The 72,089-nt window shown below is 37.0% G+C and overlaps 1 pseudogene; it reads right to left on the reverse strand.

Annotated features, from left to right (window-relative positions):
• Nucleotides 1-21,484: 21,484 nt before the first annotated feature.
• LOC108708984 lies at nt 21,485-56,158 on the reverse strand (annotated as a pseudogene).
• Nucleotides 56,159-72,089: the final 15,931 nt, after the last annotated feature.

Here is a 72,089-nt window from a genome sequence, read left to right on the forward strand (position 1 = left end):
GAAATGTCTCTGACTTATGAACTGATATTGCTCTGGAAAATTTCGTATACTTACTACATGCTGTCCAGATGTTTTGCTTTTAATAGGACAGTCTCATTTTGTGGACCTAAAAAATGTGCTCTTACAAAAATCACTATTCAAGTACCTATACTGGGGAGGGAGCAATGTTCACAGCTGCTAAAAAGCAACAGCCATTTCTCACGTTTTTTCCCTGCGGCATGATTTTATAGAAACCCATAAGGGATCATTTACCAAGGGCAATTGCACAAAGTTTGTTGTAGGCTTTGAAATGAAAAACTGCCATCCATTATAGGTATGAAGCGCCATATAAAAATAAAGAAGAATAAAAGAGATAATGTTACTTCAACAGATAACCTTCTCATACAGATTATCTACTTGAGTTGTAGGTCTGAGGAATGTGCACCCAGACCTTGCTTTGTTAATTGTGAGCTTTCTGGCTGTGTGGCTTAACCCCTTTTACTTTACTCTATAGCTAATCAAAGCCATTTTCTTTTCTCTTTTCATTGTCCTGGCTGGGGGGAGGAGGGAGGGGGGTAGGGTTTTTTTATTAAGGGTTTGTTTCTCCTTTAAGCTTTAAATGTAAATGGTGAATGGTTATAAGATCTGGTGTAAACTTCACAACTGTTATCATATTACCCCTGCTTGTCACTCAGAGAATTGCAGAGTTGATGTTCACCACTGGGCTTGCAGTGGGCATTATTATAGGCTAGTGAAAGCTGCACTTTGATTCTTAGATACATATCCACAAAAGTCGAGCCAGAATACACTGCCACATTAACTCCATGCTACACTGTATAAAATGATGTGTATTTGCAAAGCTGTGTACTGACTTTGTACCATGTGTGTAAAGATTCTGGTTTAAAAACAGGTATAGATCAAAACATATAAATACGCGAAACCTACACAGGACTGATTTGCTCATTCTATTACTAGTTCAGGCATATTTAAAGCTCAGTATTCCCCTGTGCAATTTAAGCTTATGGGACTTTAAGGGGCACATTTACTTAGCTCGAGTGAATGAATAGAAGAAAAAATACTTCAAATTTCGAACGTTTTTTTTGGCTACTTCGACCATCGAATTGGCTACTTTGACCTTCGACTACGTCTTCGATTTTGAATCGAAAGATTCGAACTAAAAATCGTTCGACTATTCGACCATTCGATAGTCGAAGTACTGTCTCTTTAAAAAAAACTTCGACCCCCTACTTCGCCAACTAAAACCTACCGAACATCAATGTTAGCCTATGGGGAAGGTCCCCATAGGCTTTTTAGCCAATTTCTGATCGAAGGAAAATCGTTCAATCGATGGATTAAAATCCTTCGAATCGTTCAATTCAAAGGATTTAATAGTTTGATCGATTTTTCCTTTGATTGTTCGATCGAACGAATTGCGGTAAATCCTTCGACTTCGATATTCGAAGTTGAAGGATTTAACTTCGACAGTCAAATATCAAGGGTTAATTAACCCTCGATATTCGACCCTAAGTAAATGTGCCCCTAGATGTCCAACAATTGCTGATTTGACTCCTGCTGGTAAAACGCACTGATACGGTAAACATATCAGATATTATAACGAAAGCACAACTTATTTATTCTTATATTAAGACAACCACATTGACACTGAATAAATGGGCTCTGCATCAAGGGATCTCTATGAATATACCGTAAATATTTTTTGCAGATTTACATCTAACAACACTTCAGATTGAATTGTATTTTCTAATGAATAATACCAAGGTTGCTCTGTACTTTTTTCCCAAGGTGTTGATTTTAAAACCTTTAGGAACTGAAACTTGTTTTCCAGTTATAAAAAAAAAACCTTGAATGACTTTCCTTGAATTACGTCAAGATGAATGAAAATGACAGTTATGCCAATGATGAATTCCCATGGTTTCGGCACCTCCTGCTTGTGCATACCACAGAATGAAGGAAACTTTCATGTACTGGGAGATGGAGATATCTCAGCAGAAGCTAAAAGTATGTGTCTTCAAAAGATAACACAAACTACAGAATACATTTATCAAGCAATGCCTTGAAATCCTTTCACATGGCAGTTTAAAAGGGTACTTCAAAGAAATGTTATTTTACTAAGCATAAGCGATGCTTTACTCATAGTTGCTTGTACTTGTGCTGGGTCAAAACTGAAAGGGTTCCTAGAGTAGAATGGTCCAAGCAATTTATACAAAAAAGTATCTCATAACTTGCACACGGTAGATTTAATCTCAAATTCATTCAATTTTATTATCTCCTAAATTAATTATCAAACCACAAAATTCATAATAAATACATATATATATATACATATACATCTTAAGTGTGATTTGCCTGTTTTAAGTGCCACAGAAACATCTGCACTTTTGCCAGTTCATGAATTTATTTATCCTATTTAAATATATTGATTAACCAAAAATGCATATGAAATTGGTAAAATTATATGAAATGTATTAGTGTATTAATGTATTTATTATGAATTTTGTGGTTTGATAATTAATTTAAGACCTAAAGATAATAAAATTGAACGAATTTGAGATTAAATCTACCGTGTGCGAGTTATGAGATACTTTTTTGTATAAACACTTATGTATATGTATTCATCTCATGCACCACTTGAAATTTCAAGCTGAGTAGACTCTCCTTTAAGCAGTAGTGTGCGTAGCCATTTATAATCAAATAACCAAAATGGTCCAAGTAACTCTGACACCTAAAAGGAAAGAGGGCAATATTCCTCTTGATATACCCAGGAACTGGGACACTAGTGCCCAGGGACAAACAAGACCAGTCACTTCACTAACAAGCACACAGTTGGCATATGGATAATGTCACAAATGGTCTTCAGTTTGCTAATTGTCTAGTAACCCAAAGCAACCAACAGCGTCTACTCTTTGAAAACAAACATCTAACTGGCTCCTATAGGTTACCTGATGTGGGCAAATGTAGGACTTTGTTTTTACATTACCAACTCTTTTTGGGAAGGGCCTGGGCCAGGGTCTCATGGAAAGATCACTATGGTGTAAGGACTACTATATAAACATCTGTATAACTTATACAAAAAAGATCAACAGAAAAATAAAGTACAGTCTTTGATACATATAGGAAAATCGGGAATGAGCACACACTCCTGTGACACACCAGGTGTGATAAAATCTCTATCGTTATTTCATAGGTTAAAAACAAATGTCCTCAACATTTGTTTTTAACCTATGGAATAAAGATCGAGATTTTATCCAACCTGGTGTTTCACAGGAGTTTATGCTCATTCCACGATTTTCCTGCATCTCACCCCCAGCTACGGGTTCGGGGCACTGCACCAGGGCCACCAATCCTGATCGGTGAGTGTGAATAATGCTTATACTGTTTGGTTTAGTTTGCCGAGAATGCTGAACCCTTAAAAGACTGACCTGGGGCCACGGACCCAGGTCAAGTTCTATATCAGGTGAGCTTCGGTTTTTCACTAGTAGTTTTTGAGCATTTACTGTTTGGATAGAGCCGCAGTTTTCCTTGGCTTTAATACATATACAAAGGGTTTGGGCAAGGGTCCACCAGGAGAAGAGCCCCATCTTTCCCTTGCCTAACTACATGCACAATGTCAACATTTGGCATGCCAGGCATTAGGCTGCAGCCTTTGGAAGTGGCAAGCTTTTAGATATTTCGGAGTTTATTTATTTTTTTAAAAAATGTCTGTATTTTATCACATATAAATTCTTTCTCTGTCTCTCTCTCTTTCTCCAACATATAAAGTCCTGATCCTACAGAATGCAGATTATATCTCAAAAAAGAGAGGTTTTACTACCACTGATACTGATTGCTTCACAGAGCTATCTGTTTTCAGTACATAAGTTCTCCCCTATGTTTGCATAGATTTTCTTTCACAGCCAAACTTGTAACTGAATAACATTTCAATGAAACGGACACCACTATGGGTATGTCAGTGTTATGTAAATTAGATTGTAATCTTGTATGGGACTGGTAATGTAACAAAATATGACTTTGTATAAGAAAAGTGCAACACAGACATCAGTTATTTATAAACTAGACCTCCATGAGTAATGCCTTCCACTGATGGGGAATGCTGGGAGATGTACCTAATAACAGTGGGAGAAAGCAAGTTTAGAAAGTTGTGCCATTTGACACCCACTTAGCCAAGGTCAGACAGTGTTGTTTATTGCTGGAGAACTGTGACATACCTTCCTATAGACAGATTGCATTGTTTCTGCTTGACTACCATCAACACCAGAGTCTCAGATATCGGCCCATCCCAATAAATAAAGTAACAAAATAGTAGATTCTGTGTCACGTTGTTCATCTTTATTGCCTGAGCTATCTGTATCTTTTACGCTTCCAACAAAACATTTATATATCAGATATATTGATAAATTATTTAGGAAGTGCAACAAGCAAAGTAAATATTTTGCTGAAAGACATACAGAGGTGTGTGAGGTTATTATTGTTCTTGAGGCCTCCATAATTACACAGTTAAAAATACAATTTTTGCTGTTCCATCCTTACAGCACAATACTACAACTACAGAATGAACACTTTCTTCCTCCAAAATGAATTTGAAATCCTTTTAGCCATCCTTCTGTCAAACAGACTATGCAGTAACTATATAAATTTAGGGGGTTATTTATCTAAATTTATAATCCGAATTTATCTAAATTTTTTCTTTTTGTAATCTGAATTTATCGGATAATCGGACATAATATCCAAGGCTATTGTGATGCTAAACTCTATAGTTAATAAAGGTATGGGTATATAAAATTTATGTTATGGTATGGAGGGGTGTGTGTATGGATGCTGGGTTTTCATTTGTAGGGGTTGAACTTGATGGACTTTGTCTTTTTTCAACCCAATTTTACTATGTAACTATGTAACTATATATCTAAATTTTTTCTGAAAAAAACAGACCAAATCCGCACAGTTTTTTTTGGCTTATTTATTAATACACTTTCCTGAAAATTTTGTTTGTGGGAAAAAGTTTAGTTTGCACCCGAAAATTCAGATTTCTTATGCTTTTTTTTTCTTATGCTTTTTTTGATGTGCACGAAACCCAGTGCACATCAAAAAATCATTGGGATTTCTCCCTTTGGGGCAAATTCACTAAAGGGCAAAGTGACTTACGTTAGCGAAAATTCACCAGCATGACGTCATTTCAGGACTTCGCTGATTTACTAATGGGCGCAGGGGTAACTTCGCTAGCAAAGGAGATAGACTCTAGCGCTACTTTGCACTCTTACACCAAGCGAAGTTTCGCTCTGGCCAAAGAGCGTTACTTCGCAAATTCATTAAGATGCGGATTTTCCTGAATGTTACCTGTTCCACCAGACTTGCCTTCGCCAGCTCAGACCAGACGGAGTGCAATGGAATGTATAGGGCTTCTTCAATTTTTAGTTGAAAGATTTTCTAAGTCCCAAAAAATGCTAGCGTCTTTTACTTTTTCAGGGTGATAGGCTGCAAAAATATATAAAATGTTTTTTGGGTACCCGGCCTCCCCCCTACATTTCCTAACATATGGCACATAAACTATACACTGGGCACATGTGTAGGGCAACATAACAACTTTATTTTATTTTATTAAGGTTTCCTGGGCTTGTGTAGTGTAATGTATTTGCTGCAAAAAATACGTCCATTCAACTTTAACTTCCTGCCATATGCAAATTAGCCAACGCTAGCACAATTTTAGTGAATTAGCATTGTCCTGGTGAATCTAAGGCTGGCGAAGTGTTGCAATGTGAGCACAGCCGGCAAAGCCGGCGTTTGCGAATTTTCGGAGTTCAGTGAATTTGCCCCATTGACTTATATGCAACCTCGACATGTCTGAGATGACGGATTTTCTTATTCAGACTTTTCCATCCTCGGGGTTTAATAAATTCTGAAAAATGTGTGATTTTTTTTTCCACTAAATTAATAAATTCACTGATTAATGTCTCTTCAATTGATTTTCAGATTCTTCTTTAAAGTTATCTGTATCTTTTAACTCACTGCATTTTGTTATGAATATATGTCCTGTATTGGCAATCCATTCAGTGAATACATAGGATTACATTTATCAAAGGGCGAAGTTAGCGATTGCCACACGGTGGTAGAGTGGAATCCCGCCACTCTCCATTCATTTATATGAGTATTTCTCAGTGGGTGAAAGTAAAAGTTCACCCTTTGATAAATATGCCTTTCAAAATCCCATAGAAATTAATGGAGAGTGGCGGAATTTCACTCTAGCACACTATGGCCATCTCTAACTTCACCATTTAATAAATATACCGCATAGGCTAATGTCACTGAGGCTTATTAATCAATGGCTTAACAATATCAGAATGTGCACCCTACACTCTTCCTAAGTTATTCTTACTCCAACCAAGTCCACATTAAGGAAGTATGTGTTGCCCTAAGGGGACCTGGGAAAACATAAATTACATTTGCGTAAAAAAAAAAATACCCTGAAATAAAAATCTGACCTTTGCTATGCTTATCTCTAAATCAAGATTTCCCTCAGCAATAATGACTCTTTTGCAGCTCAGCTGTGAAGTCCTAGACAACTTTTGTTCTCCTCTACATTAAACGGCTAATAAAGAAGAAAGAGAAAGTCTGAATGGACAGCCTAACCCCAAAAGCCTGTCATTGTTAAAAAAGGCCATAAATTCATTAACTGCATGACAAGCAATCCCCTGTATAGTAAGAGAAGCATCTGATAAGAAAGAAGTACAGCTCATGACAACGATCAGATAGCTTCCAGACAAAACATATTCTACTCATGAGAAAATTGTAGCCACATGCAACAGAACGAAACCACGTCTCAGAGATATATGACCATTTTCTCTTCCTTAATGCAAATACACAGAAAGTTTCTGCACACATTGATGAAAAAATGTGTTGAGAACTCTGGAAAGAAAGATTTAAAAGAATCTTTGTGATGTTAGCTTGGCTCTGGGCCATTTTCATGCCGAGATTTTCTACTTAAACACAGCAGCCTTGTTAGCAAAATATTTATGTTTATACATTTATACAACGGAACATGCAAGGAATCCTGCTCTCCTCTTCTGGTCATGTTTAATTTTTGGACTAATCTCTGCTACTGTATATTAGTTAATACTAGTTTATGTGTATGTTATAAGTCCATTGTGTCATGGACAAAGGGTAAGCACAATGTTACCAGGTTGTTTTATAACAACGCTATGAATTGTCCAATCATGTATTTCGGTACCATTTAAATTTTCCCTATTTCCAGTAGAATTTATTTTTGGGCTATACATAACTTGATTAATGTTAATAATCAAACAACTTCTCCTCTAAATATTGTAAATGTGTCCACTTGTCATGCCAAGTTTTAAAATCATCCTTTGCAAGAAAATAATTTAGTAGAAATTAGCAGGTCACACTTGCAGATTTTCAGGCCAGAATCTCCTCAATGTGAGCACTTATAAGTGTGGGCCTAGATCAGAATTTTCTCCTTAGGTGGGAGAAATGTCACGTGTGACATAGTCTTACTGCTACTTGGCCTGAGGCTTATAAATTAGATGTTTATTACAGGAGTTAGCAGGGAGGAATCCAGCTAAGAAGTTTATCTTTCTCCAAATCCATGATAAGTAGAACATATTTCCAGTGCCATCTCTTTTCATTGGGCTCAACTTTTTCCTGCGCTGTCTTTTTCAATCATATTTAATGGTAAATTAAGGTGATTTGGAAGAATTTTTTTTATTATAGTACAAAAAAGTTGAGTTATAGTAAATACCTCCCAAGTGTCTTAAAATCCCTTCAGTAAACGTTCCACATGTGGCACATTGGTCTTGTGGAGCACAGAACCCAAACAAAAGTGTACTGGTGAGCACTATACACCATTAATTCTCTCAGAGTAATCCTCTGGAACCTTAATTGGAGGCCATTGCATACCAGAACAGCCAACTTGCAAGGGGATAAAGTTAACCTAATGACTAATTGAACTGGGACCACAATTAAGAGAAGAGCTTTTGCCAAAAAATGTCCATGATATCAGTACTAATCACAGATTTTATATTTTATATTTATTTACTTCAACGTCTGGCCCTACAGCTTTTACTATTTTAAACTAGAACAGGCAGAAACCACATAACAGTGATTATTATCACTTGTCAGAGGTTGCTGGAAGCTGTAGTTCAATAACAGCTGAGAGGCCCAGAGAAGTGATATGCCTAACCAGATTTACAGCTTTTCTTCTTAACCCCAGAGTTTATGGTTATACACTAGTGAGGAATAATCCCCATTTTGTTAAATTAGTGCTTTAAACATACACTATATTACCAAAAGTATCTGGACACGCGTTGGTCCAACATGTCCCTCCGGATTGCTTGCTATTCAGTCACTAGCACTAGATAGAACATGATCAAGCTTGGCTTTCAAATTCATTCCACAGTGTGCATTTGGGCTGAGGGTAGGGCTCTGTGCAGTCCATCAAGTTCTTCCTCTCCTATCTAGGCAAACTCACTCTTTACAGCCCTTTTATATATAGGGTGCATTATTGTGCTAAAATAGCAAATGGCTTTACTGTAATCATTAAGCATTCAGATATATAGCAACATACACCAAACCCAAACTCACTGGGCAGACTAGTAGATGAGGAAACACAATTCTTTATTTTAGAGATCACACTTCCCCTGCTCCACAGTTGAATGCCCATCACTACAGCCAATGCCTGCTTGTCCATAAACATTATTTCCCTAATGAATAGCCCTTTGCTGATATTGCTTTTACAATATAATTCAAATTTGACACAGTTGTAATAAAATAGTACCTTGTACTTGATCCCAACTAACATATAATTAATCCTTATTGGAAATAAAAATAATCTAATTGGGTTTATTTAATATCTAAATACTTTTTTTTAGTAGACAAAGTATGGAGATCCAAATTACAGAAAGACCCCTGCATCTTTTAACTAGTGCCATTCAATACTATTGATTAAACTCATATATAGTTAACAAGCAGAAGCAATATTGTAAATAGGAAATTAATATATAACATTTTCAACAACACTTTGTGGTATAAATAATAGGTGCAAAAATGACACCCCAAACTATGTCAAACTATGTTATTATTTAACACCACTCTAGGCCTGTTGTTATTGGGACATATTCCTGTGGCAAAAAACTGCGTTAAATTTGGTGTAAAATAATTAAAAAGCAGAAACACTCAATATATGACAGTATTTCAGACCTGTCTACACATTTGCATCACACAGCTTAATGAATACGTGACTTGTGTACATGGGGTATTGTGGGTTAAAGTCAATGGTGTTCGTTGGTGAAGTTTGGTTTATTTTAAGGCCATTTCTTTACAAACCCTTATAAATACCCATTGGCCATGATATTGAAATTCTAGCAGTTGTGTCTAGAATGATTGTAAATAGACCCTCAAGGGATAATGTCCTGTGATGTGTTTTGTAGTGTATTCTTCATGGTTTCATGATCCAGAAATGTATTAGGCTTAACAGATTTAATGCTTAAAAGAGCCAGACCAAATAATGAAAATGTTCTTTAAATGTACTACTTAGTGTGTTGCTCTGATGCCTATCTGACATCAAGAAGTGACGAAAAGTATAAGACTAATAAGTGCAACACTTAGAAAACTGGCCAGATATAGTGTATACTGATTCAAAACAATAAAAAATAAAGATAAATACAATTGCATTCACATGTAAGTGCTAACAGTAAGGAGGTCCCTGTCTTGTAGATCTAATAAACTAAATATAGCCTTATAAATGGTGTTTAGTTACCAGTTATAATCAGTGCATTATGCTGTATATAATATTATGATTATTAATATGTATTTCTAAGTGCCAACATATACCACAGCACAGTACAATAAATGGGGTTATTCACTGAACATACAGAATTACATGCAAAGCAACCAATAACCAATACAAGAAATGAAGAAGGGCCCTGCCCAAAAGAAAAAATCTACTTCTATGTATATATAATACACAAGGGTGTACTTTTCCTTTAAATGCCACTGTATTTAATAGTGATATTCGCTAGCCAATAATATCACTTGTCTAGACAGCCTACACAAATTCTTTAAATATTTTATTCTGAAGTTACAAATGCAGGGGGCAATAGTAAATAATTAACCAAGTGAACATGTTACCAGTTTAGAAATGTTCTATTTAGTTACAATGCCCCTTGATGCTTTTAATCCCATGCTTCCTGGGAGTAATTGGAGCACATAACACTGTGGTTATTAATGTTCCTTGTGAAGATCTTAGGTGACACATCAAAAATGTGGTTAGGAATCAGTATGTCTGTGCTACAGCTAGCCAGTGACATCACCAGGCATTTAGCAGCTATCACTAAATTCTAAAAGCAATAAATTCACAAAGAAGGGAAACAATGATAGAAAGATATGAAATCCCCAAATTAAGCCCAGTCTGCAACCAATAGTCTTTTTGAACATCACTAGAAAGAACAGGAATTCTTAAATATGTCTGTATTTAGATATTCATCCAGATATGGAAACATCTCTAGAGATTTACAATATGCGTGATTTAATTCCTTGCCTTTCAGAGGGCTGGGGAAACATTTGTAATAAGTTGATTGGAGATATTCTGTTTTCCATTCTGTTTATTCAATTCAAATACCCTCATGGATAGCTCCCGGTGCAGAAAAGCACATCTTGCCCCATTAAGGCATAAAGCAAAGCACCAACTGAACCAGGCCCGGATTTGTGGTGAGGTCACAAAGGCCCGGGCTTAGGGGGGCAGAATATTAGGGGCGGCATGCCGTCCAGTCGTTCCCGGGGAGCACTGGGGAGCCCAGCTTGCCTGCGCTCATACCAGATAGGGGTATGCAGGCGGGAGCTAGGACTGCTCGGCGGGAGTTAGGACCGCACAGCCTCGGGGCGCCCGCCCACTAAATCCACCCCATAACTAAAAAATGTGTCGGAAGGTGAATAACCCATTAATGTTACTGGTTTTTCAGTCTGGCAGTTTAATAATCCAGGTGCAAAATGCGAACTGTTACAATTTGCTACATTTAGTTGATACATTTTTCAGTAGGATCTTTGGAATATTGGCAACTATCAAGTTATAAATGATGGCGACCCCCCCCCTTCCCAAAGTTGCTACAGAAGACATAATTTAAAAAAATTAAACGTTAAACATCAATATAAGAAAAATGGTCACAAATAGAAAATATTAAAGCGATTGTTCACATTTAAATTAACTTTTAATATGACGGAGATGTCATATTGTGAGACAATTTGCAACAGTTTTTCATTTTTTATGTGTGGTCCAGTTTGCATTTTTAGCAATCTGGTTACTAGGGTCCAAATTACCCTAGCAATCATGCATTTATTTGAATAAGAGACTGCAATATGAATAGGAGAGGCCTGAATAGAAAGATGAGTAATAATTTTTAAAAAGTATTTCTTTCTAGTGTACTATCTGAAAACAACTGAACTTTTCCAAGTGTTGGAAGGTGAACAGCTCCTTGAATGTGATGTTTCCAATGATGAAACTATTTAGCATATTTTGGAATCAAATCCATGAACACATAGATAAGTAACAGCAAATCTGTTTGTGCCCCACAAATGCCAGCAGAGCAGACCCATTCAGCTATTGTTAATATTGTGAATTCCATCCTTGGTAATAGTTGTAGTTCAAAACAGCTGGAAGGCTTTTAACTTTAGATCACTGATGGAAACATTTCAAATGAAGTATGGGTATTTTTTGATGTATGGGTGGCGGTGTGGTGTGCAAAAGTCCTACATTAGCCACATCAAATGTCTATATAGCATCTATTCTAATTATATGAAATCACACTGAAGACTTAACTTAAATAAGAAGCCCCAAAGCTGTTTACCTTCCACGAATCTAGTGACAAAACTTCTTTTGTGAGTTGTGAGTTCTTCCATAAAGAATCATGTAACCTATATGGCTGCTGATTTAATAGTCTTTTCCAGTAGGGGCGAGGCATGCATCACACATGCTATGTTAGAGGCCCGAGTCACACAACATAGGAGCACATTCCATATAGAATTACATTTTTGATTAACTATCACCATGAAAACCCACTCTTTTGATGAGCCAGCAGTACTAGAAATGGTACAGACAATACGCCCGCTGCAGCCCATTTAGTAAAAATGAGATTATATGTCTCTATTATTTGGTTTGATATTCAGATCTGGAAAGCGCAAGCACATTATTGGCACTAATATTTCAAAAGCTCGCTTTATATTAAAACGGAATAACGAACGTGAATGGAAGGCAGAAAAAAATCTTTTCATGAAAAATTGTCCCTATAAATATCAATTGCGCCCCTTGGAGCTGAATTACGTGATAGATTTTCGTTATGTAAATGCATGTGACAGCACAGCAAAAAACCTGATCTGCCATGCTGTAATGTAAAATCTGGTCAGATAAAGTTGGATTTTTTGTTTTGTTTTAATGCATCTACAATGAACCGACAATGCATTTCAATGCAAATGAGAGGTCTATCAACTTCTTTGGATGAAAACAGAGCAATCCCTTCTGACTCGTATCATCTCAATGTAGATTTAATTTTAATATCAGTTACAGAATTTTTGTGCAACCACATGTAGGATCTGTTGAAGCAAGACATTCAACCTCCTGTGTAGTTCACAGCATAGGGGCAGATTTACTAAAGAGCGAAGTGGCAAACGTTAGCGACTTTTCACCAGCATTGCCATCCGCAGGGACATCACCAATTCACTAACAGGCACAGGCGTCAAATCGCTAGTGAATGGGACAGTCGCTAACGTTCATTCGCACTCTATCACCAGGCGACTTTCAAATTCACTAAAGTGCGGATTTTACTGAACGTTATCTCTTTCGCCAGAGTTGACTTCGCTGCCTCAGACCAGACGAAGTGCTAAAAAGAAACTAGATCTTCCTCAATCTTCTGTCACTTACATCATATCCTGTGTGCCAAAAATGCATTAAAGTTCCAAAAACGTTGGCGACTTTTTTGACAGCAGTGCAGATAATATAAACAGCCAGGCCGATACTGTTTTTAACAACATTTACCAATAAAACATTGAAAAGTTGTTATTAATGGATATTGGAAAGTTGCTCATAATTGCATTTTGTTTTGTTATACAAGATAGTATTTTTGTGTGGTCACCCCTTTCATTTGGGATAATCTGTGGCCTTCTGTGCTTCCTCAACAATCAGAGGTTGCAGAAACCAAACACTTGTATTGCTGTTCATGTTCTGTGTATAAACACACTGTAATCAGTGTAGCACAAGTGAAACTGCAGTAGCCAGTGTTTAGGCATGCATTTTGAGAAAACCTGATAATATCTTACACACAGAACAGTCTTTTTCTTCCACGCCAGTTATTTGTAAAGAACCAGATGCGGTCCCAGCTGTGATCCTGCATGATAACAGCATGATACATAACCAACGTGTCCAACTATTACTTTTCCTTGTGCTTTCACTAAGGAAAAATGGATCTTAGTAGCCACAATAAAAACCATCAGGACATTCCCTGGCTGTCTGCCTTACTCTCTCATCTCTCCGATTACAGTCGGTGCCTGCCAAATCCCAGCCACCAAACATTGGCTTCTTAACGAAGGGAGACGTCCATTTATTTTACAGTAAGATTTTACATTTTATTCCAACAGCTTTTCTGCCTAGTGACAGCACTATGGCCCTTTTCAGGAAACACAAATCCGTCACTTGTGAATTCTAGTCCTGGGGTCTCCTAAAACCCATCAAGGGTGAAACAAAGCTCGCTAATAGCAATGAGAGAAATTCTTTGCAAGGTTTTGCCACAAAAAATAAACATCCATTGACTCCAATGTATTGTACAAAAAAAAAGTTGCCTCAAAAAGAAAAGTAAAAGTCACCACAAAAAAACTCCCTTTCACTTGAATGCGGTTTGTGAATTTTCACCATTCTGTGAATTTTTGGTGCAGTGAAATGGGACAGATTTGCTAATCACTACTCCCTAAGACTTAACCTGTTTTGTGGCAATTACTGATAATTCTGTGGGGCTGATATATATATATGCACAGATGCTAATTTTGACCAGTGCAGTTGCCCTTAGAAACCATTCAGCAATTTGTTTTTCTCTGTTTACTAGAATTAAGAAAAGAAAAGCAAAGATTTGATTGGTGCACTGGTGCAATTTATTAGCTATGAAAGTAAATCAGCCTCTGGACTTCTGTTCACCCAAGTTAAGGAACTGTAAGATGTTTGAACAGAAAGCTGCTAATATTTAACTGCACTAGAATAATCATAGTTAATTCTTTGCATCAACAATGTACACTGTAAAGGTAGTGGCACATGGTCCTGTGTTGAGCAGTTTAAGTTCTCTAAAAATGACTTTTTACATTCCCAAATAGACTAAAATTGCTGTAGCCCACAGGCACTGGTAAAGGATCCATTATCCCAAAACCCATTATGCAGAAAGCTGTGAATTACTGGTGAGCCATCTCCCAGAGATTCAATTTTAATTAAATAATTCAAATGAAATATGAATTCCTTTTTCAGGACAGTATATTATACTTGATCCTGAAGAAGGTATGACTAATCCTTATTGGAGCAGTCCTACTGGATTTAATTAATGTTTAAATAATTTAGTAGACTAAGGGGCAGATTTATCAAAGGTCAAAGTTAAAAAAACTTCAAACTTCGAATTCAAAAAGACCAACCAAATGGTGGTCGAAGTTTTTTGAAGTCGAAGCGGGCCTACTTCGATTCGAAGTAGCGCTACTTCGATTCAAAGTTTTTTTTACTTCGACCTTCGATCTCCCAAACTCCCCCAATTGCCTCCATACAGGTTCTAGGAGGTCCCCCATAGGCTAAAACAGCACTTCGGCAGCTTTTAGGTGGCGAATGGTCGAAGTCGAAGTTTTAAAGAGACAGTACTAAAAATTCGACTTCCGAATTTCGAAGTTTTTTCAACTTCGAATCGAAGTATGACTATTGCCTAGTCGAAGTACACAATAAAATAGCTTGAAATTCGAATTTTTTACTTCATACTTCACCTCGACCTTTGATAAATCTGCCCCTTAAGCTATGGGAAAGATCCCTTATGGGAAAGATCTCTTATCCAGAAAAGCCCAGGTTCTGAGTATTCTGGATAACAGTTCCCATACCTGTACCAGCAATTCTCATTCTCATATAAAGAAGAATACACTGGCACAGCTCATAATGGCATTACCCTAAATTGTTTTGATTAGTGTTCTCCCTGACTCTAGACAGAAAACATTGAATAAAAACATAGCATGTAAGTTTGGGGCTTCAAGCTCAATGCTCAGCTATGCAAAAATCACACTGAAGCCTATGAAACAACACGTGAATATTCAATGCAGTTGTGATATGAATTTTGACGTGTACTGAGTGGTGTAACAGATATAGAACTGATATTAATGTTTAAATGAGTTTTTGCTGTTTTGTCAACACAATACATTTCCCCATGTAAAATGTTCCAGTCAATCAAAGCTGATCTTTAACACAGAGACAAAAGCAAAAATGCTAAACATCGGGGCCTCCCCTTGGCATCTTCATATGCTGTTTAATTGGAGGGTGTAACAGGGAATGTAACAATAAGATCTGCCTAGCAATAAAATCTGCACACAGCCTGTATGTGTACAATTGTACCAAATCCAAAATGCCAGATCACTGGAAAACATTAGAATTCTTGGCTGAAAAAGCAAACAAATGAATGCAGAAGCTCTTCTGTCCCCGTAAGAAGGAAGGCGTGTTCCTTACTGGAGAATATTTACTTGTAAGATAAAAGGTCTTATTTAAACGGTCAAGCAGAATAAGAACACAGCAAAAGCCTGTGGATTTAACAACACAAAGGCTATTAGCTACTTTGATGAGGGCTGTTTCATTGGAATCAGCTTAGCCTTTGTGCTGGAATTTAAGAAGGTTGGCCTATGAGTGGAATGGGTACATGGGCAAATACATTATTATGAGAGCCACATCTCTAGTGCACAAATTCCCTAATTTCTCCCCCTTATTAATAGTGACATCAAGCTTAGGCATGCAGTGTGATAGTCTTACAACTGGGGGCACGTGGGAAGAACTATCTTTTATTAGAGAAGAATTTCTCCTTTCTGTGTTGGGATGTTCATTGTACTTATCAACAGCGACAGTAGGACAGCAGGCAGGGGATACTGGGGAAAAGTCCCAACAAGGGAAGGGCTGTGTGCAACACTCTGTTATACTCATATATTAGCTAATATAAAATACCATAAAATATGTCATAATTATGTGGGAACATACTATAGGCTTCAGCGCAGCTACGCCCAGAGCAATTTAAAGCAACTGAGAGGTTGAGTGAGTACATTAAGAATCTGAAGACTTTGTGGATAAGAACATCAAGACACTAGCTCTGAATACAGCATCAGATTGGTACACCAGTGGCCCACCCAAAAACCTTAGACCAGGGGCCCACCAAAGAACCGTAGACCAGGGGCCCACTCTCAGTACTATTATTCTTCTTCTCCTCACTCAACCTCTGTTCTCCTAGTCTCTATTCTTTACATACTATATCTATTATTCCATCTATTTAGCCTCTTTGTTCTCATAGAAATAGGGAATGGCCATGAAATAGGCTAAATCTTTAGCAGCACAAGGGCCCCCTGACACCTGGGCCCACCGGGAGTTTTCCTGGTATCCTGGTGGGCCAGTCCGACACTGTCTGAATAGTAGGAGCCCCATCCAACAAGGAATCCAAAGAAATATGAAGGTAATTTTATTATTTGCTGTAATAAACATTACTGTAAAAGTGGTCACATGCATGTTTCCCTGGTTTGGATTACACACATAAAAGCTCAACCAATGTGGGTGCTGCCAATAATACTAGTATAGAGAGAGAGAGATTAGGCTCCAGCACATGTTAAACTTCACTGGGTCTCAGGAAAATAAGTGGTTTGTGCAAAGTTTATTCCATGGATAGCCACTTTTGGTGCTCCATACAGAACTACAGATCTCAGCATTCATCCAGGGCAACAAACCATTGGTGAGCCCCTCTTGTCCTCACCATCAAACACATTTGTGGCAGTATTGCTTTGACTGACTTAATTGAATATCTATTGACTATGTTCCTATTATTTTTATTTATTTATTATTTGTTCCATGTTGTATAACCAACCAACATGATTTTGCACCATTCTAATTGTATGAACGAGTCCTCAGACTTATTGCAAACTGGTCAGTTTGTCTGATACTGCCATCCAGTGGAAAACATTGGTGAACAAAATACCCCAGTCACAATGTTCCATGTGGCACAAGTCTTAAAGTGATCCTGGAATAATTATGTACCATTTAATAGGGCACAAACAACTGACTATATGTTATGTTAACCATTACCCTATTAATTGTGACTAAGAGTAGTTATCAGGGAACAACATAGGAGCTTGAGGCTGAGTCAGTACCTGGAACCCTCCGCCAGATTTGGAGTGGGGGGCTGCAAGTGCAAGGATGAAATAGTTGGAAAGCTACTTAGTAGAAGCTACTTGTCACAGCTTCAAAATACCATAAAATACCCTGCTATAGACAATACTGAGAATTTCCTATGCTAAAACACACACAAAGACATTTATCAGTCATTTTCAGCATTGTCTATTTTTGTAGCCGTGACAAGTAGCTGCTACAAGTAGCTCCGTGTGTCTTCGTGCTATAGGTTGCTTATCATCACTGCTTTAGAAATACACTAATCCCTTCTAGCAGTATTACTCAGTTCTCAAACGGTGGTAAAACCAAAGTGCATTAAGGAAAACTAGATAAAAATGGGGATCTATAGTAAAAACACACAGATTCACCCTGCGACTTTATCCTCTCGCTGGACATTGATCTCTACTGTGAACTGTTTATTTTTTACTGCATAACAGTGCCTTTGCTAGCTTAGCAGTGCCACCATGTGGATAATATGTAACATGGACATTGCTTTCTGCTTTCATTTAAACACATGGCTAATTTGCAGAAACCTAAGAATATGAGGCAAACCTAAGGCAGCAGCGATAAAGTAGAGGGGTATGTCTTATTTCCACATGAGCAGCATAATGCACCAATGAAAAGTTTGGGGGGGGGGCTGAGGTTCGGTGGGTTCGAACAGCAACGGACCTAAATACTGCCCTACTTCCAATCACTAGTTCCATGCTAGGTATCAGGGTAGTATATATTAAAAAGTGCCTACCTCAGATATGCATGTAATAAGTTATATAAGTGGCCCTGGGATTAATCTCCCCTTTTTTAAAAAAAATTTACATTATTTGCAATGTGTATGCTTCAACATAAAATTAGAACAAAGCGTATAAATAAAATAGAAAAAGAAAAACATTAACTATAAATGATTACAAGAAGAAGTAAATATAAAATAATTATTTAGCACCTTACTAGAGCACTGAGCAGTCTTGCTTTATGGATAGCTTTTCCCCATAGATAGGCTATCTTTCACTTTAAGCTGCGTAATAGGTTATATTCCTAGTTAGCCAATATCTTGTCTTGTGTTTTTGTAGATAGCAAATAAGAACTCCATTCTTTTAACCTCCTGAATTTGATTACAGAGTTCTTCCCTGCTGGGAGAGATCCGCTGTTTTCATTTGAGGCTGCTAGAATGCGAGATAACCACCTCTGCGTGGGTTTGGCGAATGAAGATTTGGGTGTGCCTAGTAAATATATCCATGGTTCTAGGGGGAGGTGGTAGTGTAGTACTAGTTGTTCAACCTGTTTCCAGTAGTTTACAATTGTAGGACATTCCCAAAATATATGGGCAAGAGTACCTTTTCCTCTATACCCCCTCCAACAACTGATGTTCGTGTACATTTTGTACTATTTAGTCGGGGTATAATACCAGTTCAGTTTGTCAGTATTTTATAAAAATTTTCTTTATATCTTACACATACCGATGATTTTTTCACTTGTTCCCAGATGTTTAACCATTGTTTGTATCTTTTTGAAAGCAAGATATGTCATATAAGAATATTTTGGGAATTTATTTTCAAGAAGGACCAAGCATAAATAAGAAATTATTTTTTTTGTGACTCTAACACAGATTTGCTCAAAGGAGCTCAGATGCCTGTCGTTCTGTTTTGCTAGGAGGGTTGAAACACAGTAATACACCTGAAAGTATTGAAATATGGGAATATCAGGCCTTTTCTTGTATTTGTGTGTGAGAGTATTTTTTTTCAGTTACTGGGTTTATTATATCCCTCATGTGAAATATTTCTGACGATAGCCAATATTGCTGAAAATTGAAGGTACAACCTGGGGTGTTACCTATAATTAATCGCATGAGACCTGTACCTGAACCTAAGGGCTGAACTCAACAGAACGATTTGGAACGATGCGTCATGAGGCCATGAAACGCAGGCGGAAAGTCGGAGGCATCGAATATAATGGGAGTAATAGAAACATCGCAGTACAAATTACACACAACACGACTCTCGGATGAAGACGCAGCGTGCAGCGTTCACTTCCGACAGTTGTGTTGAGTACATGTAGTTTGTACCTACGATGTTTCCGTGGAGTTCAGTCTTGAGAGGAGGATGATGAAGAGAGATTGTTGTAGAGAGGGAGAGAGAAATTTGGAGAGTGGGTCGGGTATGATGGGGCAGTGGAGTAACTATATATGCAGCAGACTGGTCTGTTGTATTGTAGTTCCCCCTCCCAAGCCCCTCTCCTGCCTTGAAATTTACAAGTAGGCCAGTCAGACAAAGAGCTTATCCATACCTCCCAACCTCCCTAATTACCATTTTAAATTTTACAAAATTTGGCAGGTTATGAAAGTTTGAAAATAATTCTCCTTATCTAAACTGTTTTTTTGTGCCTCAAAATTGTTACAAAGTATCTTATTTGCACCTGTTAGCTGTTCTGTGCTCTCTGCTAAAAGCCAATTAAGTTAGAAATTCAGTGCAGAGACAATAGGGACTTTCCAGGACAAATGAGGGATTGCAGGTTGAGCTGTCAAAAGAGGGACTGTCCCTCTGAAAAACGGACAGTTGGGAGGTATGCTTATCAAAATATATATATATATATATCATCCAAGAGAATACCGGCACTCTCAAGACTTAAAACAAACTTTTTTTATTTAATACAAGCTGATGTTTCGGCCTCTCCGAGGCCTTTCTCAAAGCATAAAAATACACAATGGAATATGCTTTATATTAACACACTGGCGGGAAATAGCTTAGATAAAAATGATATGTAACCCTCGTCAGGTGTGAGCGCCGTTGTTACGAATATCACTCAAGCTGTGTCTATCACAGCATCAATTAACATTATACCTGCATATCTAAAATGCTTGTATATATATATATATATATATAAAACAAAAACCAGCACCAAAAAAAATCAATGTATTATTGCATAGTGTGTACAACTACGGTTGTACATATTATACAATAATACATTGATTTTTTTGATACAGAAAAACCCTTGGTGCTGGTTCTTGTTTTATTTTTATATACACTGGTTTTCTGTGCACAGGGGGCAGCTAGTGGCTGTTCGTGAGTATATATATATATATATTGAATAAATTACCCCCTCTTGTAAATTATAAGGATATTATAAGTTACTGAGGAGTTTCATGACAATATAAAAGCACGAGGCCAAACGCTGAGTGTTTTTATACAGGTCATGTAACGCCGAGGTAACTTCTAATATCCTCATATTTTGCAACAGGGGGTACTTTATTTATTATAATACACAAGTTTTAGTGAGTCTTGTGACAGAAATGACATCACTACTCACCGTATATAACTGATGACATCAGTGGCATCAGATTACAATAGCATAAATTTGACTATGAATGCATAAATCCTTTGATAGTAACCCAGTAACTATCATTTTGTTTAACCAAGGTTGGATGTTGAAAAGTATTATTTCTTTACCCTAGATGGCGCCATTGTTAAATAGCAAGAGTAATTGAAGGCAATTGCATATTTCATGGCAATATTGGGTTATATCCTATATTCCCTCGAACGTGTACGCTCATGCTGAGGTCAAATTGTGATGTGCATAAAAAATTAAATGTCAAAACACAAAATTTGGTGTTAATTCTGACCTGAGCACATCGTTTTTTAAAAAAAATGCACACAAATTTAAAATGGGTTCACAAAATAATTTATACGCACATAGCTGAGAAGGAATTATCCGATTTATATGATGTGTAGCTATATTAAACCTAGTCACAAAGACTAACTGGGTGTCCGTATTTTTCTTACTGGCAATCTGACAAAAAAATAAGGACACCCAGTTAGTCTTTGTGACTAGCTTTAATATAGCTTCACATCATATACATCGATTAACAAGGAAGAAATATTACTTAACCATTTTCTTTTAGGCTAGCTGCAGCCAAAAATCACAAAATCAGGTGCATAATTTTAATCATAATGCATCACAGGTACCTTCAGAAGCTGCAGTTCAAAATATGCCACAAGTTTGCTAGCAATGCTCTGTGTAATCTAAATAAGTCTATTCTATACCGTGAGACAGCTATTATACAATGCAATGAATGTGGGTTTAAGGAGGTACCTGTACTGGTTGTCCATCCTCTTGTCCAATCATATTCCTCCATTCATGTAATGATCGCTAAAGCTTGTCAAGTCCTGTCTCCCACAGCCTTACGGTGCCACCTGAATCAACAGTAACAACGCCTTTGTTTCCCAGAGGAGCCAGCAGCACATCTGTCTCAGATATTTTAGACAGCCACGATGTATACAGGGATATAGATTTTGGTCTGAAGAAAAGTGTTTAAAACTGAATGTATTAGTGCATGGAGATCTCATTGTAGAGGGCAATAGCTTTAAAGTTGAAAATGGCATTTAATACATTATTAAAGAGGTGGTTCACCTTTTAGGTAACTTTTAATATGTTATAGAATGGCCAATTCTAAGCACCTTTTCAATTGGTTTTCATTATTTTTTTTTATAGTTTTATAATTATTTGCCTTTTTCTTCAGACTCTGTGCAGCTTTCAAATGCTGACCCCTTCTAAGGGTAGAACTTAGGGTTGCCACCTTTTTTAAAATGTATTACCGGCTGCTGGGGGCGGGGTCACAAAGGGGCGGGTCGTGACGTCAAAAGGGACGGGGCCGCGCCACCGTCGCTAGAAGAAGTAAAAGATAAGGTAAGTTCCAGGGGATTGGGGGCAGGCCGAGGGCTCCTTTTAATGATATTACAAATTTACCGGCAGCTACATTGCCGGTAAATTTGTAATACCGGTCCCGGCCTTGGCAGGTATTTTACCGGCTAGGCAACCCTAGTAGAACTCCATGAGCGTTTTTGGTTGGGTCAACGTTCACCAACAAAATGCATGCGACAAGTCGGATGGAGTTGCACATGTGAAGATATAATTGGACTGAATGAAAAGTCGGAGGTAACAACTATACAGTCTGACTGTCGGATGAAGACGATGCGTCGGATGTAGTTTTCGCCTGCGACTTTTCATTTAGTCCAATCCGACTTGACGCGTGCATTTAGACAGCGGGCGTCGATGAAAAACGTTTGTGGAGTTCTACCCTAAAAAGCAAATGCTCTGTAAGGCTACAAATGTATTGTTATTGCTAATTTTTATTATTCATCTTTCTCTCCTATTCTTATTCCAGTCTCCAGTATTCAAATCAATACATGGTTGCTAGGGTAATTTGGACACTAGTTACCAGATTGCTTAAAATGCAAATTGAAGAGCTGCTGAATAAAAAGCTAAATGACTCAAGAACCTTAAATAATAAAAAATGAAAACCAATAGAAATCGTCTCAGAATATCACTCTCCCCATCATTCTTCTCAGTTATCTTCTCAAAGGTGAACAGCCCCTTTAACAACACACTTTTATTTTATGCCTCTCAGAGTAAATATATTAATAAATAATAATATATTTCAAGATATTGAACTGTAAATATATAAAACCAACTGAAATGCTACTTGTGCAATCTGTGCTGAATTTATACATAAAATACTGCTTTTAACATAGACAGAGTGTAAATCTATATGTATGCATTAAATCACTCAGTCATGGTCATTTAGTGGAATGGCTCCCAAACACAGTGAATATGATTTCCCCTCTATCAGGAAGGCTTCTGTCTTTTGGAAGTCACAATGCACATCCACTGGGTGTCAATTTAATGATTAATTTTCTCAAAAGGTGCTAAAAATACAGTGTACAGTATGTAGGCTAATGTCATTTGTAGATCACCATTAAACCCTCTACCGTCTCTCTATATATATTCCAACCCAATATGTAATATTATGTTTGTGACAGTGTCAATTTAATCCGTTAACAAACTGACACAGTTTTGCCTTGACATGTTTTTGTGCATTGTGTATTTGACAAGACGTCAGTTGCTGCAGGATGTGCATAAAAAGCAAGTCCGCGTATTAGAGACTGCCATGCTTGTTTGACTTAAGGGAAAGATGATGCTCAGAGATATTTGGGTCACTCGTAGAGAGACATTTAAGTGCTTCACTGACAGGGAACAGTTTAAAGCACAACAAAGGCAATAAATCAGAAAGAAAAGCCAGGAAAAAAATGACAATTCTGCAAGAAAAACAGTAGTTTGCTTTCTTTTTGCAGCACTGAATATGCCAATGAATCTGAATAACAAAATACATTTATATTGCTATCAAACTGTGTCAATTTTCCTATGTGTGCTGATATCACTGGATTAGGCAAATACAACGAAACCTCAATTTTATATACCCTAATTTTAAGTTTTCCTGTATTTTATCCTGTCCAATCATTCTGCAGCTCATACAGTCATGCACACACCACTTATAGTGTACACCACTTGTAACAATAATTATGCACTGATAAACCCTTGTCATTAACACAGTGAATGTTATATTTCAAAGTACTGTGCTCTTAGTAGTTTAAGTATAAATTGTTTTAACACATCTCTCTGATTTTACATTTTCCTGGATTTAATACTGGTCCCCTGAAAAACATAAAATGAGGTTTTTACTGTATATTACTGGGTGGAAATCCAAAAATTGATATGAGCTTGTTACTTTGAGAACTTTAATATTGACTTATATTTTTTTCCTATAAAGTGCAGAACCGGGATTTTGAAATGGGGATTGAGGGATATGGTGCATTAACATAACTGAGCTTAGAAAACTATTGGCCGAACCCATTGTTTTGTTTGTTTCTCGCCTGTTTATTGGAATCTTCTTTCAAGACAGGTTAAAATCATAAGGATTATTTTGTCTGCTAATAAAGGGGATTTAAAGTTCTTTAGGGGGCTTATTTATTAAATGTCCACAGTTTGATTATTGTTTTAAAAAGTAATACTCTCCTGACTATATTCACGAAAGAATTTAGTGCTTTTGATCCATGTGTGACTTTATCAGAATGTGTCAATATGATTTAAGATACATCGTTCCATACAGCTTAGTTAACATGAAGCATTATTTAATATTACAGGAAAAAAGGAAACATTTAAAAAGTATAATGAGGGTTTCTATACTTGTATCTATAAATTGATCGGTAAGTTATAGCAGCCTAGTCAAATATATACAAAATTGTTAACAACTGTAGAATATTCCTTTGCTAACTCATAAGAGGTAAGAGTAATGATTGCATGTATTTAAAAAATAAATAAAGCACAGAGCATTCATGAAACGGGATATGAAGAGCTTCTTTCTATATTTTTGAGTTACTGTGGCCAATTTAGTAGCCCCACAATGGCACTGGCCGTCTTCAATGACCCCTAACATCTTGCAAACTGAAGGAAAGAAATTTAACAAAGAAGAGGCATCATTACTAGAAAATAATGTCTCCATTAAACTGCTGTGCTGAGGATTATTTCTTTAGACAGGTATGACCGATGGTTACAGTAAGTGATCAGTGAACCAAACGAATGCAACTAAATTAATTTTGCAGACATGCTTGCAGCTGCACACATACTTTAAGCCACTGCAGTTTACAAATACTCTGTTAAAATATTTGTTGTAACTTGATATATTTTTATAAATGCATAACCACAGTTGGACAAATTTGATACAAAGTCAAGCCCATAATAATGTGAAACTTTACTTATATACAGTACAGGTATCCAGAATGCTTGGGACCTGGGTTTTTTCAGATAAGAGTCTACTTAAAAATAAATAAAGTATTAAATAAACCTAATAGGATGGTTTTGGCTCCAATAAGGATTAAGTTTATCACAGCTGGGATCAAGTACAAGCAATGTTTTATTATTACAGAGAAGAAGGAAATCAGTCTTAAAATTCTGAGTTATTTCATTATAACGGACTCTATGGGAGATGGCCTTGCTGTAATTCGGAGCTTTATGCATAACAGGTTTCCAGATTATGGATCCCATAGCTGTATACTTATTGTGTAATGGCTTTCCATCAATAGCTCTATACAACTTTCCATACAATGTTCTGTGAACAAGCCAAATAAAGCAGTAATCAATTACCTTCTTCAGTGTTTTACAAAGTTTTACAAAAAACTTTTATTTCCTGTAGCCTGTCAAATGCCTGGTAGCAGTCATAGCTGTCTATGTTTAGTTTCCTAGGGGTCAGCTTATAACTGTAAAAAATAGATATACTGTATGTATATACAGTATATATATATATATATATATATATATATATATATATATATATATATATATATATATACGTCTTAAATATATTGATAATGGGTTGAGTGCAGAGGAATCTTGTATTTGTCTATATGTTTTTTGTGGTCACACCCTCATTGCACCCCCGCCTAATGATTTTAAAAACTAGTGGTGAGCACAACTTTCCCCTGTTTGTTATAGTTCTACAAGAGCAGTGACCAGCTCCATGTTGTAGCTCCCACCCCCTCCAACTATAGTCAGGTGATCCCACTGGTGTCTAATAAAAGGGCAGCCAAGTTTGGGAGTTTTACTTTGAAAGCAGCTAGTAAGTTGCAGGTAAAACGTTTTCGTCCCTTTTATAAAATGTATAATTAAACCATAGAATTCTTAATGAATCAGATGAAAATTGAGCATAGGACTGGCCAGATATGGGATGACTTTGACGTAGTTGGCCAGCTTAAATATATTGCAATATATGGACAAACAATCCCTGTTTTGTTTAAAGGGTAAGGCATTTTTCAGTAGCAGTATGCACAAAATGTCGCTGTCTTAAATATATTGATAATGGGTTGAGTGCAGAGGAATCTTGTATTTGTCTATATATATATATATATTATATATATGTGTGTAAAGTATATCTATTTTTACCTCTTTTTGTTTTTTTCAATTGTTTTGTTTGTTTTAATGAATTGAAGGGTGAGGATGTGCAGGGATCATAAATGTACACAGACATTCCAATGTGATGCAACTGTGTTATTTTGTAATAAGAACATAGTAATCCTGTTTAAGGGTGGGTGCTGATTGTTATTGAGTAAATATGTTAGGTTCACAGTCTAATTATAAAATAAATGCAAAATCTTCTGTTACAATAGTTCTATATTATACAAGCTGAGTTGGCAACCATTATTTAATTTGATTTTGGGGGAAATTAAAAGTAAGCTTGAACTGAATTATATTAGTTGGATTTGAAATGGATACCTTATCATAAAAGGGGTGAGTAAAAACCTCAAGCTCTCCTTCCTGTGCTTAAACAACACTGACTGCACTGGAGATCTGTAAGTTCACCTGAACTTTTCTTATCTTCATTACTCTTCTAGATTTCACACAACTTTGTCCACAGTAGTGGCAAAAATTGGGTCAAAAGCTGTTCTTACACTTCTGTGTGAGATTCGTGTAAAGTGCAAGTGCAGTTGTGCACATTTTAACACATTGGCCTTAATCATATCAGATGCACCCCCCCCCTCCGACTACAATTACTCTGAAAGTTTGGAAAAAATGCTGCATTAAAGGAGAAGGAAAGGTCTTTTTACTTGGGGGTGGCAAAAATTAGGTACCCCAAGTGATCACACGTCCTTACCTTACACCCCGTGCCGGTGCAACTATAGGGAGAAAACTGCACCAGCCCAGGATTCTTCCAGCGAGCACCATAGGTTTCAGGTAAGTACATGTGATCACTTGGACGTGCCTAACTTTTGGCACCCCCAAGTTAAAAGACCTCTCCTTTAAGGGTAAAAAAACATAACAACTTCAACTTTGAAGATAGTTTACTCTCATGTACAACTGGAAATATGTTATATAAAGGTAAGGCAACTGGCTTTAAAACAGACTAGCTTTCAATTAAAGGGAGTCTAAACTAAAAAAAAAAAAAATTCATGTAAATGTTTAGAGTTCTTCCCTGAGCACTTTTTAATTTTACAGTCATTTCTATTTTTAGAGCTTTTAGAGGGTTAACTGAACCCAGGAAGTGCATAGACAGGTAGGGTCGCTGACACTCATTGTTACGTAGTTAAGTTGGGTTGTAAATATACCAATAATCTATTTCCATACACTAACATAAACTATATATATACACTAATATTTATATTAATCCAGACCTTCAAAGCTAAAAAGCCTGCCTACAGTATAAACTGTCTAAATCTACTAATATCTCAAAAAACACTAAAATACTGTTGGCACATGGGTATCTTCTCCACTGGCATATTTCTGCAGAGAAGTGTCCCAAAACCTCCTTGGTGGTGCAGCAGCACCAGTACTGGAGACTCAGAGGCCCATTTATCAAAGTCCTAAGTTATCTCATTATTTTCTGAAAAATTCTCAGACCAAATCCAAACAGGTTTTTTCCCCTTATTTATCAATAGATTTTCCCGATAATTTCCTGCGTGCCGAAAACCCTAAAAAATCATGAAAAAAATTAATCGTACGGATTTTCCTCTCAAAAACTTTTGCCTGAAAACCAGTAAATCTTCGGATTATTGCAACCAAGCGCAGATCAAGATATCTTCGGGACTTCTTCCATTGACTTATATGCAACCTCGGCAGGTCTGAGATACCGGATTTCCGGAATTTTTCCATCCTCGGGGTATAATAAATCCCGAAAAATTTGTGGGTTTTATTTACACTAAAAATTAGTATTTTATAGCAAAAAAACACAAATGTTTTGGGTTTTTTGGCATTCGGAGTTCAATAAATAACCCCCTAAAGTTAGTTTTTAAACATATTACGCACTGACTATTCCTCCCTCTTACATTGGTCACATACAGTAGGTGCCATGGAAGTGCCACGGATGGCCACAATTGTATTACAGGTATAGGATTCACTCTCCAGAATGCTTGGGATGTGGAAATTTCCAGATAAGGGATCTTTCCATAATTTACATCATCACAACTTCAGTGTGCTAAAAATCATTTTAATATCAAATAAACCCAATAGGAATGTTTTGTCACCAATATGAATTCATGCAGCTTAGTTAACATCAAGTACAAGGTACTGTTTTAATATTACAGTGAATAAGGAAAATTATAATTATTAGCTTAGTATGGACTCTATGGCCCTCCTGTAATTTGGAGCTTTCTGAACAACTGGTTTCCAGATAAGGAATTCTATACCTGTACTCTGCCTTTTTGGCTGAACAAATGGATAACACCAAAAGCAAAAAATGTCAGTTTAGCCCCTGCCATTAACTTTTTATCAACGATTACACACCCAAAAGGTGGCCATACAAAAGATCTTTTGTACAATTATTAGTGTGTGTGTGTAGTGGGAGACAAGGCGACCGCTATTGGTAAAAAGCCTTAGATATCAGTCGTCTCATCAATTGGGCAGGACTTAAAATTTTGATCGGGCACCTTTGAAGGTGCCCAAACATTGTAACGCTAATGCTGAACCATCAGATAGAGCTAAATAATTATTTTTGGTTATACCTGCATGATTCAGTAGAGTGGACAAAAGATCTTTCGGAAAGATCGTAATTATAGCATGTATGGCCACCTTAACTGGAGGGTCACTTCAAATGTCCAAGTCATCACATTATATAAATACAGCTTGTTATTTTTTTCTTCAGTAAATACTGATATTTATTACTGATACTGATATTTATTTTTAGGGGATAAGAATAGCTGTGTCTATCTATCTACACCTAGAAAAAGAATAAGTAGAAATTCTCAGTTTCTGTTCTGAAAGCACATTAAACGTCTCTCAGAACACATGCAGTCAGATATTCTAACAAGTATGAATTGAAGGAGAGCAAAGGATGACATCTCACCTGGGAACAGGAATATATTTCAGTTTCAGTTTTGAGTTATGATCTGTTACTTCCAAATATCTAGATAAATGTTGAGGAGTCATATCTTTAGAAAGATACAACAAAACATTTTAAATAAATTTAATCCAGTAATTCTGAAACCAGCTTGGGTCACCTTATTTGCTGTCCTATAATTTAATGTCTGCTTTTAATTATATAAAAGCACAGTTTGAAGGTGCTGCCAATTTCTAAGTAACTTAATATATTTAGAAAACGAATAACAAAAGTTAAACTGGCCACATATTGTTTAATTGAGCCAGCTAGTAGAAAAGAAGGACTCGGTTATGAAATCCGTTTTGTCTACAAATTATAATCCTATTAAATGACTGGGAAGTTTTCTAATGTTGTTGAGTAATAAACACAGGTTATTATTTGGACTTTCATCAAACTGTTAGAATGGTTTACACAAACATGAATTTATTTTTAGAGCCTGATAGTTACACAACAAATTGCCCTTAGAGATTACAAAAATGGAGGGGAAAGAATGCATCTTTTGTGTTAGCTTTTGCAATAGCTTTCTATTATTTTTGTGACACTAAAACAAGTGAGTGAGCACTTTATCCCCCCATTGACTAATTCTTAAAGGAGAACTAACCCCTAAAAATGTATATGGCTAAAAATGTCATGTTTAATATAATGAACTTATTGCACCAGCCTAAAGTTTAATCTTCTCAATAGCAGCAATGATCCAGGACTTCAAACTTGTCACAGGGGGTCACCATCTTGGAAAGTGTCTGTGACACTCACATGCTCAGTGGGCTCTGATCAGCTGTTGAGAAGCTAAGCTTGGGGGTCGTCACATTTTACTAACAGAAAATAAGGTTGGTCTGTAATATAAGCTGATGCAACAAGGCTGGTTATTAAATTCTGATGCTTATTGCACTGGTTTCTGTGCTGCCATGTAGTAATTATCTGTATTAATTCATTAATCAGCCATATATTGTGACATTTATTTTCTATGTGTACTGTATATTGTGAGTGGGTCCCTAAGCTCAGTAAGTGACTGCAGCACAGAGCATGTGAATCAGCAGAAAAGAAGATGGGGAGCTACTGGGGCATCTTTGGAGATACAGATTTTCCCTCCTAAAGGGCTGTGGTTGCCTTGGGCTGGTACAGAAACCCAAAACATAATGTACGACATGTCAAGCCTACTTCTTTATTTAAGCTTTAGTTCTCCTTTAACTTGATCATAAAAAACAATTAAGGCAATGCCTAAAAACCCTCCTTTCAGATGCCCCTTAATAATTTAAAATGATTGAAGTTTAAACAGATGGAAGAGATGGCAGCTACCCTAGAAGACAAACGGGACTTGCACAATAAAATTTGGCTATCATGGCAGCAATATATCGCTAAATCACGCGAGGAAGAATCATCCTAAGTCCTCCCTGCTTATATGGCCTTCTTTTTTTTTTCTCCCCCCCCTTTTTTTTTATGCAGCTACCCAGTCAATTTAGACAATTTATGGAGACGACACACATATTGAGGAGAAACAATTATGAGAGATTTACTGTTTATTGTTTATTGTTCACAATGCGTAGCAATATTGCAGTGCAGGACATTGTATGTGACATTCCACAGATATCATGACTATGTTATATATGATGCCTTTGTGGATATGACAATAAAGCATTTTTGTTGAAAAAATGATTGAAGTTTAGAGTTAAAGCTCAGAGTTATGCATGCAATTCCTGAAAGCCAGATGAATGACAGTTTTAGGCGCACACCTATATTTGCTCTAACTCTGCAAATACTTTGGAGAAGAAGTGTTAAAAACAAACAAGTTTACTTAAAGCACATTTTAAACATACTCCCTATTTATTGGGCCCACTTTGAACATAGATGCTAAGTGCCTTCGCTAATTGTGGTCACTTTTGGAAGCACAACTGTTACATGGCAAAGACAAGAATACATTCTCAGGTGTTAATGGTTCCTATAAATAAATCAGCTGCATGAGTGTTTTCATGAATACGGTGACTATTGCACGTACAGTTTATCAGTTAATAAATGTGTAATTCACAAGCCAGTGTAACTCTAGTGTCACTTTCTGCATGAGTCATGTGAAATTAAACAGTCACCTTATATTCACACTGTTTAAATGTACTATATTAAGAACTAAGCATTGCCACAGACTGAGCTTTAGTATTTTTGGCAGAATGTACAGAAGAATGAGTCGGAAATACACATATAACTGGGTAAAAGTAATAGATTAACCCAATGGTTCCCTCTTGCTTAGTGTATAATCTATGGCACTTGTCGATTACCTGACATCCAAGTGTCATAAGGCTCTACGTTTTCAGGTTCTTTGTTGTTCTATGTGAACTGTGATTTTCCCAACAAGATTTTGAATAATAAATGTCAGCACCTCCAGAAGCTAAAGGCTTTCAGTAGTTACTGGGAGCGATCATTCAACCAAATCTGGAATGCCATTAATTAACACACAATACTGATTAAAGTCTAGAACATAGAATTACATTTCTGCAAAAAAGAGGAACAAAACCATATAAAGACATGCTGCAGGCCCTCGGTTTTATACAGCTTGTAAAGTCTTGACCCACATACTTCCCACATGTCAAGTAACTCCAAGTTGAAATCGAATACAATGGTTAACATATTTTTTTTACAAGTCATTTGGGTCGAGGAGACTGCCTCATACAGATTTATATAAACAAAAGGAATCCTGGGAATGAATTCCAAACAAGCTCCAAGAAAATCCATGTAAATGGGATTTTCTTGGAGCTTGTTTGGAATTAATTCCCAGGATTCCTTTTGTTCATATTTTTTTAAAATACACAGACTTTAATGCATCACATTATAGAAATGACTTCCCAAAGCACCAATTATAAGTCATTACTAGGCATTGTTTATATTGGGAATAATATATCCCCTGTACTGTAAAAATGAATATTATACATTACGAAGGGCAGGGGTCCCCAACCTTTTTAACATTCAAATGTTAAAAGAGTTGGGGGGCAACGCAAGCATGAAACATCTTCCTGTGTGGCACAAAATAAGTGCTGTGATTGTCCATTTGGTAGCCCTTTTGTGGACTGGCAACAGTCTGTTTGCTCTGTTTGGCAATACACCTGGTTTTTATGTAACCAAAACTTGTGTCCAAGCGGGGAATTAAAAAATAAGCACCGCTGGAAGCGCCATCCAAGGGGTTGGCGAGTAACATGTTGCTCGAGAGTTTTCTGTGTGAAAATCAGATTTTTTCCCGCAAAGCAAATTTTCGGGAAAATGTAATAATAAATAAGTGTAAAAAACCAGTGCGGATTTGATCAGAGTTTGTAGCAGAAAGTGTTGAGATAAAATCAGACTTTGATAAATAACCCCCTTGATGTCAGAAGAGCCAAGTTTGCATGTGCAGCATGGTTTAAAGCACTGCGTATCTTGACAGCGCTAGATAAATGATGATGATGGTTTCTGTACCTTTACAGAATGAGTGATCTCTCTTCTGCTGACGTCAAGTCAGCTGATGCCACAAACCCAGAAAAATTTTAGCAGCAAGTCCTCTGGCACTTGATTTACAGAAGTTGACAGCTCTGGGATAGAAGTGTGATTTGGGAAGCCTAACTTGACCCTCTCTGTGGAAATAACAGAGTGTGCTGATTATTGTGTGTGATGGCTTGATAGAGGAATAAAGAGGACATTTAATACATGTTCACTGTGCACTGGAAGATTTAAACACAAAAAAGTGATTATTCTGTTGCAAAGCACTCTATTTTCATATATATTATTTTTTACAATACAGGTACGGGATGCATTACTGGAAACCTGTTATGAAGAAAGGTCTGAATTATGGGAAGGCCATCCGCCATAGACTCCATTTTAAACAAATAATTAACATTTTTAAAAGTGATTTCATTCTGTAAAAATAAACAGCACACTACCTTGCTCTTTACCCCTTAATCCTTATTGGAGGCTAAATAACCTTATTGGGTTTGATTAATGTTAAACGGGGTACAGAAACAGGTCCCATATCTCTACATAAATTTCAGACAGTCATCTGAAAAGATCACTAAACACTGATAATCACAAATAACCTCACTAAACAATGCTTATAAGGATACAATTTACAGGATACTCATGGCTCTTCTGGATATAAATTCATGGCTTTTGTGTATTATATATATATATATATATATATATATATATATATATATATATATATATATATATATATATATATATATATAAAATATCAAAACAGGGGGGTTGTGGGAGCACTCTAAAGGCTTTAAAGTATATATATAAGTATAATAAATGCTATTGCATATGTACCCAAAACAGGGGTTATTTTGTTACAAAGTTATGATCATAAAATTGATAAGCCACCATACCACGTCAAGGTAAACCCCGAATGGCGGTCCCTAACTTGTTTTAGTTTTTTATGTGCATTCTAGCATTACCTGTAATATATATACCTTAAAGCCTTTAGAGTGCTCCCACAACCCCCCTGTTTTGATCTTGTATATTTAGCCGGAAGCTGTGGCATAGCTTCAGTGGTTGTAGCACCCCATACCCCCCCTTTAAACTAGTGGTGATCCTATGTCTTTAAAATTGGGCGTTTGTTTTGGGAATATCTCTCCTTTAAAAGCCTGATTGCTGGCTGGGGAGGATTTAGCCCTCAGTGAAAAAACAGCGTTCAATGGACATTGATTACAGGTAATGCTAGAATGCACATAAAAAATAAAACAAGTTAGGAACCGCCATTCGGGGTTTACCTTGACGTGGTATGGCGGCTTATCAATTTTATGATCATAACTTTGTAACTAAATAACGCCTACTTTGGGTACATATGCAATAGCATTTATTATACTTATATATATACTTTAAAGCCTTTAGAGTGCTCCCACAACCCCCCTGTTTTGATATTGTATATATATATATATATATATATATTCGGCATTCTACAACAAAATAATATATTATTACGTTTTTATCTAAATAAAATATGTCTAAATTTCTTTTAATGGAACGTCAGATGGGGCAACAATTCTAACCACCTGATTGGCAGCTATTGCATTTACACAATTACTTTGTTTATAATTTCCGAACTTGGAGTGTTCCTGGTTGGAAAAACTGATCAGTAGATGAAGCACCATGGCTGTCCAGTGTTGATTCTCTTTTCCAGCAGTAGACTTTCACTGGGTGACTTAATGAAAAAAATAAATATCATTTTATCATCACATCTGCAATAGAGCCATTACTGGACCATAACCATTATACATTTAATTAAAGGGATTATTTACACATTTATTTATGTATTATCCTGTTTGATTTATTTATCATTTGAAATAAGTGTGAAGTGCAGGGTGCTGCCATTTCAGGTTATAAAATGGCCTGGGGCACCTTTGGTTCATCGCCCTGTGTTTCATCATACTCAACCCACAACAGCTGCCTTGTCTGCTGTAATCTCTATAAAGTGTTTTCAACATTTGTACAATTTAGTTATGGTCACTTTATGGTTACATACAGTTCAACAAGGTAAGACTTTATTTACCCATTAAATTTATGTTGCATTCCATTCAAAGTATATAGCCAATATCGCCAATCACATATGAATCTTCACAATGTCATACATAATACAGTCATACATTTGCATACAGATAATCTTCAAAATATTCAAATTAATTTACATAAAGGGCAGAGTTTTGGCATTAATTAGAGTATGACATGGGCATTACTGTGTGGTTCCATTTTACTATGGTGGTGGGCCCAGATGAACAATGGGCTATTAATTGACCCCCATGGGGGGCCTGCTAAATATTTAGTATACAATGGCAAAGTATGTAAATGCTCAATGATAATCAAACATTAAGCTCAAAAGGGTAACTGTAAAAGGAAAGAGTGGTTAGCCCACCAATATTTAAGATGGGCAATATTTCCCCCTCCTTCTCTGAGAAGTGGACAGAACTCTCTAGGCAGAAATAACTAAAGTTAAATAAATATATTTTATTACTTTCTTACTTGTCCTTTATCTTGTTTTGTTATAGCATTGTTTCAGTGATACTGATTTGGAAAACCCACAATTATTGATGCATAGCTATGCTCTTCTGAAAGGATCCTGTTGGGGGAAACAATTTTCTGGCCCACAGCTACACTGAAATTCTCAGGTGGCAATTGGTCACTTGAAATTGTATGTATTCTTGACGGCTCTGCATCTGTACCATAGAAATAATTAGGTTACACAAAATTAATTTTCAAAACAAACATCTATTTTGTTTCTGTTCTACTTCACGCTGCACCAGAGATTTAATTAATTCAACTCCACTTAGACTGTGGTCATAAAATAAATTGTAAGGGCCCTATGTTATGCTATCCATTTCTGTGAGATTCAAAACTGATCTCATAATCAGTCAGTGAAAATCTATTGTCTATATACCCCACATTTATTTTCTTTGAGCTATCCTAGAAGAAAATATACACAACGTTAACCTATTATATTATGCACTGTATTTCCTGTGCACATCAAAGAAATAGGTAAAGCCCATTCTTTTAGAGAAGATACTCTGCATTGCTAATACTTACCTTTGTCAGCTATTACACATGCTCCACTGAAAATATTAGGGGTTATTTATGTACCAGAACACAGCAAAAAACTGCAAACACTGGATACAAATATGAAGATACTCTTGTGCCTGTGTCCTACCTTAGGTATGATAATCATTGTAGCTGTATGAAATGAGTCAGGCAATTTGCCATGTTCAATTAAGTCAGTTAAGATCTTATGAAGGCATGACGCCAATTCCTTGGTGATTTTAGCATTTCTATATAGCAGTAATCATTTTTAGTTATTATTCAGGATCAATTCAAATTTGTCAGAATGTATTATGCACTCTTATGATTTCTGTTTTTTTTTTAAATTTCTTCAAATAGTCTGGTTCCATTATATTATTATAATGTATACATTTTGTACTGTAAATTGGACGGTTGCTTATAACTGCATTTCTTTCATTATGCAAAAAAAATAACAAAACAAAAATAGTTTTGGGATGAAAGTCTCCTTTAATAACAAAACTTTGATTAACCAACCTATTCTTCATGCAGAATTACTTGGCCAGATAGCGGATGCCCCATTGGTACTATGGTCCCCAACAGCTGCCAGAAACTACCAACTGTTCTTGGGAAGATGTCATACAAATCCGCAAAATATCCTTTATACTCATTTACTCTATTTAAGTATAAGGAAACTGTACTACAACACAGAGTGAATTCTTCCCGTTTTCTGAAGAGGAAATAGATACAATTTAATGAAAAATATTAAGATAATAATTAGCATTAGTCATACATTATAATTACATTCTCTGTACAGGTTAAAGAAAACTATACCTCCTGAACAATGTAGGGCTCTATAAAAAATATATTGCAAAAAAAACAGCTTACTGGTATATGTAAAACCCTGCTTCATGTAAATAAACCCTTTTCATAATAATATACATTTTAGTAGTATGTGCCATTAGGTAATCACAAATCATAATATAATTTTAAAAAATAAGGGCCGCCCCCTGGGATCCTAGGATTCACGATGCACACAAACAAACCATACATGTTAGGTCACGTGAGCCAATTAACAGACAGAATTCTGTCTTTTTCTTCCACACTTCTTCCTGTTACAGTTAGAGTTGCAGTATTTCCAGTGAGGTGATCTCTGAGGCAGCTTATTGAACATCATGTGCGGTGTTGCTGCATGATGACGTCATCACTGGTGCTGAGATTTTGTAACAAAAGGGCGCCCTGGACGCTGAAACCCTGCCCAATTATAGGTCTTCAATCCTGTGAGTACCTGGGTATATTATAGTCTCATTCTTGGTTTTGATTCCTGCTGTGATCCTGACTCTGATCCTTATTTGCCTGCCTGTTTGAACTCTTGCCTGGACTTTAACTAACGATTGTGCCTGATTCCTATTTGTGTTGCATACTCAGACTTTAACTCTTGTTGGGCTTCCTCCTCGGTCCTGACTACTCCCGCTATGAGCCGATAGGCCCCTTGACAGTTGTCTGTAGAAGATTCTGGGAATATGTTCGCAGCCCATCATCCACCTGTATCATGGGTTGGAGTACCTATCCCAAACAGTCATTACCTTCAGCCATGGTGAAATCACACACAATATTGACTTTATTTATGGGAAGTGTCCACTGGGCCATTTCTTCAGTAAAACTCAGGGTACATGGTTCATGGCGCTCCAGTGGATATCCCTGCATATACAATACAATCACTGCACGGATTCTGTAACACAAACAACTACAAAAATCATAATAGTCCACGCAATTTGTCATTTAATAAGGCTTAGAAAGAATTTTAGGTGAGCTGATTTTTTATTTGTTTATTGAACTGAATTCCTATATCATGCCAGAATGAAACAAGCAATGAACACAGTGCACCAATTCATGTTTCAAATGTATTTACACGTGAGTATCTTTGTTTCCACAGCATTTTCTTAGAGTTCCAAATGTGCATAAGTCAAGAAAGACTGAAGCTTGTCAGCCCACAAACCACAATGCTATAGGGATTTGGGAAATTTAAAAAAGTGTCTCCCCTCATATTGAATTTACACAACTACATATAAAATTATCTATTCTTTAAAAAACAAAAGTCATCTCGAGGATACTGCTTGAGCAGCAAATTAACTGATGTATTCCTTCAAGTATTCCTGACAGTATTCCTTCAAGTAGAAGAAAATTAAATGACTTCAAATGATGATCAGCAATTGAACCAAGAGCCCAAAAAGTATTGTCATTTTACCACTACACCATTTATAAAAGAAGTATTATATCAAAAGTTACATAATCCACGAAGATGAAAACTATCAAAAATTTACGGAAAAAAATAATTTAGCTTTTCTTTAAATGAGCCACAAACAATACATTTAACATGTATTTGATATATTTCGCTAATGCTGATTGTTATATTGCTGATTGTGAATATTTATCAACTCTTTTTTGTTATTTATTTAACATTTCCCCCTCACCCTATTTGGAAATGTCAGGAAAAAATTGATTTCTAATTATACATCTACTTTATATACAAAAACATATCTCAGCATGATAATACAACCTCACCCACCTATATTATAAACCTCTCCCCATCTGGTATTTTTTAAATAAACCAGTTGTTAAAAATCAGTTTGATACTGAACTGTAATTGCAGCAGTGTAGGCAGAACAATGTCATACAACTTTGTTGGCGTTATCAAGGCACTTAACTTGAACAAGGCTCTAGTATGAGGTTGCTACTCTAAATACAGAACTATTTTAAACACAGAAACAAGGAAGCAGGTAGTGCAGGCAATCAAATAAACACAAGTAGAATACATTTTGAATTAGTGCATAAATTGATTTATTTTATTCATCAGGGCTAGCAAATAGAACAAACCATACCAGAAAATGCTGTCTGTAATGGTATAAATATGTTACAGTGGCACCTGGTATGACATTGCTAAAGAAAAGAAGAATATATCAACAATGTCTGGGCACACTTGGAAACCAGTAGCCACAACACTACTGTCTAAAATGATGATTTTGAGCCAGCATCTCTGATTTAAGGATGCCGAAGACTGCAGGGATTAGAATTTTTTTTTAACATCACACTATAGACCCTTGAGGCTAAAGCATTGTCTGCCAGGAACAGTAAAACACCAGATTATTATATCTATTGGAGGGCAAGAACTGTGGGTGAATTTGGAACAGCATGGCCTGGACTCAGGTGCATCAGAGTATTTGCTCTCTGCTCTCTTGTGTCAAGATGCCCATTACAATGGACAGCAGAAACATAATTGTGAATTTTTAACCTTAATGTAAATTTGGTTTTACAATTTGATTTTAGCAATATATAATTGTGGGTTCTGCAACGGCTGGATGTGGATGATTGAAAATAAATTGCATCAGGTGCATCAGGCCCTGAACGTTGAGTTGCCTTTGACCCAAGAAATTGTGATATTCGTCCTAGAAGTGGTCTTCTGTAGTGTGACGATCTGCTTAACATTAGTGCACCAGGTTTGAAATCACCTCTTGAGCATTGAAGCTGAGAAAACTATACTGATTGACTATATGTCATTGATTTACACCACATAGTGCACCTCTGCAGATAACATCTGTGTTGTGTCATTGTTTTCTTTCATTTGAAGGGGAAGAACTTATTCAGCTGACCCCTTAGCTGGGAGACTAGTAAAGACGTACAGAGTAAAGGCAGCCCAGGCAGGAAACTGTAAAGGCCAGTGAGATAGAAGTAGTCAGGAAAGACATGTTAACTCTATATGACCAATCAGCTAAACACTTTAACTTTAAATGGCATTTGACTTTATAGAGTGCTGCAACAAACTGATACCGGCACAGGCATATTTTAGCCAGAATGTTGTTCCCCTACCTGTTTATTCTGCAATATCTTGGAAATAAAGTACTGCTGCCATTTTTTTCACTATAAACCATATTATGGATATGTTCATAATGAAAATGGGTTTATTTGTACCTTATTTCAGTCTGAAACTTGTATCAATCTATAGAAATCTTTGGAACTAAAACAGCATGTTTGCAAGGAACTCCCTGGATTTGAACAAGAGACCTGCCATTTACCGGCAGCTGCTCCTGCTACTGCTTGAGCCACATGAGGCAGTGTGCTGTTCCGTGACTCTGACAAAGTGCCTTCTGTGATACTGCCTCCGTGTCAGTCTTCCCAGACATGCCCCTATCCAGCTGTGGGCAATTGCTCATTAAAGGGCTATTTAAGCCTGCTTTCACACTGGGTAATTGGCCAATCTGCCTTATGCTAGCCTTGCATTGTGTTGCTGTTCCTGATCTTGAATTATTTCAGTTCTTGTGATCTTGGTGCTTACTCCTGATTACCTGCTCCAGCCATGGCTCCTGTCCTTGTTCCCCATTGCCTGATCTCCCAGTTTTGACCTTGGCCTGTTTTCTTCTGCCTGCACTTGACCTTCAGTCTGTTTTACAGACTTTGATTCTTGCTGCCAACCCCTGACCCTTTGGTCTATTTAAGGACTAGTTTTCTGCCTGCCCTCATTTGTGCTCATCTGCAGAGGTGTGTACTAGTACTTGGCATTAGTATGGATGTATCATGAAGGAAAGTTTGTCTAACAATAAAAACTGAAGAATTGCTTGTGTAAATAGGACTTGATGGAAAATATCAACGTCATATTTCAGAATTGTGGATACCAGATCACATATTTTTACTAATATAGTTTGTAAATGAAAACTACATATCATATAAATGGCATCGGTTTAATATATAGAATTGGTTTGACTGTTTTTAACTGGTAAAACAGAGCCATTAGAACAAACATCTACTATTGGGGACCACAAATTAGGAGAATTAACCTATATTCATAGAAACAATACTGTTCAATTCATAAGCAGTATGCAAATACTTTATGTACATCCTATCATTATTCCAGGTTTTATCTATAGCTATAGATCTAAATATACTTGTTATTTATTTTAAATATTACATTAACTTCAATTACAGTGTCAAATGGTGCACATTCTGTTCTCTGTGCTCTCCTCTAGTCATATCACCTACATGTTGCAAGAATTAGCTTTCCAGACCTACTTCCATATCATTAACAAATTACCAAAGGCACAGTTTTTAACTGAACCTTGAGACAAATCAATATGACAAAGATCAATTGCTATTTTTAGCTTGTGGTCTTTCAGCCACTTCCCTATCTATCTTATCTGGAAACCTTATATTAGGTAAGCTCTGAATAACATCTCCTACAGACAGGGTCGGACTAGGCTGGAAAAAACCTGGTGGGCCCCGCCGACCAAGATCCGCACCCACATCTGTGATAAGGCTTGGTAATGTTGAAAAAATTACACCGGCGCATGCGCGCACACACTAGGAGCAACGGCGCATGCGCACACATACGCGGATCACTGGGGGTTTCGGAGGGGGGCCTTGGCCCATTTTAAGCAAATAATAACCAATGAATAAGCTGAGACATATAAAATAATAGCCGCTTAAGGCTGCATAACATTTAACCTCTTAAGGCTGCATAACATTTAACCGCTTAAGGCTGCATAACATTTAACATTATCTTATAATGCATTCACATAACTCTTCATAATCAACCCATTCTCCAGACTAAGCAAGCCTCCGTCCTGTTTTCTCCCTTACTGTGCCTCCTTGCCCCTAAGCCTAGCCCCAGGCCAATCTCACCTTAAGACTCCATCCCCCCTTTTTGGCTACCCATTAGGGCAGCCCCACACCGCCAAATCTGCAATATGGTAACCCCACCTTTCTATAGGGCGGGCGGGCGGGAAACACTGCTCCCTTGCTTCAACTAAAGGTAAGCCTGCTCTCCCGCACTTTTCAGCTCCCTTTAAAGGCTCGCTCAGACCTGCCTACAACCCCCACAATGCCCCATTAAGACCTCCCCTTAATCTCCTATTCGTCCCCTAAGTCATGCCTTACTCCGCTCCACCTGTCCCAGGGTCCCTCCATAGGCCTCTTTTTGCTTTTCAGTTATTATGTAGGTTGTGCAAAAATGCTCAATATTTAATTCCTCTCATGGAAATAATTTGTAGGCAGTTAGACAGCATCATGCATTTATATTCTGGCTTTACCTAACATTCCAACCTGTTTTTAATTTCTCTATATTGCCCCCATATGTAAAAAAAAGGCACTAAGTTTGCCCAGGGGCAGTAACCAATAGTAACCAATAAGATCTTTGCTTTTAAACAGGTGACCAGTATATGCTTTATGCTGATTGGTTGATATAGGTTACTACACCTAAGCAAACTTAATACATTTTATTACATAACCCCACTGTATTTTAATCTATATACAACATTTTACAGGTGAAACATTTTGTTAAAAAAATAAATCTTACAGCTTTTCAAGTTTAGAACACTAGCTCTGTTTTCTGTGTGTGTATGTAAATTCAATGAGAACCAAAGCAAAGGGTATACATTACCTGTAAATGTTTTACAATGTTGACAACTTCTCTGGCTGCGTAAGGATATGTTATTATTCCCTGATCTGTCATACTTCTTAACTTTCCAAATGTAGCAACACGTTTTGCAGAACTGTATTAGGTCCATTAGGTCCATACTGTTTTAACATTGCAGGTTCAGACTTATGCATTGGGTTGTCTACTGCGTGGCAGCTGAAAATATCACCTGCAACAGGTAGAAAACAGTTTCAGAATTTAATAGGAAGAAATATCAGTCCCTAAAAAGATTTTATTAATATTTAGTCAGGGCCAATACTATTGCCCTGTTCTATTACAGAGTGTATATAACAGTGCTGCTACTCTAGAGAAGGCACTTGCATTCTTTAAACATACTATTTTAATGAATATCCCAGGATTTTACCAATGTAATTCAGTTCCCCCTTTTTAACTAGGTTGTCTGTCCAACTGTTATCATTCTATTATCTTCATATGTTATGTTAATATGCCCCACCTGCCAATTATATACAGTCAAGTTACATATTACATTAATATTATTGTATTGTATGTAGTGTCAACACAGCATGATGTAAATAGATATATGGTTTTAGGATATACACATAAATAATAATCGGAGGGCATTACGGGGTATTTATCCCATTATCAACCTACACATGTATGTCTAGTAAGACCATCAATTTCTACCTGCCTATATTCTTTATCACCTTAATGTGGGACTGTAAATTGCCTTGATAATTTTGTTTTGGTAATTTCTTTGGTGAGAAATGTAATGTCTATTTATCAACAATCTCCTTCATTCCCATAGCCCAGTTGCAGCTGCAACCTCTGAACAGCATGATGTTGATCTAAAATAAGGGATATTTGCCAAACTAAATATAATGTTTCATAGCAAATGAGACATCTCTGGTTTGGATGCCACCGAATATTTTTTATATCTGCCAAGATATTCATTAAATATATATATGACAATATAACAAAGAGATGTGTTGAAACAATACAGATAATGGGGCCAGGCCAATCTTTTAACAAAAATAATCTGTCTGACTGTAAGAGCAGTTACTTACCCAATGCACCAAAAAAAACATTTCCCAGGAAAGGAAACCCATGTCTGTTTGCTAGCACAATCATCTTAAAATCAGGATGAATAGCAATCAGATTTGGTCTTATATCAAATGTGGAAAGATCTGAGAAACACATTTTAGTTATTTGTTTTGTTTATTATTAATAAACAAATTCAATAGAGAAGCATTTGAGACCAAACCATCAAATGGCTATGCATTTTAATACTTTTAATAATCAAGATCAGTTCTTATATAGCTTATATAGCTTTTATTAGGTCAATAGTTAAAAAAAAAATGGGGGTCCACCAAGTTAAAACAAAGGAGTGTACTGTTTCCTAAAAACATTAAGGGACAGCATTAAGGGAGAAAGGTTCAATGAAGGTGCATGTCCACATACACAGTTAACTATGTATTAATATGTAATGGCAAATTTAGAATCCTAATTGTACTTACTGTACTGTCAGACTGTCAGGAAAGATCTTACTACATGTACAACCTACTGAACATAAACAATGCATCGTTTTATTTTAGGCCCTCTCTTTGAGGTCTCTCTTGAGTAAATGTTTGTTTTTGTGTCTAAATGGCAAATCCAGGTTGATGTGTATCATTACATTTGGGGAAAAATCAGCAATGCATGGCAATTCCAGACTCCTTAAAATAGTGGAACAACTTATATCATCTAAATAGCCAAAAAATGTGCCTAAACTGCCCTTCCCTGGAATTAATATTGCTTGTGAGTGCATCTGCCAGCATTTGTCAGAAATGCAGTAATAAACATTTCCAAGCATTTATCAGAAAGCAAGAGTATCATTGTATATGATTTTAATGCAAATTTGTGGGGAGCTGTTTTTTGGTTGCTTTGGCTCCCAGGGCCTTTTAGCCACCATAATGTCAAATAGCCCAAAAATGCAACGCTTAAAGGTCTCTGTGTACCATTACCATTAACTAAGTTGATTTTGGGAATTACTTTGGATACCAGACTTTAGAGCAGTAGTCAGTGTTAGTCAACATCTACTCTTGTTAATAATGTACTTTCATATATACAAAGAAGCATTGACTAAAGGGATTAATTAATGCATACAATAAGTGTGGATGTTTATTATCACTTGAGTAGTAAGGGCATTGTTGGATGCCAGTTCATAGAAAGGATATTACTGCGCTGAAAAACTGCAATAATGGGCAACTCAATCAATACAAGGAATTGAATAATGAATAATGAAAGGCTGTCTTTTCTGCAGCATCACAACTTTTGCAAATATTTTAAAGAGCATCATATTTTCATTATTAGGGATCTTCAAGACTGCAGGTCAACCCTTTTGTTGGAAGCAATGGCATTTTTATCTAAAGCAACGTATTAAGAGTAAGGATGTAGAATGCACTATTTTGTCACAGCAGATTTCTTATGTGCATTTAAGAGAAACTTGCATGAGAAACAGCCTCATGTTTTGAATTGCAAAGGTTTTGTGCTTTAAGGGGGAACTGTCATGAAAAAGCTTCATCATACTGAAATAAGAAACTTTCTAAATACAATCCATTAAAAATTCTGTACCGTTTCTGAAATAATCAAGTTTATGTTCACTATTCCTCTCTCAGCATCTGTTTCTCTACATTCTGTCTTTATTCAGGAGTTGGGTGTCAGATGAATGATCCAATATATCTTATACGGGGGCTCCTAATATTAGATATATATAAAATGTGCTTACTTGAGGAGAACTTTGGCTACAGCTTGTATTGGCTGGTAATGATCTAATTCAGGAAAATAGACTGCTTGACAATAAGATAGCATTTCCCTTTAGTATAAGGAACTGCTGGGGGGGATTGCTGTCAACAATGCCTGGAGGTATAAAGCTTTGAACATGATGCGCAAACGTCTTATCAGTACCAAGTTTATGTAACTATGATTTGTTTTAATGCTACATCTGGTAAGAAAAGGTATATTACTGTTCTGAATTACAAAAAATAACTTGCTTGCTTACTGGTATATATTGTGATTGTGGTTTTAGGTAAATTTTGAGGACCCAAGTGTGGTATGTGAAAAATATTTGTTAGCAAACTAAGACATAGTATTGTAATTAGTGGTGTGATTTTATATATTGAATAATAACTCTGAATGGTAGATTTATGAGCATTCTCTGATATGCTCAGAGTTTTCTAGATGGCTGTGCATTTTTGACTTTCTTCTACAGATGACAACTGGGCTACTGCAATTACATACTTATTTATCCCATAAATAAAGCTCCCAAGCTTAGATTTGTGTTTCTATGACTACTTTTCATACAGTGCTACGCAATATGTTGGCGCTATATAAATACATGTTAATAATAATAATAAATGCCTCCACGAATCTGCAACAAGTGTGTTTTTCTTTTCCAGAGGAATACTTTCTGTGTAGTTTAAAGGAGCTAAATGACTGATCTTTCCTTGTCTGTTTATAATCAGTTTAGACCAACAAACAAAGGAAAAAGATTCACTAAACCGACTGGAATGACACGCGGATTACCACATAAGAATCTTTAGATTTTTAATAACAATAACCTAATAAGGGGGTTTGTATTTCAGTAAGAAAAACACCAAGAAACACAGTGTAGATGTTCCATGTGCTATTTTTAGCAACACACACAAAACTGACCTTTCGCTGAGTTTTTAGCTTTTGTATTTCCACACAGGCTGTGTCATGAATGAATACCATATGTTTCTCTGTACTATAAAAAGAAATAGTTCTGCCCTATGGCACTGCTGTATTATATAAAAGAGAAAAACACAGTACTGATCTATATATACTTACTGGCCACAAGTCACCTTCAATCTGAAAGAATCATCTCTCCACTCTCTACTAATGTTTTTAAAATACAAGTGACGTTTGTTGGTGCTTTGTCGGCTTCATCTATAACAAAGATATGTCCCTTTTTACAAGCTTTCACCTAAAAATAAATAGTATTTAATGATGGGATTAAACATTTTGATCACAGAAAGCCTCAACAGCTCATTAGAGAAACATCCAGTCCCCAAACAACTGAATACAGTAATATAACTAGTCTACTGGAAGTCTACTGAAAAATATAATATTCAGTAGAGTGTTTGGAAGCTTTTCTGTTGCATAAAGTGGGACTTTTACAGGAGACAGAAATCAATCAATTATACCTAGCTGTAGGGGAGCATTCTTCAGTCACCTTTATTTATTTCTGACCAGGTAAATACCTTGGAAACCCTTAATTAACAGAGAAAGCAATATGCAGCCTGACTAACCTACATCAATCAGCTACCACTCTAATTTGTGTTTTCAGTAGACTATGCAAGGAATATACCATTTAACAACAAATGTGTAAAGGGTCAGAAGTATTCCTTTCCATAACACAAAGCCCAGGATATTGGACATTACAATTATCCATTGCTGGCTATGTCTTTCCAGAGATCATTGAATACATTTTTTTTGTACACACACATATTGTTATACTTACTAGTGGTGAGTCTTCATACACTTTAACACCTCCTTTACAGAGGGCTGCAACATAAGGCTCTGAACAGTTGTATCCCTGTAATTAAAAAACATAAATGATACATATTTCATGCAAGCATCTATTTAGTATACACATGAAATCCAGTTTTCCTAAAACTTAATATTTTAAGTACCCTAGTACTTCATAGTTCATATTTTTAAGTATCCTAGTACCTTTAGCTCTCATTTTGTTAAAGGAGAAGGAAAGTCTTTTTACACTTGGTGATGCCAAATGTTAGGCACCCCCAAGTGATTGTATTTACTTACCTAAAACCCTGGGCCGTTGCTCCTGTCAGCAGAAAACTGCAACGGCCTGGGGTTCTTCCAATGAGCACCACCGAGCACTCCCCTTCCGGCTTTTTCATTCTTCAAACATCCCAGGGCAGGCGCACAGTAGAATGAAATAGCCGACTTTTTCGTTAAAGTTCAGCTTTTTGCAAGAAGAAAGAAGAAGTCGGAAGAGGATAGCTCCGTGGTGCTCGCTGGAAAAAACCCTGGCCAGTGCGGTTTTGAGGTGATAGGAGCACCAGCCCGGGGTTTGAGGTAAGTATATAGAATCACTTGGAAGTGCCTAACATTTGGCACCCCCAAGTGGAAGAAGACTTTCCTTCTCCTTTAAGATGAGATCTTTTCCAATGATTTGGGCAATTGTATTTATCAATGGTTGAAAATGTTCACCATTAGATAAATATGCTTCTAAAAATAGGAATAAATAGAAAGTGGGTGAATTTGTTGTGGTGATCTCACATTTTTGTTAAATATGCCCCACAGATTTGGTTGTATGGTGTGTATTTCAGGGCTATACTAATCTCATATGAATAAATATTACTGTGAATTAAAGGGGTTATTTACTTAGATCCCAAACACAAACAAAGGTGCACCTCTTTTGCTCATTTAGAGAGCACTTTATTTCAGGATCTAGCTGGTGTGAGATTCAGAGTACAAAGTCAGCTGCATCAAGTCAGACCTTTCCTTACCACCTACCATAGACCAGGGGTTAAGTACAGTGCCCTAGTGTGGCCTGAAGCCACTTCCTTGTCTACATGATTCACAGTTACGACATATAAAGATGGAAAAGGTATATCTATAAGAACACATTTCTAATATATTTATCTCCCTCTTTTTCTTCTTCTTCAGTAAATACTTATTTATGTATACTAGAAATAAAATGATTTTCATGGACATTTTTTCACTTTGCACTCAAACTTGTACCGTTCATATTTATGCCTCTGCTTGTGACACCTTGACTATATTATAAATACCACTGGGATATTGTTACCATGGTAACATGATTCGTTTTCAAATTTTGAAGCATTTTGAAGCAAATTTTGTTTAAAGCATTTGTTTGTTGAATTTTAAGATAAGCACCTGGCTAGTTACATTATTTGATATTTCTTATCATATACAGATCATTAGTTATGGAACTTTCGGTTACCATTTGGTATTTTTATAAAAGAATTATTATAATCTTTGAACTCTCCCCTCTGAGATTTAAAGAGACTGATGAACCACAATTGTAGCACAGCTCTATTGAACAAAGTATATTAGAAAACCTACATTGGAACCACCCCAAATGCTAGTCCCTTTAGTTCTGTGTGAATTCCTTCTAAAACAGAGCTTATTCGGCAAGACTCCTAGCAGCATGAAGCATACTTTGGTGCCACTGGGGTTGTGGCAAAAACCATAAAACAGGTTATGGAAAAAAAAGGATTAAAAGGGAGACAGACCAAACCTATTAAGTTTGTGCACTGCCTGGAGAGCAAGAAAATACAAAACTATACGAAGTGTATTATATATACATTCTACCCTGTTAGTTACAGAGGTATTAAGCTTAGAGCGGCTTTAAGATTTCATAATAAGAGAAAACCTAAAGTTACACATAGACATAAATGCTCATTTGACAAGGTTCCCAAAGAAGTGTGACTTTGCCCAATTTGGTCCACCACATACTGCATCAGTCCTGGCTGATATGATTGTTCTGCCCCTGGGCCAAAGATCAGATCATAAAGCAGGCCTATGCAAACCCATCAAGACAGTGTTACATCAATGATGTTGATATAGTCTGCGCCTCATGGCATTTTCTATCCTACCAGTTTGATATCTGGCTTATTTTAGGCCATTTATTGGTTGGGCAGGGTCCATGCAGGCCAATAAGCTGCTGTCTCATTACAAAAAAAAAACTGAATCAAAAAACTTCTATTGGCCCGTATGTTAAGAAACAACAGCTGTGTTCTCTGATCAGAACCACAGTCAAAAATCGTTTAAACATGGTTGCTAGTGTTCGCAATGTGAAACAAAACATATTACATTGCACCATAACTGTACTATGGAAATGGAAAGTAAAGTAGACTTTCAAGTAGCAATGGCTTATCAGACAGCTCTGACACTTAGGGGCAGATTTATCAAGGGTCGAATTTAGAAGTGGAAAATACTTCGAAATTCGAAGTCAAATTCATAGGATTTTTTGCATCGTACGATCATATTCCGATCGTAGTACAAGCTTATGATCGTACTCTGATCGTTTTTCGAATCGTACGATTCTAACGATTTTATCGTACGATTTTCCTTCGAATACAAAAAAACTTAGAAACATGCTTTGGAAGGTCCCCATAGGCTAACATAGCACTTCGGCAGGTTTAAGTTGGCGATGTATTGAAGTCAAAGTTTTTTTAAAGAGACATTACTTTGATTATCGAATGGTCGAATAGTTGAACGATTTTACTTTGAATCGAAGGTCAAAGTCGTAGTAGCCTATTCGATGGTCGAAGTATCCAAAAATTACTTTGAATTTCAAATTTTTTAACTTCGAAAATTCCCTCAATTTCACTTCGACCCTTGATAAATCTGCCCCCTAATGAAACAAACATGATACAAGCACAGATAGATAATTATTATTCAAACCCACACATAAATTAAGATTAGTTCAGGGGGTGATGAGGACAGCTGTATGGTGGCATCCATTAAAAAAATACCCATAACAAATACAACTACCTCTAAGAAAATGTAAGTAAAATGAATTTGTGTTGTCTATTTTCCTCATTGAGACAAAATATAGCACAAATATTGAGTGGTTTATGGTTTTCAATCTCTTTTTTGGCACAGTGTTTAACAAACAGATGGATTACGGTCGCTAACAGATTTTTAAGCTCTAATTCCAAAGAGATTCGTGTCCATCTGTATTTACATTTGACATTCAGTTTGAGAATTTAGAAATACAGACTTGGCTGCCTGCACTTACAATCTGTCACAGAAATAACAACATAACTGCTCTAGGTTGCCTTCCGTCAAATACATTATTTCTCCATGATTTATACTAGGTCATTTATGCTAATGCATCTATATAATGTTCAGGGTATTATTATACCCACCCTTTGTTTATAAACACCACAATAATACACGACAGAGAAGTTAATCATCTACATCTTACATAATGGAACTTAAAAATTCCCCTGAATCTAGAAAGCTAGTGCTGCAAAGTAGCAATGCCAACCACTACATTATCATTAAATGGGTACTGAGGTGAGTCTTGCATTTATTTTAATAGTATTTCATTTTTATTATTCTTACTGTTGGTTTTAAATGATATTCAACATTGTAGTAAATTCTGCATCTTGACTGACAAAGCACAACCTTCAGAATATACTATATTAAAAAATGAATAACAACTTGACAACTATACGTAATAGCCTTTTTCAGGCACATACATGTATAATTCAAATGTGGAAAAATATGGACCCCCCAACTCATCAATTATGGTTAGAACAAATGCAGAAGTATATAAAATGTATGCACTACCTCTACACTAAAAGAAAATCCCCTGGGAAATTTGAAAAGCTATGGGGCTCAACCTCCTAAACCTGGTAAAAAATTCATAGTAAATATACCAACAGTACATCCTTACCACTGTGAAAGAAACAACAAACATACACCTGCTTTTACCTCACCATTGTAAATGTATTTATTTATTTTGGGTTTTTATTTCACCTTAGTATTTTTTAACTTATGTTATTACAAGTTTAAGTTGTACCTATACCATAATGCAAAAATTCATGTACAGTAAATGCATTTCATTATAACAAATAACATGTGAACATGTCAAGAGTGTGTAAGATGATGTAACAGAGAAAGTACATGTAAAGCATTTTATTTACCAATTATGATGTTAAAAAAAAGTAATAATAAACTAGTAAAAATATATTTGATTAAGCTGCATCCAATACTTTGACTGTAGGGCGAACAAAGTGCAGAGCTCACATTCACAAATGGAGCTACTCCAATAAAGAACTTTTTAGCAATCCTGGATGTTAATGAGGTTCTGGATTAAGATTAAATTTGCAGCCCGGTTAAGCATAAGGCTGGGCAGATGGCAAACAACACTAGCGTTTGCCCCTCCATACAAATTAACTGATTACAGTAAAAACCCATAAGCATGTTTGAACACATCACATCAGATTACACCTGTGGTGAATTTAGAAGTTATTGGGATCAGCAGCAAATATCTTTTATAGCCCTAATTCAAAGAATAAACATGCACATTGCAACTATAAGGGGTCTTTTCATAATTTGAATAACCATACCTTACATCTACTAAAAAAATCATTAAGGGTCAATTATATCTTAGTTGGCATCAAGTACAATATCCTGTTTTATTGTTATAGAGCAAAAGGACATCCTTTTAGAAAATTTGAATAATTTGATTAAAGTGGAGTCTATGGGAGACTACGGGCCAGGTCAGCGGGGTTGCCTGGGGGCTCCCCTCCAACCCTCGTGGGCGAGCCTATGCATGCTCGCAAACAAGCATGAACATCCATGGAATTCGCTCAGACGGACTAGGGGTAGGTAACAGGGAAGATACGTGCCTGTCGCCCTCCAAGCTTCACGCCCTAGACACGTGACTCTTCTGCCTACTATATTAGAATCCCTTTATCAAGTAAACAATGGGAAACAAAACAAAAACAATAGTAAATATTTTTGCAGCATTGGGATCATTTGATAAGTGACAACATTGTAACACTAGCAAATATTATCCATGTTAAGCAGTGCACTTCAATTTCTGAACCTTCCAATAACACATCTCAGTTCTCAGTATATTGTGATAATATTTGACTACTTGTTAGTTCCAGGGAACTGACCTGTCACTATAGATGAGGTCTGTTGTTTTGCTGTCAGGTTAGAATTTATTTTGAAGACATATTGCATAACTAAAATATTGAAAAGAGGAATAAAAAAATATAGAAACCTGAATATGATTAAAAAAGGAAGCCAAAGGGTGAACATTTAAGAAATCCTTAGGTTATGGTTATATGAATCTCATTCCCTGTATTTTGTGCAGCTAACACAGCTGTTTTAACAAAGAGTGTCAAGAACTGAGCCTTCAAAACTGTATTTCCGTTAAAATATGTCACCTACTGCATATGAGTACTAGCCTGCAGAGGTAGGTCTTAAAGAAAGACCTTAAAGCAAGATTATGCTTACAGTAAATATCTGGGAGCCTTACAGTAATACACGTATAACAAGTGACATGTTTGCTTTGAAATGACACTTAACCTAGGAATCTATTTTAAACTGCATTATGGGTTATTTAAACAATCTTATATTGTTACAGAAATAATTGGATCCTGTAATGAGGCTGATCTGTATAAAAAGGGAAAATTAACAACCCAGCAATAAATGTAATTTGCTCTGAGTACAGCTACTAGAAAGATTAAAGAAAAAGCTAATTAGTCCTTAATTTAATTTTAAAAGATCTTGAATTAGCAGTTTGAAGATCAGGGAAAATCTGAGAATACGTATCAATGGTACAATGTTAACCACAAAAACAACACATTTGTTTTAATAATATGCTATAGTATCAGTGTTACAGTGACAAAAATATATCAGCAGAGTGCAACATCTTCAGCAACAGAATAACCAACACCAGGCCCCAGAACATGACTAGTGCTTGAATCCCCCAGGACAAATTAGCCCCAGTAGCAATACTATAATATACAGTCCAGGTGGCAGGATTTCATCTTATTCACAAATTCTAAAATTGACAGAAGTGTTTATTTGTATACTTTGAACAAATCATTAAAACACCTGTCTGTCCATACTTTATATTGACTTATTTGAAGACGCAGTGCATATCTGGATGCAAACGATGCATTAGGAGACAATGGAAAATCATGAAAAACACAGGAGATTCAAGTTATGTGTGTTTAATGGTGTGATGATCTCCTAAGAGCCCAAAAAAAGGCAGACATGTTGGGAGTAAAAAAAAAAAGTTTTTCCTCCATGTGTATTTTTGTAATTTTCTCCAATATGCTAGGTATTTACTCTATGCAGGAAAGCAGCTCCTTTAAAGGAGAACCAACCCCTTAATTATAAAAACCCCTACCCCCCTACCCTACATAAACCCCCTTCTGCTCCCCCACCAGCCTAGGGGTCCCCCCAGTAAATGCCCCTACCTCTTTACTTACCCCTCGGTGCAGATTCTGTGCAGCGGAGTTCACAGGTGCCATCTTCTTCTCTTCTGTAATGTTCGTGTCTTCTTCAGGCGCTTCGCCAAATTCCGTCACTTTCGGCGCATGCGCAGTTGTCCGGAACCAGAAGATTGCTTCAACTGCGCATGCGCCGTTACACCGCTCTCTTCCCGAAGATTACCGAAGAGAAGTGCCTGTGAACTCCGCTGCACAGAATCTGCACTGAGAGGTAAGTAAAGATGTTGGGGCATTTACCGGGGGTAACACTTAGGCTGGGGGGAAGCAGGGGGGTGGGGGTCTATGTAGGGTAGGGGGGTTGGGGTTTTATATTTAAGGGTTTTGGCAAAAAAATTACAGACCAGTAACAAAATAGCTGGTCAGATCTAGTGCCGTAAAGCAGGGGTCCCCAAACGACGGGCCGCGGGCCAGAACCTCACCGCGGACACTCCTGCACTGGGCCGCCGAGCCCAGCTCACAGAAATGAGGCACGCCCAAATTGGACGCCGGTGTGTCCAAACTTGCTGCTGACCCCGACCCCATGCTTTTTCTCTACATGCTCCAACTCAGTCCTAGATTTTGTACACGCACACCGCTGTCAAATGCTGTGCATGACCAGATCAAGCCAAAGAAGGCCTTCTCCCTGTAATGATGTACTTCACTGACCCTGGAGAAGTTTATGAACGGAGGTTGAAGCTGGTCACTTCGAGAGGCTTCCTTTCATACAAGACGGCAACTACGAGCAAGTACAAGGGGGATAGAAAAAAAGTTTTTTTTATAAAAAAAATAAATAAATAAAAGTACACACTTTTAGAGCAAATAAATGTGGCGGGTTGTGGTGACAGGGTGGGTGCCTTTGTATATGTAAATTAGGGATGGGGAAAAATGTTTTACTTCTTTGTTTTGTGACAAAAGTCATGTGATTTCCCTCCCTGCCCCCAATTTGCATATGCAAATTAGGATTCGGTTCGGCTGGGCACAAGGATTCAGCCGTATCCAAGTCCTGCTGAAAAAAGACGAATCCTGGCAGAATCCCGTACCGAATCCTGGATAAGGTGCATCCCGAGAGCAAAAGGCATCCTTACCCAATTTAAACTAAGGGTAGGCAGAAGCAGTAGGTGCCTATGGCACAACAGTAGGGGGGCACTAGGACCATAATAACTTACCTATTCTGCCTAGTCCAAGCCCTAGTTTCAGCCCAGTGACTAACTGAAGCATCTGCTTCTTCTGCCAGCACACATGAAGAAGACATTCAGAACTGAGTATCAGGGCCTGGCCAGGCCAGCCTGGTGCCCCAGGCAACCCAGCTGGCTGCATCGCCCCCTCCACTGCGCACTCATGCATGCATGCTGACTGAGCTTGCATGCGCACTGAACTACCTCGTCACCCCCTCACCTCCATGTAAGTGCATACACGCCACCCCTTGCGTATGTGCGCGCAAACAACAAGCAACAAGCCAGACTCTGAAGACCAAACTGGGGTAGGCAGCAGTTAAAGATATGTGCCTGGCACCCCCCAAGCTTTGCACCCTAGGCACTTGCCTATTCTGCCTTCCCCTAGTTCCGCCCCTACTGGGTATGCAGTTAAGGGGGGGGATGAAAGCTTTGGAATAAGTGCCAGTGGGTTTGAGACAGTTGCAGGAATTGATGGGGGGGGGCGTGATCCAAGTAAGGCCTTGGATGAAAATACTACTTGGTTTTGCGTTTTATCGACCCTGCTTGTTAAGCAAATAATATCATTCAAAATGATTCTGCTTATTTCAAAGCCCTTTAACCCCCTGCCACTCATTATATCTGTGTAAATGTATTGCTGTATATTGCTTGCTTGCTGTATCCTCCATTTTTCTCCCACGAATTCCATCATTGAATTCCTATGTAAGAAACTCACTCTCACGCTCTTTGAAGAAAAATTCAAATGTGACATTTTAGAGCATATCTGGCTCAGTTTTGGCACTTAAAGGAGAAGGAAAGTCTAGCTGCTAGGCACCCACCCACCTGCCATATGCTGGTGCTCCTATTAGTAAAAACTGCACCAGCCCAGGTTAAGCACCACAGATTCATCTTCTTCTCCTGCTTCTTTTTTTAAAATCACAGCATGTACCTGCATGCAAAGGAATAGGAAGCAGGAAGAAGATTGTTTCATGGTGCTCACTCAGTAGTAGCCCAGGGTATCAATTAAGTGATTACAATCACTGGGTTTACTAACATTTGCCCCCCTGTGGTGATTTAGATTATTCCTTATGGTCATTGCCTGTATGCAGGGGTGCTGTTGCCATGAGGCGAGTTGAAAAATTCACATCAGGCTAACCACAAGTTACCAGGAGCTATAGGAAGAAAAAGCCTCTCAGCACTAGCAATCCTTGACCCGCGACAAAGCCCCTTAAGGTAAGGGGGGGGCAAACTAAAAGCCACCTCAAGACGGCAAGGGGTCTAGAATGTAAAGGATAAGGTAGGGGCGCTGTGGAGGCAGCAGGAGGAAAGGGAGTCTTTCAGGCAAGAGCTGGCTGAACCCATGGGACACAGACAGACAAAGGGCAGGGACAGGGTGACGAGGGCAATGAATCAGACTGGAACAGATGGCTGGCCTTAAATAGGGCAGAGTCAGCCCTGATTGGCTGACTGTAAACCAATCAGGCTGCTGCTGGGCTGGGTCTGCAAATGCCAGGTAATATATAGTAAGCAACCCTGCCGGCTGCTTACCTGGCCCAGTGCTTAAGACATTGAACCAGAAACCCAAAGTTCTTTGGTTCAAATCCCAGCAGAGCCTGACATAGAAAAGTGCATATCTGCATATATTTTTATCCACCCACATAGATTGTAAGCTCTAAGGGGCAAGGACATTGACTATACTCCTACTATGTTCAAGGCAGTTTGGAATCCACCGAAGTTTTCATCAAAAAGCAATGTATATGTTTTTTCCAATAACCACACATTTTAATATTGTGAAAAATTTATAATTTATTGGCTTGGGCTTAGCTGTAGCTGTAAATATTCTCTTGGCCTGTTTAAAAAATTTAGAAATCGCTCAACAATCTCATTTTTACCCACACCCTGTTGATTTAAAAAAACTGAATTAAAGATTTTATATAAAAACTTGTACCGCTTCATTTTAATATATATATATTTATATATTATTTTTTATAAAAACTATACAAATATTTTGATGTGATACTAACATAAAAAAGCATTTGTTTTTTTACATCAATGTACCCAGTTTACTAAAAACAAAAGTTTATGGTTAGATCAGTTATCAATATCCAGGTAGAATTAGTTCTGTAACTTAATTGCTATTATAGGAAGACCTGACCCATAGGGTAAAAATCCTTAATCTATGGTTTCTTTTCTTTACAGGCTTTAAAGAAATTGTTAGTGAGTTACAGCATATCATAATTAAATTCAGTTTTCTGCTCTACTAAAAATAAGAATCACTGGAAGACAGAAAAAAAATATTTCACTTATGCGAACTAAAGAAAAACTGCTAATACCATTAATTTTCTAACAGCAGTTTAATTAGTTTAACAAATGAATATGTTTTCCATTATTTTACCCTTTATTTTCTGTCACTTTAAGAAGCTGTAGGCTATCGCTGGCTTAATGCTGATGTTTTTAAAATAGGAAAATGCTGTCAAAGCTTCAGTATACTGTAGCCGACTTTCAAATTACATGTATTAACATTACACACATGAGATGACACTAACGCTCAACCAAAAATAAGCAGCTCTTCGGACAAAGTTTGTCTACATTCTGCATTTCAGATTTAAATATTTGATACAGCACAAGCATTTGTGTCCTCCTTTTTGCTATATTTTACTGAATAATTAAGGTTTAAAACCACTCTGCTTCTCTCCCTCTGGATTGCCATGATAGTGTTTTAATCCGGTCCACTGCTTTAGTCCCTGGATTTCATGGCATTAAATCTAAATCAACAGATGCAAGTGAAAAATGCCCCTGCCCATGAACGTGTCATAGAATAAACTGTCCAGGCTGGTATATCATAGGTAATTTGGATTTGGTAATTTCTGAATTCAGAGGGGTCAATGTAGTAAGACAGCTGTGGGTGCCATGTTTTCCAAGCATTCGCTGGTTGTGAAATAATAATGCCCCTCAAAAATTCACATGCACAACACTATCAATGGGCTCTTGGAATATATTTTTTCTATAGCACTTCCCTGGACAATCCTTCTTGTTTAGAATGAAATATACACTGCTATTGAGCACAATCATGGGTTTGACAGCTCAGAACTCCCATCAGCACCAGCAAAACGTTAAAGGCTGAAAAGAGATGATAAATGATCTTTGTAAATTAAAGAAACCAGATGAAAAAACAGTTGCAGATTTTCTAGTGTTGGCTCTACTTCAGCCATTTTCAATCTACAGGTATGAGATCCTTTATCCTGATATGTTGTTAATTTAGAAAGCTCGGACCATATTCCTTAGACTTCTTTATAAGCAAATAATTCTAATGATTTTTTCCAGTAAAAATAAACAGTAGCTTGTACTTGATCCCTCCTATGCTGCATGAATCCATATTGGTGGCAAAAACAATCCTATTGAGTTCATTTAATGTTTAAAGGGGAACTAAACCCTAAAAATGAATATGGCTAGAAATGCCATATCTTATATATTGAACTTACCGAACCAGCCTAAAAGCTCAGCATCTCATAATGTTTCAGCTCTTCAAAGTTGTCACAGGAGTTTCCCATCTTGGATATTATTAGGAGTGTCTGTGACATGCACATGCTCAGTGAGCTTTGAGTAGCTGTTGAGAAACTAATCTTATGGGGTGTTGCAAATCATTGAGCACTAAATTAGGGTTGCCTATAATATAAGACAATGCTACATGGAAGATTATTCAATTTTGATGCTAATTGTTTTGGTTTCTGAGATGCCATGTACCAATAATTACTTTACTAATCAGCCTCAGCCTTATATTGTGACAATTATATTATATATATTCAGTATATTTTGTGTCAGTCCCTGAGCTCAGTAGTTGACAGCAGCAAAAAGCATGTGCTGTGAATCAGCAGAAAAGAAGATGGGGAGCTACTGTGGCATCTGTGGAGGCACAGATCTTTACTGCTAAAGGGCTGTGTTTTCCACCGGCTGTTATCGAATCCCAAAATACAATGTACAACATTTCTGTCCTATTTCTTTAGTTACTCTTTAGTTCTCCTTTAAGTGGTTTTCGGCAGACTTACGGTATAGTGATCCAAATTACGGATATATACCTTATCTGGAAAACCCCAGGTTAAAAGCTTCAGAAAATAGATTCGTAACCTATAGTAACTTAATGAAAAGTAGAAAGATACAGGTGCGCACACTATGTTGGTACTAATTATTACAATTTTTACATGTGTGAAGCAACAAGACTCGCTGAAATATTAAAAAAAGTTTACAATGTATAATAACAGTGCAGGAAGGCTCAACAAAATGTAGCCTTTTGCCCATATATTGTTAGTGGAAACAATAAAAGCCAAGTGCTCAGAATTTGTCTTAGGGCATATGGCAAACATCATAGACTAAAGGAGAAAATCAAAAAAAATGTTGGTAGATACAACATGCATTCATAGAGGAATAGCGTGCTTGGCAAGATTATGATGTTTTTAGCAAGTAAAATCAAAATCAAACAGATGGTTATATAAGCTTCATTAACCAAAATACTCAGTTAAATTTTATAATTTTGTATCAGGATACTGTTACAACAAAATATACTGTATGTTGTTAATTAAGAAACGAAAATGGTTTCAATGCTATTTTTAGAAATAATACCTATCATGCAAACCGACAATTTAGTTAGCAGCAAGATGCACTATTAAAGATAGTACAGGAATCGGATCCGTTATCTGGAAACTTGTTATGCAGAAAGCTCCAAATTACGGAAACGCCGTCTCACACAGACTAAATTGTATCCAAATAATCCAAGTTTTTAAAAATGATTTCCTTTTTCTCTGTAATAACAAAACAGTACCTTGTACTTGATCCAAACTAAGTTATAATTAACTGGAAGCAAAACCAGCCTATTATGTTTATTGTACAGACTTAGGGCCCTTACACCTGCGTTCCGGTTTCATGCGTTCAGCCGCAGGGGAGCACAGGAGTAAACGCATGCCATTACTGTCAATGGGGCTGTACTCACACAGATGCATGTAAGCACCGAATGCAAGTAAAATGCAACATTCTGCGTCTCAACCTGCGTCCGGCATGTGTCTGTGTGAGTACAGCCCCCTTGACAGTAATAGCGTGCGTTTACTTCTGCAATCCCCTGCGGCTGAACGCATGAAACCTGAACGCAGGAGAGCGCAGCTCAAAACACCCATGTGTAAGGGCCCTTAAGGTATGAAGATCCAAATTACAGAAAGATCCGTTATCTGGAAAACCCCAGGTCCAGAGAATGTAATCTGATTATTACTGTATTTGTTGTTTGTAGTTGTGGATGTGGGTGGCTTATGATACAGTATATATGCAGAAAACTGGGTAATTGCTAAGGTATTGCTGGCGGGGCAAGAACTACATAAAGCAGGATAGCTGTTTTTAACCTCTCAGTCACTGTATAAGCAGATAATACATTCCTTCAGGGAAGGGAAACATGGATATAATTTTTTCAAGTCATTTTACAAAAATTAATACTTTTTCTCACAACTATAATTTTGTACCCAATATTGATCATTAGGGTCAATTTGCTATGAACATAAAAAAATGCTGGCTTACTAAGAGACACAACAACACTCCTTAGAGTCATACACTTAGGGGCACATTCACTTAGTTCAAGTGAAGGAATAGAATAAAAAAAACTTCGAATTTCGAATGGTTTTTTTGGCTACTTCGACCATCAAATTGGCTACTTCGACCTTCGACTACGACTTCGAATCGAACGATTCGAACTAAAAATCGTTCGAATATTCGACCATTCGATAGTCGAAGTACTGTCTCTTTAAAAAAAACTTCGACCCCCTACTTCTCCACCTAAAACCTACCGAAGGTCCCCCATAGGCTTTCTAGCAATTTTTTGGTCGAAGAAAAATCGTTCAATCAATGGATTAGATTCAATTCGAAGGATTTAATCGTTCAAACTATTTGCGGTAAATCCTTCGACTTCGAAGTTGAAGGATTTACATTCGGCAGTCGAATATCGAGGGTTAATTAACCCTCGATATTCGACCATATGTAAATCTGCCCCTTAGTACTTGCTTACCTGGTCACAATTGGTTTTACTCAGTTTGCAAACACTCTGAAACACGTCTCAGAGTACAGCACTGACAGGGAACCCTGTACTGGCCTGAACAAGCATAAGGGCATTCAAGGCTGACATTCGGTTCAAGTGAGCCCCCTACTGTGTGCTACTTTGCTAAGCATTGGGAGGAGACCAGTGCAAACTAGTGGAGTGCAATCAAGAAATTCTCGACCTGCACCTGACCCTAACCCGCCACCTCCCAACACGCAGGCGGTCCGCCGTTCCCCCTCTGTTTATAGACCCATGTTTACACCGCCTCGCAGTGATGTCACAAAAGAGGCGGGTGTGAGTCTATAAATTGAAGTGATGGAAGCCAGCAGTGCTAGGTCGCAGGAGAAGAACTCCCTCACCCCGAAGATTTTTTGCAGGATCCTACAGGAAAAGTGCAAGGTCATTTGTTTTGTCCAGGAAGAATGCAGGTAATTTTAGACACTAATTGGGGTATTGTGTACTCCAAAACCTCACTATGTTCCACAATACTATAACGCAGAGGTGGTAGATAAAGGGGGACTATGTAAATGGATGCGGTCTTCTAAATAATAGTCCTACATAAGGAGAAATGTGTAACGTGCAGAGATCATGCAGAGATCATGTTCAGCATTACACTAGTGATTTGTGGGCCGGCCCAAAACCCGCAGGACTCACAGGTTTACCCGTGGGTCGGGCGGGTTTGGGCCGGCCTGCAAATTTCTACTTGCTCACTTTCCATTCTACAATATTGTATCTCTATACTGACAGGAATGGGTGGTCAAAGGGTGTGTTAAAGGCTGAATGGCTTCTAGAAACTATTCTCCTAGGGCTCCCATTGGTTTAACAATAATGACATCACAAAATCACATCCCTTCACACAGAATGAAAATTAAAATCTAATCTTGGATGCAATGAATCAAAGTTATGATGAACTGGAAAATGGAGAGCTTTGATTTTTCTTTTGGTCTTGTTGACTAAACCTTTCCATTAATTACAACCAGGACATTTTAAGAACCATTCAAATGTGTGCTGACCCACTTCTCCTTCCCTTCAGATCATCTTGTTACCTTGAGGACAATATCATGCTCAAATAAACAAATTAGTGTGCTAAGCTTCATGCACACATATTCAGAAACAAGAGTCAGTATGTGATTGATGCACAAAATACAATGACTTGGTACACAGTTTTCTCTCTATTTCCACCCCCTCCAAATGACTGATGCTTCCAGTGAAAAAGGAGGAAACATGTCATGTGGAAGTAGGTCAGCCAAAGTCCTTAGAAAAATAATACTTGTCAGCACACATAAATAGACATAGCTATCCTCTATATAAATAACTAAGCACCACTTACTATAATAAATAAATGATGGACTGTATTGGAGCAAAAAAACTTACTTCTGCCAATAAGTTTTCCTGGTCTGTTTTGTATCTGTAATTAAACCCTTAAAGAAAATTGTTCAGTGTAAAAATAAAAACTGGGCAAATAGATAGATGTGCAAAATAAAAAATGTTTTCAATATATAGTTAGCCAAATATGTAATCTATAAAGGCTGGAGTGACTAGATTTCTAACATAATAGCCAGAAGATTAAATTTGGCAGGCATGGATTTGCTGTGAAATTATGAGTTTTGCCACCGCCAAATGTTTTTGGGACACTGCTGCGACAATTCGCCAGTGAAAAACCCGCTGTGTCCAAAGAAATATGTCGCGCATCAAAATTATTGGACGCCCATTGACTTTAATGCATTTGGACAAAATAGACACGCGTTTAAAAATTGTAGCGCGTCAAAATTATTTTGACGCCCATTGACTATAGTTTTTCACTTAATTATTGTTTTATCAGTAAGATCTAACAATTAATATTTACTTCCCTGAAACAAGTCTTTTGTGCTTTGAATCTCCAAGTGATTGCAGGAACATTGGTTGTACCAGATTTGACTCCCATAAGGCATTGCAGTCAAAGAGTACATCAATTCTGTATAACCCAAAGTGGTCCGGATCCCACCCAGCAGAGTGGTCAGGGAGAAGAAGTCTAAGCCTGACACCCTATCCACTGTGGTCCCTTCACTAAAGGCAATCAAGAAGCCTTTGGGAAGCTACTCCCTGCTACAGATCCTTCGATGGAGCACACAGCTGCTCTTGCTAGTTAAGCTCTCTATCTTACTCTCCTAGAGAGTCTATAACAGAACTATACTGTTCTAGCAAAATCTAGTTCACAGGGTTCCTTGGTCCCCGACTTAAACACTAAAGGTTCAGGTCCCTTTAGGGCAATGGCTTTACTGGGCCTTGGTGTACCCAGGCTCAATGGGAACAACCAGTTGATCAGGACACCAGCATGCTCAGTACTTCTCAACTCAGATTACTAAACACACCCTTCAGTCTAACAGCCAATGAGATAGCATTGCTGGTTCCCATATAAACTCTGTACTAGTTGTCTGATCCTATATTTTTCTCCTCACCATCACTCCTGAGCTCAACTTAACCATTACAGTGATCAACCCCAGCAGAACTTTTGTTGTGCCTTTGCAAACCTGCATTCTGCATTGCATGAACTTTACAACATACACATACTGTTTGCAGATGTCAATGTTTCCGATTATGTGTCAGAGGGAAAATGTCTGCTGGGTGAAAGCTGCTATTTGTTTTAGGAAAATGTGATGGCACTGACAAATGCAGGGGGTATACTGTATGTAATATAAATGATGTGTATTGGGTGGGAAAGATATGCCCAATTTATATAAATGGGAGGAAAATATAAGCTTTCCATGTCCTTTAAGGGCTGCCATTTAGAGCACTGATTGTGGCATTATGTGTTCTGCTAAAAACACAGAACAACAATGGTTGTCATTGAAAATGATATTAAATTAGTACTGTTCTCAATTTATTTCCTTTAGATGTAAATATAGAAGCAACAAGAACCAATTTAATATTGAAGTAAAGAATTTAATAGAAAAGAAGAGAAAGGTATTTAAAAAATACAAGTCTGTGGGACAGAAGCTGCATTAAATGAATATAAACACTATAACAAATGTTGTAAAACTGCAATCTAAAAGGCAAGGATAGGAAATGAGAAGAACATTGCGGCAGAGGCTAAGACTAACTCCAAAAAGTTTTATAAGTATATTAATGGTAAAAAGATGCAGGATATGAAGTAGTTTGCACATGGGTAGGAAACTGGCTACAGAATCAAGTACAGAGGGTGGTTGTTAAATGTACATTCTCTACTTGGAGTAAGGTTCTTAGTGGGTCCCTCAGTGCCCTGTATTGGGTCTACTTTTATTAACCTTGTTCATTAATGAATTAGAGGTATTGTAAGTAATGCATCAGTGTTTGCAGATGACACAAAACTATGCAGGACATTTAATTCCATCAAGGAGGCGGCATCCTTGCAACAGGATCTTGACAAACTGACAACCAGGGCAGCTAAGTGGCAGATAAGATTAAATGTCGATACATGAAAAGTTATGCACCTGGGATGTAAAACTATAAAAGCCACTTATACCTTTAATGGGACTGCACTAGGCAAATCCATAATGGAAAAGGACCTTGGAGCCCTTGTAGATAGATAATACACTTGGCTGTAGCAAGCAATATCAGTCAGCTGCTTCAAGAGCAAATAAGGTCTTGAGCTGTATTAAAAGGGGCATTGATTCATGGGAGGAGGGGGTTATTCTTCCACTGTACAGAGAGCTGGTAAGCAGGGCTGTTCCTGCCATGAGGCAAGGTGAGTACCTTGCCTCAGGCGGCAGTAAACGGACAGTTACAAGGGGCGGAAAAAAGCCGCCTCCTGTAACTTTAAGAGCCGAATTTCTGTTTTTTAAACCGGAAATTCGGTTCTACTAGTGCAGAAAGTGCAGTACGCGCTCGCTGCGCTAGCGATGCAGCCCACTTTGACCCACTCCGATGCTAAACTTTTTAAGAGAAGAGCGGGAGAGGGGGAGCACCATCTAGAATATGCCATACAGTTTTAGTTTCCAGCTCTCAAACAGGACATAACTGAATTTAAGAGGGCCCACAGAAGGGCAACTAAACTGATAAAAGTTATGGAAAATCTCAGCTATGAGGAAAGACTGGCCATGTTGGGGTTACATAGTTACATAGTTACATAGATATGGATAGCTAGATCCAGGTGCTGTTCTATAATAAAATAAAAGACATTGTGGTTAAACCCCTGCGAGAGCTAGAGGCCCATGATAGGAAATTTGGGACAATACATTTGAGATGTTTTCCCTATGTTCTATTTTAGAAATTTCTAAAAATAATCTCAGACAGAAACAACTATCCACAGATAGCTATGATTTCAAGACCTATTTTCTGAGGCTATCTAATTTTACAGCTCACGTTTATCTGTTTCTAATTAGCTACATATGTCTGCATGTTTTCAGCACAACTATTTCTCCTTTTCTGTATAAGCTGAGTTCCTGAACAGGATTTAAATTCAGAAAACAAAAAGAAATAATGAAGTGTTGGCAAGATACTTTGCAAAAATGCAAAGGTGCAAAAGAGGTGGGCAGCTGTGGCTAGTATGAATACTACACTCACAAGCAAGGCAGATGTTCTGATAAATTGAAAGCACCTTCACAAACTCATTGTTTTTGGACCACATGGGCTGTTGATCTGTCAAAATCAAAATCTTTTTTATAAGCAACCTCTATCAGTATATAATGGACATCAATGCATTGCTCCCGCCTCCTGTTACAAATTTTGCTATTGACATTGGAGAACCCTATGAAGCTGGAGGTAGATCCAGGGTCCCCATAGCAGCCTCTGTGACTGTGAGTTGCCCTAAAGTATCTGATGCACATGCCATTTTGACACCGAATACTGAAAGTAGCACCATCCAGACATAAAAAAAATTCAGCACAATTGTGTTCAACTTGCATTGAGGCACAGACACAAGTGTACAAATGTTGCTGTATTAGCCACAATTGTGTCATGCACAGCCAAATGTATAGGCAGTCCAATAAGGAGTTCTCCTCAGGCTTGAATCTTTTCCAATATAGGCAATGCATGACCTTGCTGCTGCACCCATGTGAATCCACAATACCAGAAACTTCAAATTCCTGATGGCTATTTTGTGGTCACAGCTTCATTGCACCCCCGCCTAATGGTTTCAAAAATTAGTGGTGAGCACAACTTTCCCTTGTTTGTTATAGTTATACAGGAGCAGTGACCAGCTCCATGTTGTAGCTCCCACCCTTCCCAGCTATAGTCAGGTGATCCCACTGGTGTCTACTAAAAGGGCAGCCAAGTATGGAGGTTTACTTTGAAAGCAGCTAGTAAGTTGCAGGTACAACTTAGTCCCTGTGTAAAATGTATAATGAAGCAATAGAATTCTTAATGAATCAGATGAAAATTAAGCGTAGGACTGGCCAGATATGGGATGACTTTGACGTAGTTGGCCAGCTTAAATATATTGCAATATATGGACAAACAATCCCTGTTTTGTTTAAAGGGTAAGGCATTTTTCAGTAGCAGTATGCACAAAATGTCTCTGTCTTAAATATATTGATAATGGGTTGAGTGCAGAGGACTCTTGTATTTGTTTATATGTATTTTGTGGTATTTTGTGCTGCTGCCCCCCCTCCCCCAGAAATTCACTCTTAAAGTACCAGGAGCAGCATTTTTGCTGCCCCTGGTACCTAGTGGGGCGATGCCGCCTGAGGCGACAGCCTCAACTTGCCTCATTGGCGAAGCACCCCTGGTCACACCCTCATTGCACCCCCGCCTAATGGTTTTAAAAAATTAGTGGTGAGCACAACTTTCCCTTGTTATATACAGTATATATATATATATATATATATATATATATATATATATATATATATATATATATATATATATATATATATATATTGTCCCATTGGAGGAGCACTCACACAAATATAAATAAAATATATCGTCTGCCTGGGTGCTGGTAACAAATAATGTAATAGTCCAGTGAAGTACAGCACAGCACTCAACAGGTACCACAACAATATATATAAAACAAATGCAATAAGGACTTCTTAAAAAGAAAAAATGTTTATCGTAGGTTATAGACTGACCTTTTGGCCTTTCTCATAGTAACAATTCCATGTTAAAGCTGCATTTTATACACATGATTAGGCGGGAAAACAACAGTCTGATTGACGTGGTGTAATTATCAACATTGTAGTAATCGTCACTACACCGCTCCCTCAAAGATACTGATCAAAGACCGATTTGGCTCAGCGGGTGGTGAGTAGACGCCAGTCTGTTGCTAAAAGTGCGATGGCCCCTGACCGTGGTTTGCGCTTGGGGCCCGATAGCCACAAACCGGATGACAGTAAGAAGTGTCGCATACAGCCTTTGCCACTTGTAGTCGTACAGGTGGTAGTGGGGGCATACACCAAATATTTTATACTAAAACCTTTTTTAAAAAAACGTTGACAATTTTTTATAGACATTTAGCCTCATCACACTCCGAGTTTCAGTGCCTTGATAAAAGGATACATCATGAACGTATACACATGAACATGCACAGAAGTTTCACCGATCTTTGCTGCACCAAGCCGTGCTGGATATTTGAGCCGACATGGGAACTGTGCATAATATGCTATTGATATTTTTTGCTTTTTCACTTTTACATTTTTTCTATTTTTCATTTATTCGTTCATTAATGATTGGTGGGATTGTTGGTGGGTAGCACTTTAGTGTTTATTAAATATCGAATAGTATTTACACAACTAAGGGTAAATGAAGTCCTTTACAGACTAGTGCGATATATGATTTATTATATGAATAGTTCATTTGAGTGTTAAATGTGGGGGTATTTTTATTTTATTTATATAGGTCTACTAACACTTTGATTTCTTTTAGAACACATAGTGATTGGGTTACACATTATAATATACGCTTTTTATTAAGTATTGTTTACACATTTATGGCACAGTTTCGAGGGTATCACAACAGTAGGTGATCGCATAGATTAGGATAATCACCTGTGTCCAGTTTAAAAGTTCTGAGGTGTATAGAAGAGTGGGCTTCAATAGAGTGTGAGGTAATGATCATGTGCGTTAATGAAACCGGTGTTACATAGAGTCAGTGAGAGAGGCATCTGCATAATTTATTATAATGATGTATGAAAAATATGTTTAGTTTTATGTAGTTAAGGTACAATATGGCCCAGAGATAGATTGAGATGTCCATGATCTATTACATCCTCATATATCATACACAGAAGCAACATTTACATTGTTACAATAATTTTAGCAAGTAATATTGCAACACTGTGTTTTGTTTTTAACTTCTTTTTAATATGTTATTTGGAAGTTGTTTTTTGGTTCCCTGTAATGGGTTTAGACAAGTTAACCATTTATGTAATACTGATGTGCAGTCACGGAAGTAGGTTAGATAGGCAGTCGCTAAATGTTGACGATTACACCACGTCAATCAGACTGTTGTTTTCCCGCCTGATCATGTGTATAAAATGCAGCTTTAACATGGAATTGTTACTTTGAGACCAGGCTGAAACGTCAGTCTGTAACTTCTACAATAAACATTTTTTCCTTTTAAGAAGTCCTGAGAGTGCAGACCTTATTGCATTTGGAACATGGAGGTTATATATATATATATATATATATATATATATATATATATATATATATATATATATATATATATATATATATATATATATATATATACATATATATACATATATATATATACATATATATACATATATATATATATATATATATATATACATATATATATATATATATATATATATATATATATATATATATATATATATTGTTCATAGTGCTGTCAAGTGAGGTTTAATGGCATGATGGTGCTGATCTTTGCAACAGGGATATGTGGTAGTGTTATTTTATGTTTTATGTTTTTTTACTGTCAATTTCTATGTTTACAAACATAGAAGCAGCTATGCTTCACATTATTCATATTTTGTTTGACATTTGATTTGAACCTGTTAATTATAAATACAGTCTCAAGCTGTGTAGCTATTATGACTGACATAATCCCATTCCTTGTGCTCCCATTCCATGGTTCTATAGAGAGATAGGTCTATTTACATAAAAGATTCACTTCCTTAAGAAAACCATGAATGTATTCCAATATAGTTCCTATAGTAATGACTGGAGATTTGCTTCACAAAACACTATTACTATACTACAATTTTCTTTGTTTTCACCTTTTCTATAATATGCTGCTATGTAGTCCTGTGACAGTATTACATGGCACAATATAATTCGTCAGATAGGCAGGCATGTGAAGACCAAATAAAATATTTCAAACATAAGGGGCCACCAATCAGTCTAAGTTGCCCCAAAATTCAGTAAATTTGTTTAGCCTGCTGAAAAAAAAATGATAGGCAGGCATGTGATTTTGAGGTTAACACATAGCTGAAGCTCAGCACCTTGGAAAACCCCGAGGCATTTTCTTTGGAGAATAGTTCTCCAGAGGTGCATGTTTTGTAATTTGTCACAATGCACTGCCTAGTAGTGCTCCCATAATATGGAATGGTACAATATCACTGATTAGATAAGCAATCCTGTGAATTTGGAGTAAATGCATCAAGACTTAAAAGGGTGGTTCACCTTTAAGTAACTTTTAGCATGTTATAGAATGGCCAATTTTAAGCAACATTTCAATTGGCCTTCGTTTTTTATTTTTTGGATAGTTTTTTTAATTATTTGGCTCCAAATACTGAGTGTACTATTTTGGGCTGTGTATGTAATTAATATATTGTGTATTTGTTGAAATAATAAATACAATTATTTATGAATTCTCCTCTCCTCTAATGAGGATAGAAAAGGACTGTGCGATTTTACTGTCATTTAATCTGTGTAATTTTTCCTGGCAAAACTTTCTGAGAAAAAAAAAGATGCTTTTGAGAAAAAGGCAATTATAATAGCAATAAAAAGCAAGCAATTATGGCCTGAAAGTGTTGATAATCAAGTCTTACAGAGATATCTCACTCAAGGATTACAAATTGTGGTATTATTTGGTTTAGACTACACAAGCAACCCAAGAGATAATAAGGGTTATTCTTTTGCAAGAATTTCTGGATTGACCAAATGAGACAATATGTAACAATTATTGCTACTCACACAATAAACTGTGCTGCCTGGCATGAGGAATATTTTTCAGAAGCTTATCTGCTGGGTCACCAAAAATTTTGTTTAATAGAAAAATACAATTTTTGCAGACTTACCTTAGGATCTTTTGTGTCACGAAGTTTGTGTGTTAATGTTATCAGCTGTTCAGTAGCCGCCTTTGGAATACCTGGCACCTTAAATAAATAAAAAATATATTACTATAACTGCATTACACAACTTTCAGTTCTCTATACGCTTTTTTGATAGGGAAAAAATCCAAATGTTTTCCAAATGTTTCTCGCCATTCCTCGGATTATTTGAATCTCCTCTTTTTTTAGGTAAGGACTTGATTTCATGGAAAAGAAACATAGGCAGAAGCTTAGAAACCAATCACTGCTGAGTGTTACCACCAAGCACAGGGAGTTCTGCCAGAGCAATTATTCTGAAAGATGGATGGATGAGAAAAATGAATCTGAAGAAAAACAAAACAATGTTAAGTATATGTAATAAATCATAATTAAATTTGCTTGGGGAAATAAACAATGAACAACAAAGGATGATGGCACAAGGGGCAATTTACACACCAGTAGGGAAGGACCAGAAACAGCTTGTACCATTACCCCATTAACTTTGTAATTTGTCACAATGCACTGATAAATTAAATAAACATACAGTACAATCAAACACTGAAACATAACATGGTTCACCCTGTCATGGAAAAATACATCTTAAGGACCCAGTAGAGTCTATAATGAAGTGGTGATCAGAGAACCCAGTGTGGTATAGCACTAAGACTGGGGCATAATGGCAGATTATTACATGTGATTAATTTAACGAAACACAAAGGGATTCAGTTCATTTTGTGACCTGCAAGTCAGGCAATTATTACTCAAAAAACCTTGGTAATGTATTTTCATGCAATGGTCAGATCCCAGTGGGTGCAGATCACTCATAAAGGAATGAATGTGGGTGATTCCAAGCTTTGGTGCCTGCTGCTCTGCTGGAAATCACTTGGTTGACAAAACATGTGAAATTGGCTAATTTGCCATCACCCCTTTACAATAGTGCCCCCACAGTTTCTGCCTGTGACTGCAGCAGGTAAGCAGTGCAGTTGTCTTTACTTAGCAATGTTTAGGGGTTTATTTAATAAACTCTGAATGCAAAAATTATGAAATAATTGTGATTTAATAAAATCAGACTTTTAAAAAATCACGAATTTTTGGGAATTTACTAGACCCAGAGGATGGAAAATCCAGCATCTCAGACTTGTCGAGGTTGCATATAAGTCAATGGGAGAAGACCCAATGATTTTTTGATGTTCGCTGGGTTTCGTGCAATACCCCAATGTTTTCATTACATAAGAGATCTGAGTTTTTAAATGAAAAATCTGAAAAAATTGTGAAAATCTGATTTTTTCCTGCAGGGCAATTTTTCAGAAACTGTAACAAATAAGCATAATAAACCAGAGCGGATTTGATTAGAGTTTGCAGCAGAAAATGTTGAGATAAAATCTGATTTGAAAAATGACCCCCTTGATTTCTAAGCAAGCAATGACTATACATCCATGGTTCACCTATGGTAAGGCCATACCTCCTCTGGTAGCTAAATACTGATCTCTCCCTGCACAGTGTATGCTCTAGGGTTGCAACTTTAAATACTGCCACTTTCGAGCATCTACTTTATTATGTGACATTGACCTAAGAGTGTTTGCTAAAAAAAACTCATTCAATGTCTGTTTAGATAAATATTGATATTATGATTTACATCCAGTCTAATGAATTGGTCTAGAAAAGTATTTTTTATTTAAAAATATTTCCATAAAATATATTTTAGTGTTAATGCAAAAAAGGGGTATTATGTAGTTAGATTTCAATTTTAGAGTTACTTGCTGTTTATGCAAAAAAGCCTGACAAAGTTGGCATTCTGATAGCAGATTATTAAAAGCACTGCATGTTTCTAGTCTTCACAGAGTGAAAAAAAACTATTTCCAGCAGTTAAAGAATTTAAATGTAATATTTACAAGAGGAGGGTCTTTACAGCTATCCTTAATTTTATCCAGACTCCAGCTTGTTCATTTACAAGGATTGATATGTCCTTACTGAACCTTGAGTTTTGACTCTAGGTTATGCAACAGTAAACTGGAACAACACAAGCTCTCTTGAACTTCGGTATTATCATCAAACATATGTTGCAACAGAAATTACTGAAAAAGATGCCAAGCAAAATCTTGGCACTGAATAAATTATCTAAAAATAGCAGTCCAAAAAAGGGATTCTTGCAAGCCATTCCTTACAGCTAGTGATGGGTGAATGTGACCTTTTTCTTTGCTGAAAATTTTGCTCATCATTACTCACAACCGATTGAAGTTATGAAACAGACTATTTGGTAAAAAGGACAAACCTGTGGATGTCAGTAGAGCAGTAGAGCCCAAATGGTACTGTGAATTCTGTAAGTGCATAATGTAGCCCCATCACAGACACAGTAAGATGCCCCTCTGAGTGTGTGTGCAAAGCAGGGTTGGGCAGACTATTGCCAGACTGGGATTGGAACCTGATTGAAGATGGAGTTTGGGGTTATGAGGGAGACCAGGAAATTAAAGCCAACCTATTAAAGGTAAAGGCAATTAGTCAGGTAATCAAGTGTTGTCACAGCATGAGGTAGTTAGAAGTCGGCAGCCAAGGCTCCAACAAGGTAATTAAATGTCAGTGCTGCTTCACCACATAAAGATTAATATACAAATATACTATAT

The sequence above is a fragment of the Xenopus laevis genome, chromosome 2S (genome assembly GCF_017654675.1).
Source record: "Xenopus laevis strain J_2021 chromosome 2S, Xenopus_laevis_v10.1, whole genome shotgun sequence".
NCBI lineage: Eukaryota > Metazoa > Chordata > Amphibia > Anura > Pipidae > Xenopus > Xenopus laevis.